This window comes from Arvicola amphibius, chromosome 12, assembly GCF_903992535.2.
Source record: "Arvicola amphibius chromosome 12, mArvAmp1.2, whole genome shotgun sequence".
NCBI classification, from domain to species: domain Eukaryota; kingdom Metazoa; phylum Chordata; class Mammalia; order Rodentia; family Cricetidae; genus Arvicola; species Arvicola amphibius.
Window position 1 is genome coordinate 108,296,348 of NC_052058.2, and position 72,089 is coordinate 108,368,436.

Sequence of the window (72,089 nt, forward strand, 5' to 3'; positions counted from 1 at the left end):
GAGAGTTCTTACATATTGATATGCAGATAAAACAGGAAGTGAATTGTTTACTACCCTGAGCAGAGCTCCAGGAAAGGGGACCTCAATGTCCACCCCCACAGTGACACACTTGCTCCAACAAGACCACACCCACTCCAACAGAGTCACACCTCCCAATAGTGCCACTCTCTTTGGGGGCCATTTTCTTTCAAACCATCACAATGAGAAAATGCCCATTAAAGCAAACAGTTAAGTTTTTAAAGAAAATATGTTCTTCCCGTAGCCTTAGAAACCTCTGCTTTTTGAAACTATCTGCCAAGCCCGCAATGAAGTCTTATTTTCTTCCCAGGCATAAACACTGCTATTCCTCTCCCCTCTCTCTCCCTCCCTCCATTCTTTCCTCCCTCCTCATCCTCTCCTTTTTGAAGAGCATTAGTGTATTTGGAAAAAACATGATTCTTGGGAGATTACGTTAAGACACATTAGATGTAAGAGGCTGCATATGGTCAAGATACATTGCATAGATGCCAGAAAAATTCAAAGAATGAAGAAAATATTAATTAAAATTAAAAACAAAAAAGAAACTCATAGTCTAAGTTAAACGCCTTAAAATTATTTTCAGAATCCCCTTCTGGATTTTTTCTCCTGGAAATTGACAATTACCAAAACATAAATCGTTGCCTAGAAACCTCTGAAGACACATCAGCTGATCTGCCCTTTCTCAGAAGAGTACCTCAAATCTGCCCAGAGAGTTTACATGCTTTCTGTGACCCTGCCCTCTTATAGCTCATTGGCTTCTCCCAGACCAGCAGTGGCTTCTGCTCAGGAGCTCTCCCACAGAGCTACATGCTGGCTTTATTCTTAGACTCCACAATCAATCCACACTGTAGCTGTTGCTGCAGCTCTTTTCAGCAAACCTAGAAGATTCCTCTACATGAAGCAGGCAGAGACTTCAGCCCCCAGACTCATAGGTGCAGGTGACCTGCTCTAGTTTCTCCATGAGTCTACTTTTTGCCCAAGATCCATTCTGCAGGGGTGATCAGCTGATAATCCCCAACAATCAGAAGCTCCACTTTACTGAGGTGGCAGCCTGACCACCTGGGGGAGAGGAACCATTGCTACTTGTTGACTGTTTCCTGAGGCAGACTTTATGGTACTATTATCTCTTCCTTAGTCTGTCCCCTCTTTGTTGCAAAAGACTAAGAGCCATTTGACTTTCCATCACCCTGCTTCTTACAAACTTTCAATTTCTCTGATGGGAGAGAGGGGATATTGACAACCTGAAAAATCTAAGACCAGATGCAGGCAGCAGATGACTGCTGAGCTCAGCGTCCTTGAGATTCTTGGGGAATGGGCATTCTCTCCTCAGCTTCTCTCCAAATCGTCTCTGTCTCTGATTATTTTACTTTTCTTCATGTTTCCCATCCCATATTGCACCAGGACTCCAAGGGACCATCTAGGAGTACTGTGTTCTCCAGCTCTGAAAGTCCCTTCCAGGCAGGTCACTGGCACCATCCTGTTCTGGCTGATCTTTCTCCCAAGTTAGGAAGCACAGTATTTCCCTGGCTGAACTCCCTGACCACTCAGGTTTTAACCATGCTCTGGATGCTAAGCTGGCCCTGCTCTTGGCTGGCGCTTGATCACCCTGATTGCCTTAACTTATATTACCTCTGCTATCAGCCAGCCGAGGAGCACAGTATCATTCATAACTCCCCTTACTTAGTCCTGCCCTGTTTTTACTCCTCTTTTTTGTTTGTTGTTTTTCTTGTTTTTACTTGCTTGCTGTCTGCATCTCATGTGAGTCCCCAATACCATGAGGAGAGAAACTTTCTTATGTTTGCCTGGATAGATTTTTTGGAAACAAACTACCTGGGCTCTAATCTCAGATCTACCATTTGCTTGCTATGTGACCATGGGCAAATGCCTCAACCTATTTGCAAAAAGAGGGAAAGTGACCTCCATAGGGTGGTTATGAGAAGAGTGTGAGTCAATGCCCGATATACAGTAAATGTGATAAGTGTATATTATCACATATATAATATCTACTACTTAACACAATGCTTAAACCTTATGGGCTACTCGGAATCTAATTATTTAATGGTAGGAGTGAATTAGTACTACCATTCTAAATGTATTAAATGAGTACTATAATTACATACTGTCTCTCATCTGTGAAATACTTGCCCTACTAGGTGAAGCACGGTGTGGCAAGATTAAGATTATTTACTACTTAGGTTCTGAAGAGGGCAGCATAACTGCTGGCTGCAAAGTTTCTAAATATGCCCCCTACATCTCTTCATCCTCCGTCACCCACACAGGGCTGTGAACAGGCTCAGATAAAGGGAGAGTTTGAATGAATGAGTGTCCAATCTTCGCCATTAATACACAAATCAGCATGTTACCTGTCTGATTCACTGCGTTTTATAATTTTGCCTGATCCATAAATGATGACTCTTGTTTTTAACCATCTCCTGAAAACTGTGTCGTTTGCTAACAATAACCTTTAAGATTAAAGGTTAAAAATGAATAATAGCAATTTATTTCTAGCTTCCTTTAAATTATTTATGTATATATTTAAGTGGTGTGTATATATATGTGCATATATATTTACAACTACACATTATTTGAAGAAATGTTTTAATTTCAGTACTTAAATGGATAATCTGGATAAAGAAGACTTCCTGTTGATCCGTGTAGTGGTACTTTTCTCAATGCTTGAAATCGAAACAAAAAAGGAACAGAAAATCTATTATTTGTAAAGATAATATACTCTTATAGATGAGCTATTATGAATTTAACACTAGCAACCAATCTATAGAGCACAAGCTTTATCGATATTTGCTTTGGGAGTTTTAAGATTCCATGGTGTATATTTATCTCTTTTCCTTGCTTTCTCTATGCCCTTTCTAGGTCACTATAAAACTCTCATCACCATAATTGACCTAGTGTGATCTAGTCAGACTATTCTGGTATAGGTAAACAAAAACTCAGATGAAATTCTAGCTCACCTAAGTACAGCTGTGATGGTTAGATTTGGTCTTCCCGGTTAAGTGGGGTGTCCACCTTTGGCCTCTAGATGAGGTTAAAAATCACTTGTTCACTAATAAATCTGTTATGAGGCTTTAAGGTGTACTACACTTGGGATGGTCATGGGCAAGACACAATGCCTTAATCTGCTTATATAATATACTTCAATTTTAGTCAAGAATGATAAATAAGGAAGTTAGACACATATTGTTATCTGACCCTACCACTTGCTACTTAGGGCTATTTCATGTAGTATCTAAAGAGGGGTTCACAGAGCAGTAAGAAATGGTATGTACTTGTAACCAGAGATTGCTCAGTCTTTCCTGGGCGCCCAGACCCAAATAATCACACAGAAACAATATTAATTACAAAACTGCTTTGCCGATAGCTTAGGCATATTCCTTGCTACATTTTACATCTTAAATTAACCCATTTTTATTAACCTGTGTATCACCACGAGGCTGTGGTATACTGGTAAGGGTTCTGGTGCCTGTCTCCTTCTGTAGCTACATGGCATCTCTTTGATTCCCCCTACTCTCTTTATATATCTCTGTTTGTATTTCCTGCCTGACTTTATTCTGTCATGCTGTTGGCTGAAACTGTTTCTTTATTAACTAATGGTAATAAAACATATTCACATATGTTACATTTTTAATGAGCTTTATAAACATAATATCTTAAACAAGAGCAGAAATTCATATACACAGTGTAGCAAATCGACTTTAAATTTGTATCAGTAGTTCAAAGTTCATAGCAATGTAAAGTATTCATTTCTATATTATATCCCCTTTAGACAAAAACAAATATTTGTAAACAATCATTTTGGGAATTTGAGCATAGTTTTCTCCAAACTGCTTCCTGCTGTTTGTTGGGCAGTGTATTTTTAGGATCCACATAGACCTTTCAGGGGATCTTGTTCCATCAAATCACATTATCCTGGGAGGAATCCACAGGTTTTCATCCTCTGTGGAAACAAAAGCAGAACCTTTTTTTCCAAACCAACTTATGCTTTGAGCCAAATTTTGAAGTCAAGATACCTTTATGTTGGTTTAGCTTCGTAGTCCCCAAAATCAAATATCTTTCTGCAGTCAAATTAAAAAAAAAACACAATAATATACAAAATCTAGACTTTGTGTATTTTCCATCTTTACATGGCTTATTTTTCTCTTCTTAATCTATGGCTATATTCTTTCTTTTCTTTCTCTCCAAAGCCTATGTACATTTTTTAAATGCACTGTGACCCATTTAGAGGTTTATTTTTGTTCAAATTTGTCTTTATTGTGTATCTTTGATTATTTTCTGTCCAGGAGAGCCTTTTTTTAATTGTTAAGTGTCTGTGGTTAGGACCAACTTGCAGTCCCGCTTGTTTGCTCCACCCAGTCAAACATGGTGGAGGCATGTTCACCATGTCTGCTAGCCATGCTCACTGCCCCAGCTTCAGGGATGCAGTGAGTCTATGCTGCCAGCAGTTAGTAGCATACTGCTCACAAAACATTTAAGTGCAGGACCTCCTGAAAGAGTCAGAGTTTGTTTTGTCAGCACAGACCAGTAAGCCATTTTTTAAAGGAGCCACACAGTTTTTGCTGCTTATGCCGAGTCAGGAAAACTTCTCTTAAGGGGGCTACACCTTTGTTCCCTGACAGCAAATAGTGTCTCTCTGAAAAATGCAGCCACCAAGAAGCTGCTCTGTTCTCTTGTGTCTAGAATTCCTTCCCAAGCTCTCTTAGTTTTTATGTGGATGTAGCCAACCCATGTTGGTGCATCATTATGGAAACAGGGATTGCTCATACATTTCCCCACTGCTCAGACCTGAATTAATTACAACACTGTTCAGCCAATGATACAAGCATATTTCTAGCTAGCTCTTACATCTTGAATTAATCCATTTCTATTAATCTATGTATTGGTACAAGGCTGAAGATTACTGGTAAGGATCTAGTGACTTCTTCAGCATCTACATAGAGTATCTTTGACTCCACCTACTCTCTTTCTCTCTGTCTCTCTCTTTCTCTCTCTCTCTTTCTCTGTTCAGATTTCTTGCTTGGATTTACTATACTCTGCCACAGACAAAACCTTATTAGCTAATCATCATAAAATGCATTCACAGCATACAGAGAGGAATCCCACATCATGCACTCTACTGAGTAGAGCACCCAAGAACTTCACTATTCCAATGTGTCCAACAGTACGATATCCAAATTCTACTGATAAACCCACAAAGTACTCAAGTATCCAATCCTTTGTCTGCTTTTCCTGGGTCTCATGCTCTAGCTCTAAATGACAAAAGAGCCAGTCATGGTGCATACCTGTGGTCCAGCTACTGAGTAGGCTGCAGCAAGAGGATCATGAATGTGAAGCTTACTTGTACCACACAGCAAGTTCAAGGCATAGTAAAGCTATGCAGCAAGATTTTTATATCAGTTTGACACAGGCTAAGTTCTTCTTTGAAGGGAAAATCCCAATTGAGAAATGCTTCCAGAAGATTGTCCTGTAGGCAAAGATGTAGGGAATTTTCTTAAATAATGTTTGATGTAGGATGGCAAGCCTACTGTGGGTGGTGATCCCTGCTTGGCAAGAGGTCCCAAGTTATATAAGACAGGCTGAGAAAGCCAGGGGAACAAGATAATAAGCCATATACTTCCGTGGCCTCTGCTTCAGCTCTTGCCTCCAAGTTCCTGCCTTGACTTCCTTTAATGATGGGCTATGACATGAAAGTTTAAGATGAAATAAATCCTTTCCTCTTTAATTTGCTTTTAATCATGTTGCTTTATCACAACAATAGAAACCCTAGCTAAGGCAGGTCTTACTGCCCCACAAATAAAACCCACAAATCTCAAATATCCATAGCTAAATATAAAAATGGTATCTCTCTGTTACATTTGATTTTATGCCAATTCCATTATTCATTTCCCATGGTATCTAGCATTTTCTCTCTTATCTAAAATACCATCATGTTTGTTCAGATTGCTATATCAAAACAACATTGACCTATCCTTCCTTCGTTGGAAATTGTTCCGCTGTCATTCTTCATGAAAGTCTTTCTGTACTCTGCACACTGCTCTTCCCTCACCCCATCTCTATACATATTCCTCTCTGCACCCATCCTAAGCTTGATCATAATTACAGTAGACTAATTTATTAGAATGGAAAAATTGGGTCTTATTCATGGGAATCAATTTAATACATTCTTAAGTAAGCCTCTTTTTAATTGATGAGTCTACTGCAAGTACATACTTAGGTTTACACAGTAAGGAATACAGTTAAACTAAGGCAATGCTGGTTATGACTCATGTATAATAAAATGAAAACAATATTATCATTAAACACCAAATAAAGCCATTGATTCCATGTATTATTCTGTCAGTTTTAATTGAATTGCATTTCTCCTGCTTCAGTTCTTAATTACACAGTTCATGAAGAATATTTATTTTTTATGCACAGAATAGAATAATATCCTCTTTTGCCTTACCTTAGTATCTAAAAATATAAGTCTATTGAGAACAGAAAAGTCTTTGTTGGTCTTAATTAAAGCAAAACACCTTCTTTTGTCCTGAGAGCTGAATGTGTAGCTGTATCGTGAGACAATTACCAAGAACAGGGACAATGGGGCTGTTTCTTGTTGCATGTACCTCCCCTGACTTGTGGTCAGCCCTTTCCAGATTCTATCAGAGGAGGAAAACCGTGACATCATACTATCTGGCACAGGAAGTCTAGCAGGACTCTGCAGACTGCTAATGAGCTTTAACTCTGTCTAGGCTGCCAGCTCTAGACAGAACAAAGTCAAATAGAAACTGCTAAACTTGGGGGTTAGATGTAATTAGTGAGACAATAGTAAATCTGAATAGTTGTTCCTTGGTTAACTTGTCAACGACTTAGAGGCAAAAATCAAGGCTCATTCTTCAGGTATGTGGCACATCACTGAGATTCCATAATGTGAAAATAAGCAAAGAGAGTAGTGTCTAATGAACCTAGGAAAGCTGGCAACAACAACTGGATTTCCATTGGTTAAGAAGAGGTACAAGGGACAGAAAAAAGAGCCCTGCTCTTTTCTCTACCCATACCCATGGTAGTGACTTACACAGTGCTTCTGCTAGGTTCATATCGTGCATTATTCTGTGCCAGCACAATTTTGTTTCCAGGATGCTATGCAGAAGGGACAGTTGTTCCTGTCTAGTGTTATCAAATGATAGACAAATAGGTACATTATTTATGGCAAACATATAATAAAGGCAAATGTTTGTATTTCCAGCTAAGACAGTATACCAGCAACTCCTTAGCTGGTGAAAAAAACTTGGAATTATGAACCAAGGGTGACCTTGAATTCATTTCCGGTGTCCCATTGGCACTCAAATGAACTGAATAAAGACTGAGACACTGTTTTCATAGGTAGAAAGCCACATGTGGCCAGAATCTGAGTCATAGTCAACAGTTATGCATAAGGGGATGTAGAAGTAGCTGTCATTTGGACACTAAATTGGAGTAGATGTGTAGGTCTCCTCCTTTTGAGAGCTTATGATCTTAAGAACTAACTCCCATCGCTTCTCTCTGCCTTCATTCTCAGGCCCTCCTCTGATAGGAACACTGTCCTGGAGTGAGAAGAGGGATGGGTCATTCTTGTACTCACATTAGCTGTGTCCAAGCTCATCTGCCAGTATTTCTCTGTGCAGTGCGCTACATCGCATTCTAATAAGCTTAACCCAATTCAGTCTCTTTCTAATTCCCAACCCACCTTTCAACGGAAGTGAGCATGCAAAGGCAAGTGTCCAAGAAATAAGAGGAAAATTGAGAGAAAGCAACACACAGTTTCTTATATATTAGAGGCACTATTAGGTTTTATATCAGTTACTACTTTGTTTTGACATCAGCTACACATAATACTGTATGTCTATATATTACAAAATGCATGCTGTAAGATGCTCAAATAATACATATATTCTGTGACATATAAATTTAACATACAGAAAACAAAATATGTGAACTAAACAAAATAATGTTAAACTTGAATGCTAAGAGCTTGTCCTACATACTTCATAATATTCCTGGCTAAGTTTCTACAGTAATGGGTAGCTGATAAGCCTACAAACAATGTTGATTTTCCATATTAATTGTTCCTAATATTGCAAACTATTGCTTTTGACACTGAAACATCTATTTCAAATCAATTTCCTCTAAATGCCTTTCACAGCTACATTGTTTTTTATTAAAAGATTAAAACACTGTATATTTGAGCTATGTGGTTTTGTTCCACATAAATTCACCAACATCTAAAAAGATTATGAGGGAGATAAAATTATGCTTACAAGAGGTGCTCCTTCAGAAAGGTTCAGGAAATTATTCTTTCACTATTTAAAATGGAAAACCATAAAACATGGAAATTATAACAAATCCTTGGCATGGATTCACATAAAGATAGCCTGCCAACATTGTAATTAAGGAGAACAGGTTGGCTTATCAACTATAATTGAGAGAATACTGATCGAAGGGAGGTTTGTCTGAGGAGAAGTCAGTGAAGTGAGGCCCCAACACAGCCTGCATCACATTTCATTTTGACATCCTTTGGAAAGAACACTCCTCTTTACCTTGCTCTTGAAGTAAGAAAAATAGTTAGTAAAACCTCTCAATGCATCTGATGGAAAGGTCTAGTGGTAATTAGACCTGGAAGCCTGGTGGTGCTGAGGGGAACTTTCCGAAGCTGGGCACCAAAAGGAATCAAGTAAGGGGCCCTATACCAGACAGGAGTTTGTTTCTCACTCTACCTGTACTTGGACCTCCTTTTAGGTCCATAAGAGTCACCAAACCACTTTTTAACATAAGACTATACAGATTTATCCTGACAAGGTATGAAAGATAAAAATTGGCACATTTTCAAGAAAAGAAGAAATCAGGACATATCTTAGTGGTGAATATCTAGCTGCACAAGTGTGACGACCTGAGTTCAGGTCCCCAAATCTACACAAAGCCAAACATAGTAGTTAGCATCTGCACTCCCCACACTCCTACAGTGAGATTGGAGATAGAGACAAGAAAACTGGGCAGTCAGCTAGCATGACATATGCAGTTAATGGGGCCCTGGCTTAGATGAGGTGGAAGGTGAGGACCAATACCTAAGGCTGTCATCTGACTTCCAAAGATGCATCATGGTACACACACAACAGGAGAGAGAGAGAGACAGAGACAGAGACACAGAGACAGAAGAGAGAGACAGAGAGATAGAGAGACAGAGAGAGAGACAGAAAGAGAGGGAGGGAGAGAGGGAGGAAGGGAGGGAGGGAAGGAGGAGGGAGGGAGGGAGGGAGGGAGGGAGGGAGGGAGGGAGGGAGGGAGGGAGACTCATACACACAAAGATTACAAAACTATTGGATAGATACAAAATCAGCTAGCAGAATGCTCCCTATGAAATATATTCCTTATTTTCTTAATGTCACCTCCTTTGTGAGGCAGATTTTCTCATTGTCAGCACTACTCCCTGATTGCAAATTAAACATCATATGAATAACTTTCTTAATGAATCCTAGTGATCTAAGGTTAATGTTTAACTATTAACAGGAAGTAAGGTTCCAGGTACTGTAATCAAAGGAGAGTACCAATAGGGTACAATTCAGCAAATGCATTTGGAGCCTTATAATAAAGGGACTTCAGTGCTAGAGGACTTGGAAACAATGAAATTTATGTGAAAGGAATCTGTCCCCTGGGCTGGGGTAGTTTATGTCTCAATATTGGAAGTTTAACATTTTTTGCATCAGAAAAGTTATTCTTGGTGGTTGCTAGAGTAAATCCATGTTATTCTGCATGCTGAGGCAGTTCAGCTGAATCTAATTAGAACATCTGCAGATTTATGCAGCTTTCTGCATATTAAAGTCCTTACCCTTGTGAAATAAATATTTCTCTCCAATCCTTTATTTTGAACATCTCAGTGTTAATCAGATTAATATGGTATAAATTTTAACAACTGTTTTTATGATTCTGGGATTAATGGTACAATGCAAGTCTAAAATACCAAGACTGTATAAATAGTGCACTATGGACTGGGTACCCACGCCATCCTATTGGCCATTAGTTTTGACTTGGAAAAAGAGAGGCACTCATGAGTGTAGTCATGCCCCTCTCCTGGTTAGTTTCTCAGGGGTTTTCAAGGTGATCCACGCATTCCTGGGAATTTTAATGAGAACTCACTGGACTTAGAAAAAACAAAATATCATATAGGCAATTAAGCAAAAGAAAGGAAAATTCAGTTTGTTTCTGCTACTTAGAAAATTATTCAAGCACAAGAAGAGGTGGGTATTTAGGGGCTGAAAAGATGGCTCAGAGGTTAAGAACACTACCAGCTTTCCAAAGGTCTTGAGTTCAATTCCAGCAACCACATGGTACCTCAACCATCTGTAATGATATCTGGTTCCCTCTTGAGGAAGAGAACTGGTCAGCATCCTTATCATCTTTGACCATGAAATCCAATATGGACAAGTTCAACAGAATGGCCATGTATGGGCTGCCCATGCATGCTTCATATATGGGCTGCCCATGCATGTTTCATATATGGGCTGCCCATGCATGCTTCATATATGGGCTGCTCATGCATGCTCCATATACAGGGCTTCCCATGCATACTTTATATATGGACTGCCCATGCAAGCTTCATATACAGGGCTGCCCACGCACACTTCATATACAAGCTGCTTATGCATATTTCAGTATTGTCGGGGCATAGATTTCAACTGTAATATACTTCCAGCTGCCTCTATAAGCAAGGCTATTATCTTCCATGGTTAACAAAGGACCAAGACACAAGTCAGGACTTCTGAATTAACCAGCCTTTCATATCAGAATATGAATACATTAAGCAAATAAGTGACTTCCTTGTCAGTCTGATAACAAACAACACATTAGCCTCAAATTAAAGTTTGTATCTATTTCTCCTGAAAAGCAACCTAGTACAACGACTTTATGCTTGAGTCAGAAAGCCCTATAGAAATGCATCTGTCACTAACCACATAAGACCCACAAGACAGTAATAAAGCACACAGAGGCTTAAGTATTTCATAGATGACAGAGAAAGGAATAACATTTACCCAGGAATAAAACATTAAATGATATAATGTGTGTAACTGGTTCATGTGATACACACATATGCACACACACAAGGTAAAAAAATAGATATAGGAGCCTTAAAATGGAACATGTAAAATAACCCTTTCCTTGGGTTAATAATGTGTTTCAGTTGGTAGAGTGCGTGCCCAGTATCTGTTGTGAGAAAGAACTCATCCAGGCATGTGTGTGATATACATACACATGAGCAGGTAAAATGCTCATGCACATAAAATAAAAGCAAACACTTAAAAAAAAACATGGTCAACTCTAAAAAGACTGTTATGAGCAAATGTCACCTTTTCAGTACTCAAGCAATGCTTGTAGTTCTCAAAGTGCTGAGCCCAAATCAACAAGGTTGGCATCATTCATAAAATGCTAATTCTCAAGCCCCTCCCCAGGCCCACTGCAGGGGAAACTGCAAGGTTGAGTTTCAGCAATCTGTGCCTTAAAAGGCTCCCCCCTCCCCATGGGAAGCACTACTGTATGCATTGCCTCAACTGCCATCGTACATCTTACATTTCAGGTAAAATACAACTTAGTATTTTCCAATATATGAAAGAAAGCCATAATGAGTGGAGCAAGTAGAAAAGAAACTCTGTTGGGGGAACAGAGCTAAAAACATCATCTCCCAAAACAGAAAACCTTTTCACGAAGTAAAGAATTTTATTGTTGAATAATATTAACACAACACAGGTAGTCCCCTAACATAGTACAATGATCAAAAGGGCTGTGCCCTTCTACACAGCAGAGCAGATGCAATGAATGGGATTCAAGTTCCCCAAGACTCATGGTGACAACTTTTCCCCTAGGGGCTGCTGAAAACATACCCTGTCTCCTACACATCTTAGCACTACCTATGTTAGCTGTGTGCCTTTATCCACAGGACTCTTTATGACAACAGGAAGTTTTGCAACTTGGAATAATGGCCTGTGTTTCCACAGGAGCTGCAAGATAGTGCTGCCTTCTTTGGGAATTATATGTCCAACAGCTGGCTCAAGCCTTGAGAAAGAGAGTCTAGACAGGGCAAGAGGTTTATTTAGCTTTAAACACAATTCTCATTTTCATGCATTTCAAACAGGCTGAAAAAAAGAAAAACAAAGTTTCCAAAACAAATGTCCCAAGCAGAAGAGGATGGAGATTTTTCTCTTTGTTTTCAGCAGGGAAAATTACAAGCATTTGCCTTTTAATTTGCATTGACCCTTATAAAATACTTAAGTTAAAGTAATGAAAAAAAGTAATGTGTAGTATTGTAGAGAAGGACAGGGAAAACCAATAAATGTGGGTGACACAATCTAATTTATATCTTTAATAAGGGGGCTCCCTTGGCATTATGTCTGGAGAAAAGCCCACTGTTTTCATGGCTATTCTTCCCCGAACTGAATAATCACATGTAATCATGGGAAACAGACAAACCTAAATTTGCAAACTCTCTTCAGAACCAGTCAGTAAAGGCAAGTTCCAATAAGGCAGGAACAAGGACCCGTTACAAACTGCAGTACACTAAAGAGTTATGACATGGGAATGTAGTGTGGGAACGTAGATTGGATCCTGGAGCAGAAACATCAGAGGAACAGCTGGTGAAATGAACGTGGTCTGTAGTCAGGTCAGTTTTTTGATGTCCATAATTAGGGATATATGTAAGACATTAAAGTTAAAAGAAGATTGGTAGGTTGTATGTTAGAACTTTCTAAAAGACTTTTTAAATTTTGTAATCTGAGCTTTTTAAATTTAAATTAATTTTTTAATTGTTAAAAAATATTTATAGAACCGGAGAACACTGGGTTAAACACACATGAAAAAAAGATAAATGAATCTGTGTTTTCTCACAAGTGAAAAATATAGAATTGAAATTCATAAAGCAGAGTGTGGCTACTAGGCAGGGGAAGGAAGTAGAGAAGATTGGATAGATCCATTATCACAAGAAGTCAAGTAGGAAGAAAACATTCTAGAGTTCTACATGTAGTGCAGTAGGGTTAAAAAAAAAAGCTGTACACATTCCACCAAAACAAAACAAAACAACAACAAAGAATTACAACAAGAGACAAGAAAGGAATTTGAATGTTCCCAGCAGAAAGAAAGGGCAAGCATTAGGAGACAGAAATGCTAACTTCCATGATTAGACCATAACAAAGAATTCACATATTGAATTAGCATTGTTCATCCACAAAGATGTGGAGTTATCATCTGCCAATTAAAAGACATCATTTATTTTTTCTTTTTTATTAAGAATTTTTAATGCAGTCTTTTCTCATTTTACATAGCTACCCCTTTCCCACTCCCCTCCGCCTGGTCTTCGCACCCCTCCTTCCTGCCACTCCCACCCCCACCCACTCCTCAGAAACGGTAAGTCTTCCCATGAGGAGTCAAAAGAGTCTGATACTTTACTTCCAGGCAAGAACACAGCCCTTTCCCCTATATCTAGGCTGAGCAAGGTATCCCTCCAAAGAGAATGTGTTCCAAGATGCCAATTCAAGCATTAAGGACAAATCCTGGCCCCACTGCCAGTGACCCCACAGACTGCCCAAGCCTCACAACTGTCCCTCACATTCAGTGGGCCTAGTTTGGTCCTATTCAGGGTCCCCCATTATCAGTCCAGAGTCAGTGAGCTCTTACTAGCTCAAGTCAGCTGTTTCTGTGGGTATTACCGTCATGGTGTTGACCCCTTTGCTCATATTATGGTTTCTCCCTCTCTTGGACTGGTCTCTGGTAGTTCAGTCCAGTGTTTCACTGTAGATCTCTGTATCTGTTTCCTTCAGTTGCTGGATGAGTGTTATATGATGACAATTAAGGTAGTCATCAATCCGATTACAGGAGAAGGACAATTTAGGCTTTCTCTCCACTGTTACTTAGACTTTTTAAAAAACATTTATTTATTATGTATACAATATTCTGTCTGTGTGTGTCTGCAGACCAGAAGAAGGCAGCAGACCTCATTAAAGATGGTTGTAAGCCACCATGTGGTTGCTGGAAATTGAACTCGTGACCTTTGGAAGAGCAGGTAATGCTCTTAACCACTGAGCCATCTCTCCAGCCCTGTTACTTAGACTTTTATCTGGTGTCATCCTTGTGGATTCCTAGGAATTTCCCTAGTGCCCTGTTTCTCACTAGTCCTTTAGTGGCTCCTTCAATCAAGATACTTCTTTCCTTTTTCTCCCTCTCTGTCCTTCCCCCCTCCTTGAGCATCCCATTCCCTCATGTTCTTCTCCTTCCTCCTCTTATCCCCTCCCCATTCTTTTTTCCACCCTCCCTTCTCCACACCCCCATACTCCCATTTTTTTCAGGAGATCTTCTTTGTTTCCCTTTCCAAGAAGGATCCATGTATGTCTCTCTGAGAGTTCTCCTTGTTACCTAAGCTCTCTGGGATCATGGACTATAACTGGTTATCCTTTGCTTTATGTCTAATATCCATGTATAAGTAAGTACATTTTTTTTGTTTCCATGTTTGTCTACCTGGATCTGTGTTACCTCACTCAAGATGGTTCTTACTAGTTCCATCCATTTGCATGCAAATTTCAAATCGTCATTGTTTTTTTGCTGCTGAGTACTACTCCATTGTGTAAAGGTCTTACATTTTCTTTATCCATTCTTTGATTGAGGTGTACCTAGGTTGTTTCCAGAATGCAACCTCCTGAAACAGGGAAGCTTCTGTAAGGTAAAGGACGCAGTCACTAAGACAAAATGGGAGCCTACAGAATGGGAAAAGATCTTCACTAACCCCACATCGGACAAAGGACTTATCTCTAAAATATATAAAGAAATAAAAAACTAGACATCAAAATACCTAACAATCCAATCAAAAATGGGATACATATCTAGACAGAGAATTCTGAGAAACCATCTTACACCAGTCAGAATGGCTAAGATTAAAAACACCAATGATAGCTTATGCTGGAGAGGATGTAGAGTAAGGGGAACACTCCTCTATTGCTAGTGGGAGTGCAAACTTGTACAGACCCTTTGGAAAGCAGTGTAGCAGTTTCTCAGAAAATTGGAAATCAATCTACCTCAAGACTCAGCAGTACCACTCTTGGGCATATATCTAAAAGATGTACACTCATACCACATGGACATTTGTTCAGCTGTGTTCATGGCAGCATTATTTGTAAAAGAGACCATTTTCAAGAGGAAAAGATCATTTAGACTACTGAGTGAATGGACTGACAGAAGAAGAAGTTGGGGGCTCATTAAGAAGTGAAAGGTCATAGTTTCAAGATGGTACAGGCAAAAATGGAAAAAGTTGGGAAGTGCCAGGCACTTTGGAGACAAAACTTACAGGGCTTAGACTGTCTCATGTGAGACATAAAGGACAGGGATCATTTATAGAGTTAGCACAATTATATTGTGATGTGTCATTGCTCTGAGGACACTAAGGGTGACACCTTTTTAAATGTAATGATCAAAATAACCAAAGTAATGAATTCTCTACATATCATACAAATATCATATCATAAGCTAAACTTCTTGGAAGAGTTGATCAGTGTTTTAGTGGCAGCTACAGACACATCAATTGCTGGTTCAGACCTGTGTACAGCCTGTCTAAGGCTTGTTTCCAACCAGTGTTTAGTTGTACATTCCTTTTTATCCCCTCCACTTCCCCAAAAGATCCTAAACCACAACCAGGAAACTGATGAGCTACAGAAGGCCACCAGGACCATAGCTGAGCATTTTGGTTCTTTTAGCTGAGCCAATTGTAGAAGCCAGAATAAAACCACTCACTGTTTCTTTTTACTTATTTATTTAAAAAGTTACTGTGCTACATAGAATTAAAGATTATCTAATTTAATTAAACTAAACTTCACAAAATTGCCAAGTGTGGATCAAATGTACCACTAGAAAACTTGCTCCTCTATAATGCATGCTCTATATGCACATGAGTGCTCTAAGCTTATGTGAAAGTAAGGAAGACCCTGACCTTCACTCTGACTACCATATGAAGCTGTACACGCATGAACAGCCCCACAGAAACACAAATCTATATCATTTACATACATATGGGTAAACACACAAACACAGTTCATACAGATTTAATATTCAAGCAAATCATCCTAGAAGAAAACATGACAATACTTTTATGAAAATCACTTTTAGAATACCTGTAAGACCTACAAATCCTAAGGAACTTGATAAAAATGTGGATTATAATTAAAAATATTTCTAAGTAAAAAGTACCACAAGTAAAATTAAAAGATGAGATGAATTAAAAGAACAAACTTGCCAGACATAGAAAACAAAGGTTAAAATTTTCTGCTAATCTATAAGATCTAATAAAATAGAAACCATGCAAATGTTTCCAAGATAAAAATCAATTAAAATTGTATATATAAATGTTCAATAACCAGTGACAAAATTTCTGGCTTTTTAAAAATATTGCAATGGAAATTAAGCTATAGCGTTTGGGAATGTGGCTTGCTCCTGCAATTCCAGCACCAGGTAGTAGATGAAAAAGATCAGGACTTCAATCACATTTGGCTACATTTGGTTTATGGGTCTCCTTGACCTCATTTGATCTCAAAACAAATACAAAGATAGAACCAAAGAATTAACCTATGCCATTTTGCCCATAATGCCAACATCTTATTTTGTGAGCATCATATTTGAAAGTGTAAAAAATGGAAAAGTGTATTATTATTGGGGATGCAAGATGATAGAGCTGTTTCAGTAGCAACTTAACCATATCTATTAGAATATAGAAAATACAGAATCCAGCTGTGACTGAAAGGCAGAATGCTTGCTTATCAACCAATGAGGCCTAAATTCCATCTCAATCCTTTGATAATAAATGACCCACACCCCATTGCAGGGATCTGCCCCTCCTAGAAGTCTCTACTCCATAAGTGCTCAACATGCTCACAAAAAAGGGAGATTATGGCATTTCTTGTTCATAACAAACCAAGAGAGTTAAGCAGAGACATAGTGATTCAACCAAAAAAAATTTAAAATTGCAGAAAGTTATATAAAATAAAAATAACCAGGTATCCCAATCAAGCTATTGCTTTAAATCAGTAGTTACTCTGTAATGAAGTACCCTATGATCTTTAAAATTATGCTTTTCAGTGTTTACTTATGAAGGCAAAGGTTATGTATTCCAAAGAGGAAGGCCTAATACAAGCACACAGACATGGATGGGTGGGATAGGAAAGGTGGCTTCCAGGTAGTTAATGTCTTTCCGTTGGACCTTCGATTTCTCCAGTAATCAAAATGAACTTGTCATTAGGGGAGAGCAAGTGTCACAACTAATTGGAGAGTCAAAAAGTATGATAGCGTGCTTCATTTTCTCTCTTCAAAGTCTAATTGCTGAAGTGAAATGCTTTCTCACGTGAGGCACAGAAGTGTGAAATGCTCCCATTTTCTTTCCAAAGTATCCCCTGGGGTAGCCATGCCTGGAAGAGTTAATCTTTTCCTCGGGGGCTTCACAACTACACAGAGACCAGATTTATGAAACCTACATTGACTGTTGATCTTAACCATAGGGCCTTTAGAAAGCAGCCTGAGTGACATGCTACCCTGGCCTTGAGACGCAGTCATTCTAGAAAGCTCATTTATTTCTGTTAAGCAAAGAATAAACAGATGTTTCATCTTCTAACAATAAAAATATTCGCTCATCTCTGAAAACTCAGCCTCAACAAGGAGAGATGGTAAGGGCAATGTTTAAAGAAATGTCTAAAGTTATAAGCTTGTGTGAGCATGCATAAAACCTCCTAAAGAACTGTGACCATCCAAGAGGCTCTCTCTGAATGGCTCTTTTATTCCAGTGAGTTGGCAGCATGAAAGGCACACTTCATTGTTCTGACATCACACTAGGGTGCAGACACAATCCTGTTGACATCAATACAATACACAACAGTGTGGATTTTGTATCCTCTGTAGGTATTCTGAAAGGACCCCACTGCTGGAAATCCTTTTTAAAAATTGCAGGGAAATCCTTGTAATGAATAGAGCACAAAAGTTTTTCAGCTTCTCAGGAAAATGGGAGACTCATAAGAAATATGGTGGAAACATTAAGCACACATATAGAAATTTCCAAAGCTAACAAAGAAAAACACTATCCCTTGTCGCAGTTCATTATACATCTTCCATATATCTAAACCTAGCATAATAATATGTCTAAGACAGTCAGTGCCCTGGAACTTCAGCAATTCAAGATTGTATTTTTATGTAGACAAGGTTTGCTCTTTCACACAACTGTTCCATTGCCTTCTGCTGTTGATCAAAATCACATTTATTGAAATTCTCACAAATGTGTCTTCATGGTCCCATCCTCAGATTCTAAAAACTGCAGGCGTGGTTGGCATTGTGGATCATGTGTGATGGAAGGAAGCCAGTGGGAAAGGAGACATGAGTAGCCAGATGCAAACTGTGAGCCCCAAGGGGTCCAGGATGCTGATTACTCGAGTGTATAAGATCTCAGAGTCTTGTTGTGTGCACCTTGACTCAGGAGACAGACACAGTGGAAGCTACTCAGACAAATCAATTCCTCTTGGGGATGAATATTTTCTCCTACTGCAACCCCCACTGCACACAAGAGTAGTTCCTAACATCAAGCTATACTGTGTTCAAGTGTTCAACTCATATATTTTGATGTGTTCACGCTGAACTCTCTGATGTGAGTGTATCCATACACACAACATCCACCGGATACTGATTCTTTCCCAAAACTAACAGCTCACTCAAAATCAAGGCTTTAGTGAGAATATGCTATTCCTGAAGTATTCTGTAGTGGTGGATTTAAAATGTAATTATTTTATTGTCAGCGAATGTGAGAATTTTTAATTAGATGAAGTATAAATAGTATAAAAAGCATATTTTTGGATGTACAATTCAGTGGCATTAACTACAATAACACTGCTGGACAGACAATATCACCATCCATCACCAGAACTATTTCATCTTCCTAAACAAAACCCCACACCTATTAAAAAGCCATTTCCATTGTAATAAACTATAAGCACGGGGAAATATCAATAGTAAAAATAACACAAAAATTTATGTCAGAGATAGAATAAAGGGAAAGCTCTCATAAGATATTCCCCAAGCTCTTGTAAAACCTCTTATGTGACTTTTTGCTACATTCTCATGCTTCTATCAAGTGCTTGCAATAATTGATTATTTATAATTATCTATTTCCACTTAACTCTTTTATAGCAAGAAAGTAATCATCATATATCATGAGTCCTCTTTATTATTTTATATTTTAAATCATTTTACAAATAAGTTACAAGAAAATAAAGGGATAGATAATAAAAAAAATCTTTAAATAAATTTTCTTAGGAAATGAAATTTGGCATACATTATAAAAAATAAACCCTTTCACATAGCCTTCATAAGCCTTCTCATAGAAACTTTTTCATTGAAGTCCTCCCAAAAATGAAATCATGTAAACGCATTTCCATGCATGCAGTCACTCATCTGTCTTTCACTGTGAGACCATTCATGTATGATACAAACATACAAACTCACTGTATAATCCTGCTTCTGTGATCATTTCCCAGCCATTTTCAAAGCAAGAAGGCGATCATCTGCCTACTTACATTTATTTTTTAATTCATTTTAAATTTGAAAGCAGTTTCCTCTATTTCTTCACTATATCATTTAGAGCATTTAATATAATATTTAAATCATTTATTATTTTTTATTATTAGAATTGTTAGACTTAGTCCAGGGTGTTGGGTAGGGGGTGGCTTTGTGTTAAAGTTATCATTTCTCTGATATCTTGCTCAAAACATTTGTCATTGGTTTATAGAGAGACTATTGGTTGCTGTATGTTGATTTTGTTTTTCACTACTTTGATAAAGAACATATCAGAGCTCTCTGGCGAAATCTTTAGGATCTCTTTTATCAGGACATCTGCAAATGAAGATTCTTTGACTTCCTCTTTTCCTATTTGTATTCCTTTTAATTTCTTCTTTTGTATCATTGTTCCAGCCAAGACTTCAAACACTATATTGCATAAGAAGAGAGACATGGGACATCATCATCATCTCATTTCTGATTTTCATGGAAAAGCTTTGAATTTCTTCACATAGAGTATAATGTTAGTTATAGGTATTTTTCATAAATAGCAATATATCCATATGATATATTGGTCTTGTTTATTGATTTTTATTAATCTCTGCATTTTCTCTGCTCCCCTCCCTGACTTCCCCTCCCTTTCAACCCTCTCCCATAGTCCCCATGCTCCCAATTTACTCAGGAGATCTTGTTTTTTTCTACTTCCCATGTAGATTAGATCTATGTATGTCTCTCTTAGGGTCCTCATTGTTGTTTAGGTTCTCCAGGATTATGATTTGTGGGCTGGTTTTCTTTACTTTATGTTTAAAAACACTTATTTTTGTATTTAACCTTTATCATGAAGAGGAGTATTCTTTCTATTTCAAAGTTTTTCTGGATTTTTACCATAAAGTGACATTAGACATCTGTATCACCTGACATAAATAATAATTTAATTTCTGTTTTTACATTTCCTCATTTGAGAGGTTATACTTTTTGATGTGTATCCTTGCGATGAATCCAACTTGTTCATTGAAAATGTTGTTTTTGGAAGTATCATTTAACTCAGTTCACAGATTTTTTTTCTCATTTTTTTATTCAAGATTTCCATCTCCTCCCCTTCTCCTCCCCCTTCCCTCCCCTCCCTTCCACCCATAACCCCACTCCACCCCTCTCCAAAGACAAAGAGCCATCAGATATTTTTACTGAGAAGTTTTGTAATTGTGTTTATCAGAAATACTGACCTACAAGTTTCTTTTCTAAATATATCCTTATATAAGTTTGTTAGAAGAAAGTAATAATATAATATGTGTTAAGAGATTAGCTATTAAAGAAGTGAGTTGGAAGAATACAAACCATATAGGGTTAGGAAATAATATTAGAGCAACAGATTAAAAATAGGAAAGTTAGGTGAATGGAAAGGCAGAGTTGGGATACTATTAGGGTAACTGCAAGTTAAAAGATTATTCAATCCATAAAAAGTACAGTTAAATGAAAAGTAATAGGAGAAAAGATATGACACAAGAATAAAATAGATAAGAGAAATAGTAGAGGAAAAAATAAAATAGACACAAAAATAGAGCAATAAAAAAACTTAGGAAATGCACAAGCTCAAATAAAATTGCTAAGAGGTGAGTAGAGATTTAAAAAATGAGAATGAAAGCCAAAGTGATATAAAAGTAAAATAAAATTAATACAGCAGTAGTAAATACTTCTTCCTTTCCGGAATAGATGTTGGAAGCCCAACTCCCACCTCTGCAACCATCTTTCTTAGTTAGTTTTCTATTGCTGTGGGGAAACACCATGACCAAAACCAACTCTTCAGTCACACGCACCCTTAAGGAATGACAAGGCAGGAAGCTGGGAGGCAGGAACTGAATCAGAAGGTATGAAGGACCACTGCTTACAGGCTTGCTTCCCACAGCTTTCTCAGCCTGCTTTGTTATACACAAGGGTAGCCACCCACACTGGGCTGGACCCTCCCAGGTCAATCATCAGTCATGAAAACGTCCTACAAGCCTGTCAGCCAAAATGAGGAGGAGACATTTTCTCATTTGAGGTTCTTTTTTTCCCAAATAACTTTAACTTGTGTCAGATTGACAAAACACTAGCCAGGACCCCACCTGATGGAGCAACTGTCCTGATGGGAAGCCTGCTGCTTGTGTCTCCTGTGGAACTGTAATCGTCCAGACTGATCAGCACATGGTGTCTCAATGAGAAACAAACAGATATTCACTGAGTTTTAAGTTTCTGACCATGCACCAGCAGGAGGTAAGATTCCTTTCAGAGTCTTCAGTATGACATGAGGATCCACTGAGTTGATCCCCAGTCACACACACACACTGTTGCCCTCATGTACTAGGTGCTCACAACACTAGATAAGTCTTTATCTCTGCACATCGGGTCTACCACTATTTTGCTTTCAACTGCTGTGTGGTATTTTTAAATGTGATACGTTTTTTGAGAATATCCAATTTGGGACAATTAATAAAATTATTATGGTAATCACCTTATAAATGTCTTGGTGTCGTACATATACTTTGTCTACAAAATACTTTTAAAAGAGGAGCAAATAAGTGTGTATTTTGAACAGCAATCATTCAAATTGCTGTGTGGTATAATCATATCATGTACACTCATTAACAGTTTATGAGAATTTCCATTTCCTCACAGTCTCTATCATACTTACAACTATATCTTCTTTCAATCTGACTATTACTTTTTAAGTCACATGTGTTATTTCTGTAAAATCATACTTTCTTCCAGCATTGCCCTCTAGATTTTTCAATACACATTTACAGGTCATGGTCTCAGACTTTTCACTGCTCCAGACTGCCTTGTGGAGATGCTTCAATTAATCCGCCTGTCTCTTAAAATGCATTTCCAGAACTAATTCCAATGGTACAAGGGTGGTTTGACTTGACATGTATCCAGAATAGGACCTTTACCATCTCATCCTGAGCTTCTCGAGCTTCATCTTTCATGAGTCACTTTTCTCATTAAAAAGCTAATGAACGGCGGCAGGAGCTCTTTTTCCTAAGAAAAGCATTCATACGTGGTGCAGTATGCACAAAGATAGCTTCATGGGCCACAGGACCATTGTTAATCATTAATGTAGCATCAAATCACATTTATATTTTAGAACTGATGTCGTGTAATTGAGTTTGCAATCAAGTAAATCTCAGGCCTCATTTGTATTAAAAACTCCATCCTTACAAGTCTATAGTTCAATACTTTTTAGGCTAGTCGCCAAGCATTTCACTGTGCTCTTAACACTTCATCTTTTGAATTTGTGCCTATTCATCAGCCCATTTAGCAATTTACAAATTCCAAGTCTGCTGTCACCTGATTTATGAATGACTTCATCCATTTCAATAAAAATGTTTGAAATAAGAGTAAAACACACATTTGTAGATTATGTCTACGGGTATCCATTAGTTTTTTTTTTCTTTTCTTTCTTTCATTTTTAAAATTGTGGGATGTCTTTTCTGTTTATTGAAAACAGATTCTTTTGTTTTGGTGGGAGTCCTGCACACCTTTGATCCCAGCACTTGGGAGGCAAAGGCAGGTAGATCTGTGAGTTCAAGGCCAGCCTAGTCTATAAAAGGAGTTCAACAACAGGCTGAGCTATACAGAGAAACACTGTCTCAAAAAAAAAATAAGCAAACAAAACCAAAAAGAAAAGAATAGTTTTTTTCTCATACAATATATCTTGATTACAGTTTCCTTTCCCTCCACTCTTCCCAGTACTCTCCCCACTTCCTCTCCTCTCCAGATCCACCCCCCTTTCTGTTTCTCATTTGAACAGAACAAACTTATTGGAGATAACAATCAAATATGACAAAATAAAATATAAAAATATAAAACAAATACCATCACATCAAGGCTAGATAAAGTGAACCAAGAGAATGAAAGAGACCAAAGAGCAGGCCCAAGAATCAGAGACCCACTTATTCACACACTCAAGAATCCCATAAAAATGCTAAGCTAAGAACTACAATATGTATACATAGGATCTATTGCATCTAGTGTAGGCTTTGTTCTTGCTTCTTTAGTCTTTGTGAATTCATATAAGCCTTTCTCAGCTGACTCAGAGGACCTTGTTCTCCCAGTGTCTTCCATCTTTTCTTCTTACTCTCTTTCTGCCTCCACTTCCATTGGGTTTCCTAAACTCTGAAATGAAGGTTTCAATAGAGACAACCCGTTTAGAGTTGTGTGTTCTATTGTCTTTTTCTCTCTGCATAACGTCTAGCTGTGGTTCTCTGCATTTGCTTCAGTCCGTGGCAGGAGGAATCGTCTTTGGTGATGGCTAAGTAAGGTACTGATCTGTAAGTATAACAGAATATCAACATAAGTCCTTTTATTTTTTAATCTTTTTACTGAGTAATATTTGGCTTTACCCTACATTTCTGGGTTACCTATATCTCGTTTCTGGTTCTTGGTCATGCAAACAGTGTCAGGTATGGATTCCATTTTGTGGAGTGGACCTTAAGACAAAAGAGATGTTGCTTGGCTACTTCAAGTTCTGTGCCACCATGGCCCTAGCATATCTTGGAGGCAGGTCAAAGGTTTGTGACTTGGTATTTATGTTTCTCTTTGGGTGCCTACAGAGTACCTTCCTGCACCAAAGACACTAGAATATAAGGGTGAAGGCTCCATGTAGACTCTGACTTGACTTCTCCATGTTCAGTGAGTTGTATGGGTGTTGTCCTCTGCAATGGGGCAATTTGTAGAGAGCAATCCATTTTCTTGGCAACAACCTGTGTTCTTTGGGGATTTCCATGGGATGCCTTTGATCATCAACTCAAAAGCAAACCTGTCCCAGTACTGGAAGACTCATCTGATGACAAGAGGTGACCAGTCGGGACTCCATCAGCCTCTATTATTGGAGATCTCATTAAGAGCACCTTCATAGATTTTAGGAAGTTTCTAGTACTTTGAATTTCCATATCATTCCTCAAATACCCTTCAATTCTGGCAGTTTTTTCCCTCATTCTCTCCCTCAACCCTGTCTCCGTTACCTCTCCCTACCTGATGCTCCCATTTGTAGCCCAATCAGACCCGATCATAATATCTGTTCTATTTCTTCCTCCCAGGGAAATCCATGTATCACCCAAGTCCCTTCCTCTGTACCTAACCTCTTGTGGTCTATGTATTATAACTCAGTTATCATTTATGTAATATCTAGTATCCATATAGAAAAGATTTCATACCATATTTATCTTTCTGGGTTCTGGCTATCTCACTTTGAATGCTTTTTTTCCTGATCACTATCCATTTGCTTGCAAAAATCATGATGTCATTGTTTTTAACAGCTGACTAATACTCCATTGTGTAAATGTTTCTTTACTCATTCTTCTGTTTAGGAACATTTAGGCTGCTTCCAATTTCTGATTATTATGAATAGAGGTGCAATGAAAATAGTTGATCAAGTGGCTTTGTGATAGGATGGGGTGTTCTTTGATGATATACCTGTGTAGTATAGCTAGATCTTGAAGTAGATCAATTCCCAGTTTTATGAGGAATCACCATATTGATTCTCATAGTGGTTCTACAAGTTAGCACTCCCATCAGCAATGGAGGAGTGTTCCCCTTATTCCACAGCTTCTCCAGCATGGGTCACCACTTGCGTTATTGATCTTAGCCATTCTGACAGTTGTGAGATGAACTCTGAAAGTCGTTTTGATTTGCAAATGCTCTGATGGCATGGATGTTGAACATTTCTTTAAGTTTTTTCTCAGCAATTTGAGTTTTCTCTGTAGAGAATTCTCTGTTTAGATATGTACTCATTTTTTTAAATGGATTATTTGGGTTATAACCTAGTTCCTTGAGTTCTTTAAATATTTTCAATATTAGTCCTCTAACAAATGTAGAGTTTATAAAAAATTCTTTTCCCATTCTGTAGTCTGTAGCTTTGTGTGAATGACCTTATCATTTGCCTTATAAAAGCTTTTCAGTTCATGAGGTCACATTCATTAATTGTTGATCTTAGTGTCTGTGCTATTGGTGTTCTGTTCAGAAAACCTCCTGCACGAAGGATTTCAATGCTTTTCTGTATTTTTCTCTTCCGACAGATTCTGTGTATATGGTTTTATCCTGAGGTCTGCAATTCATTTGAAGTTGAGTTTTGTGCAGTGTGACAAATATGGAGTTTCTATACTCATACACCAAGTCTGAAAAGCATATTTGTCAAAAATGCTGCTATTTTTTCTCAGTGTGTCTTTCTGGCTTATCTCAAAAATCATATGTTTATAGGTGTGTAGATTTACTTTACTTCTTTGTCTTCAATTCAATTCCAATGATCAACCTGTTTGTTTTTATGACAATACCATATGTTCTTTTCCATATTATTACTATTGCTCTGTATCACAGTTTGAAAGCAGGGATGTGATACCCCTGATTTTATTCTTTTATTGGTCAGGATTGTTTTTAGCTATTCTGTGTTTTTGTTTAACCAAAGGAAATTGAAAGTTGTCCTTTCAATGTCTGTGAAGAATTGTATTGGAATTTTGATGGGGATTCCATTTAATCTGTAGATTGCTTTTGGTAGGATGGCCACTTTTACTATGTTAATCTTACAAATATATGATCATGGGAGATTTTTTCATCTTCTGATTTCTTCTACAATTTCTTTCTTCAATACTTGAAATTTTTATTAAGTCTTTCACTTGCTTGGTTAGAGTTACCCCAAGATATTCAATATTATTTGGAACTTTTGTGAAGTTTGTTGTTTCTATGAATCTTTCTCAGTCCTTTTGTCAGTTGTCTATAGAAAGGTCACTGACTTTTTGTGTTAATCTTGTATTCAGATACTTTGCTGAAGGGGCTTATCAGCTGTAGATGTTCCCTAGTACATTTTTTAGGATTACTTATGAATACTATCCTATTATCTGCAATAACAATAATTTGACTTTTTCCTTTCCAATTTGTAACCCTTTGATTTCCTTCAGTTACCTTATTGCTCTGGTTAAGACTTTAAGTACTAAATTAAATAAACATGAGAGAGTAGACAGCTTTGTCTTATTCCCAATTTTAATGAAATTGCTTTGAGTGTTTCTTCATTTAATTCGATGTCAGCTATGTAAACTGCTTTTATTATTTTTATATATGTCCCTTGTATCCCTGATCTCTCCAAGACTTTTATCTTTAAGGGGATTTGGATTTTTTCAAAGGACTTTTCTACATTCACTGAGAAGATCATGTGCTTTTTCTTTCAGTTTCTTTTTATGGTGGATTACATTTATTGTTTTTCATATATTGAACCATCCCTGCCTCTTTGGCATAAAGCCTGCTTAATCCTGATGGATATTCTTTTTTGATGACTTCTCGTATTCAGTTTTCAGATAACTTTATTGAGTATTTTTGCAAGTTTAATCAGCAAAAGTGTTCTCCAATTCTCTTTCTTTGTTGTGTTTTCATATGCTTTGGGTATCAGGATAACTGTAGCCTTATAAAACACATTGGGCATTTTCCCTTCTGTTTCTGATTAGTGGAATCATTTGAGGAGTAATGGCATTAACTCTTCTTTGGAGTCTGGTAGAAATGTGTGCCAAATTCATATGTCCCTGAGTTTTGGTGGGGAGACCTTTAATGACTGTTTCTATTTAACTATGAGCAATAAGTCTATTCAAATTGCTTAAATGATTCTGATTTATCTTTAGTAAGTGGTATATATCAAGAAAATTTTCCATTATTTTCAGTTTTCCAATTTGGTGGAGTACGTGTTTCAGGGAACTGGTGGGAGTGGACAACAAGGTTTGGTTTAACTTGAGTCCTGCACTGTGAGTGGAAACCCATGTCCTACACTGACTAAACACACAGGAACAAGAGACTTGATAGTCTAGAGACCTAGGGTAGAATTAAACACAACTAAACAAAATTAATGAAATGATTCCAAATGATATCCTGCTACACTCATAGTTCAGGGTCTTTCCAGTAGTCATCAGAGAGGCTTTCTTCAGCAGCTTTTTGTAGCAGGTGAACAGTCCCATATCTAGACTTTATGCAAAGAGAGTCTAAATTGGATGACTCCATTGGGTCTCACCCAGATATCTGGGAATCCCAGGAAAGTGAGGCAGGTTTTAAAGCATGTCCTTTTTTTTCTCTCAATTTTCTTAGTGTTTGTTGTTCCTTAGAGTCTGTCTTGTTAATAGCAAATTCTAATTTTGCTAATTTGGATATTCTCTCTTTGCCTTTTATTACTTTGCATAAGGGTTTATCTATTCTGTTGATATTTCTAAGAATCAACTCTTTGTTTCATTGATTCTTTGTGTTATTCTCTTTGTTTTTCTTTTATTGGTTTCAGCCCATCTACTACTCTTGAGCATGCTTACTTCTTTTTGTTCTAGAGTTTTCAGGTACGCTCTTAATTTGCTAGTATGAGATGTTGATGTGGGATTCCCCTCTGTAAGCTGTGAATACCATTAGTTAATAAAAGAACTGCTTTGGGCCTATAGCAGAGCTATAAGGGAATGGAGCTAGGTGAAGAAAACTAAACTTAATGCTGAGAGAAAGAAGGACAGAGTCAGGAAGTAGCCATGGAGATGCCACTGGAGACAGACGTGCTAAAACTTTGCTGGTAGGCCATGACCTCATGGTGATAGACAGATTAATGGAAATGGGCTAAATGAAGATGTAAGAGTTAGCCAATAAGAAGCTAGAGCTAATGGGCCAAGCAGTGTTTTAAATAATATAGTTTCTCTGTGATTATTTTGGGGCTGAGCAGCTGTGTACCAACAAGTGGCCTCCCTTCAACAAAATGTTTCCAGGTTTTTTTATGTAGGTGCTTAGTGCTCCAAAATTTCCTCTTAGCGCAGCTTTCATTGTGTTCCATATTTAAGTATGCTGTGCTGAATTCTAGAATTCATTGAAATTTAGAAAATATTTAATTTATTACATGACCCATTTTTCATTCAGTAGAGGGTTGTTTAGTATCCATGTTTTTTTTTTTTAAGATTTTGTTGTATCTGTTGTTGAAATCTAGCTTTCATACATGGTGGTCTGATAGGATCCAGAGGGTTATTCCACTTTTTTGTATCCATTGAGATGGGCTTTGATTCCAAGTATGTGGTCAATTTTTAAGAAAGTTTGTATGATACAGAGAAGATACATTTTTTTGTGTGTCTGAGTGGAATGTTCTGTATATATCTGTTAAATTCATCTGTTTGGAAGTCAGCCTCAGCATTTCCCTGGTTAGTTTTTGTCTGGATGATCTGTGCATTAGTGAGCATGAAGTATGTGATTTAAACTGTAGTAGTGTTTCTTTTGCAACTTTGGTTGCCCTTGTGTTTAGGACATAGATCTTATGAATTAAAATGTCATCTAGGTTGATTTTTCCCTTTGATGAGTATGAAATTTCTTTCCCTATCTCTTTTGATTAGGTTTTGTTTGAAGACTATTTTGTTAATTAAAATGACTACACCATCTTGTTTCATAGGTCCATTTTCTTGGAATATTTTTCCAAACCTTTAGCCTGCAGTCATATCTATCTTTGATGTTAAAGTATGTTTCTTGAGTGGAGTAAAAGGATGGATCCTGTTTTCACATGCATTCTGCTAGTCTGCATATTTCTATCTGGGGAATTGACACCATTAATATTGAGAAATATGAATGACCAAGGATTATTGATTTCTGTTATTTTATTGTTGGTTCCTGGTTGTGTGTGTGAGTGGGAAAATTGTGTGTGTGTGTATGTGTGTGTGTGTTTCCCTTCTTCTGGTTTTGCTGTTGTACAATTATTTATTTCCTGTGTTTTCATAGGTGTAGTTAACCTCCTTAGGTTGGGATTTTCCTTCTAACATCTTCTGTAGTGCTGGATTTGTAGATAGATACTGTTTCAATTTAGCATTATCATAGAATATTTTATTTTCTCTATCTACGGTGATTGAAAGTTTTGAGGTTAGTAATCTAACCCAGTGTCCAGCATCTATAGCCTCTTAGAATCTGCAGAACATCTCTGTAGGTCCTCTGGCATTTAGAGTCTCCATTGAGAAGTCAGGTGTAATTCTGCCTTATATGTTACTTCATCTTTTTTCCTTACAGCTTTTAATATTCTTTGCTCTGTATGTTTAGTGTTTTGATTATCATGTAACAAGGGAACTTTCTTTTCTGGTCCAATCTATGTGGTGTTCTTTCTGTAAGCTTTTTGTACCTTTATAGGTATGTTCTTCTTTAGATTAGGAAATTTTTCTTCTATGATTTTCTGAAAAGCATTTTCTGGGCCTTTGAGATAGATTTCTTCCGCTTTCACTATTTTTAATATTCTTAGCTTTAGTCTTTTTATATAATATATCCAAATTTCCTGGATGTTTTGTGTCATGTGTTTTTTTTAATTTAACATTTCCTTTGACTTATGCATCCATTTCTACCATATCTTCAAACTGAGATTCCAATATCCCTTGTATTCTGCTCATGAAACCTGTAGTTCCTATTCAAAATCCTAAATTTTTCGTTTCCAAAATTCCTTCAGTTTGGGTTTTCTCTATTGATTATATTTCCTTCTTCAGGTCTTAAACTGTTTTATTTATTTCCTTACTTGGTGTTTTCCTGGATTTCTATAGGGAATTTATTAATTTTCTCTTTAAAGACCTCTAGCATCTTCATACAGGTAGTTTTAAGATGTCTTTCTTGTACATTAGCTATACTGGAGCATTCAAGGTCTGCTGTGGTAGGATAGCTGAACTCTAGTGCAAACATACTGCCCTGTCTGTCATGGATGTTGTGATGGAGGAGTGTCTATGTGTTACTTTCATTATTAATAAAGAAACTGCCTTGGCCCTTTAAGAGACAGAAAATTAGGTAGGCGGAGTAAACAGAACAGAATGCTGGGTAGAAGGCAGTGGGGGAGACGCTTCAGGCAGTTGCCATAGGCAGCTGCCATGCCTCTCCTCTCTGAGATGGATGCAGGTTAAGTTCTCTCCTGGTAAGCGATCCACCTCGTGGTGCTATATAAATTACTAAATATGGGTTAAAGCAAGATATGAGAACCAACCAATAAGAAGCTACAGATAATGGGCCAGGCGGTATTTAAAAGAATACAGTTTCCATGTAATTATTTTGGGTAAAGCTAGCCGGGTGGCGGGACACAGCCCACCGTTCCTTCTACAGGGTTGTGTTTTTATGCTGGCATCTGGCCATGGGATTGGGATGATTCTAGCTTTAGGTGCTGATTTCTGGGTTTGTCTTTATTGGGTGGGTGTTTTCTTCCTAGGTTTCTATTTCTTCTCTGAATTTTCAGAGAGTGTGATGCCTGTATACTGTCTGATAGGAAATGTTCTATAGACCTGATAGTTGTGGCCACTGGTGGTTCAAGGTAAAAATGTGTTTCTGGGCGTTAGGAGATGACACTTACCAATGGTACAGGGTAGGGGGTCTGAGGAAGAACACAGGAGGACTCAACAAGAATATGCTGTTTTAGTCTCCTTGGAATGGGGAAAGACAATGAGGAGAGTTCACCCCAGAGGGTCTGGCTGGAGATAAGACTGGGTGGTTGGATCCAGAGGAAAACAAGGAGATGAGGAGATCTATAGACAATCTGCCTGCTCTCTCTGCATGGGTAGTCTATTGGTTAGTAGAGAGTGCCTGCTGGAGTTAGGGCCTGAGATAAAGCAACAGCTGGGGAGAAGGAGATTGGGATAGGAAGGGCTTTGAGATCCATAGGAGATGCATGGAGGGGGAAGAACTGTTGCTTCAGGTGTTCTGTTGCAGAGCTGGGGATGAGGCTGGAGTAGTGGTTCTGGGGACACAGGGACAAGAAAGAATTTGCAGGCAAACTACATGCTTCCATAGCAGGAGTAGCCCATGGTTAGCAAGGGATGCCTGCTAGAGTCGGGTGGCAAAGCAACGAGTAGGGCAAGGGAGGTTAGAAGGACAGTATCTGTGTGGTCCTCAGGAGATGGAAGCATGGAGACAGGAAAGGTTCCAAAGGTGTTCTTCTTCAGAGTGGAGGTGAGACTTGGAGCTGGATTTGAAGGGAGCTGGAAGTGATAAAGATCTTCAATTGGTTTATCTGCTCCCCTGGCCCAGCTCAGCTGGTGTGTTCCCAGTGGACTGCTGCTGGTGATGGAGGCTGGGGTGCTGGGATGAGCTAGAGGAGAGGAGGTTAGAGTAGACGTTCTTTGTGCCTTCGGGGGATGCAGTCAGAGAGGCAAGGGAAACTGCAGAGGATCCTCTTCCACAGAACTGAGGACGAGACTAGAAGTATTGGATGGTGAGGGAGGGGCGTATGGATCTGGTCTCTGTTGCCCTGACTAGAGAGGCCCTTAGGTTAACAGGGAGTGTCTGCTGAGCTTGGTGCCAGGGACAAAGCAATGAGTGGAGGGAGGAACGTTAGAAGAGTAAGACCTGTGGGTTCCACGGGAGATGAGACTGGAGGGAGGGGCATGTAAGGCTCCCACAGGCGTGCTATTGCAGAGCTGGAGAAGAGACTGGGGGATGAAATCTGGGAGAAGTGAGGCAGAAGAGAGGGTCTGTAGGCAGGCTACCAGGGTTTTCTCCTTATGGCTTATTTTCAGCCAATGTTTTTGAGTATCACTTAGAATCAGGCTCTGGAGTCCACTGTGATATAAGAAGCTTGTCTTCCAGACAAAATTATCATATGTGAATTTGATCAGTAGCCTGTTAAGAAGTTCAGGCACATTCTTGTGTATTTTATCCTTTAGTCTGCTAAATCAGAAATCTAAACATCAAAATAAAAACTAACTTTTTCATTGTTCTGGATAGTTTATGTATTATTTTTAAAGATTTATTGAATGATTTCAAGGTGCTGGGCATGTTGAAGGAGCCAGGAGCCCATGGGACAGCATGACACCTCCCTAGTGGCTTTCTGTCTGGAATTATAATGTCTAGCCTGGCTTCTTGCTGATTGTTGCAAAACTCCTATGTAGTAACCTATTCTGAAATATTGCCAACTATATATTTGAAGGGTGAGGGGCAAGACTTGGACTTTTCAGGTTTAAGTAGAGAATTAATTACTAAGGTTGGAATTGTATACTTAACTCTAAGGATAGTAAATTTAATAAAATGGCATAAAAAGTATGTTCAAAATGCTGGGTTAGCTCAGACTGTAGAGCCTGGGACTCTTAAAAATGCTTAAATGTTATTTTATAAATAAATGGAGCAAAGCAGGGAAACAAGAAAGTAGCAAGAATATTGCAGTAAATACAGAACATAAGAAAAAGTGTAATTTAATCTATGGACCATGAAGATTTTTTACATAATGAAATTCATAATATTCTCTCTTATTATGTTTGCAAATTCACCAGTCTCTCCAGGCACCATTCCTACTTTCATAGTCCACCAGGGAAATCCATGACTGAAGGGCCTAGTCTCTGGCAATCATACTTAAAAGTCTTACTGTTTAGTCATGCGACCTAACTATTAAACACAGCTATACCACTGAATGGTTAAATCTCTCTCAAATATAAACTACTAGAAGCCATTGCTTCTTCAGAAGAGCACATGGTCACAGAATTAAATCCAATTCTTCTGGAAAATCTAAGCTCTATTCATTCACTGCCAGTGAAAGATGAGGACCCAGTGGTCTCATGTAAATGATCACCAGTTTCATCTCCAGCAGCTTGAATGTTATCAGATTAGCTCATTTTCCCAGCTACTGTTCAACAACCTATACACAGTATCTCTTTCTTTCTCTCTCTGTCTCTCTTTCTCTATTTCTCTCTCTCTCTCTGTCCCTCTCTCTCTTTCTCACACACACACACATACACAGAGAGAGAGAGAGACAGAGACAGAGAGAGAGAGAGAAGACACACAGACACACGCTGTGCTTATTATCTATACTAACAAGAGGAGATATTGATTCAAGATTAATGTAGGGTTAAATCCATGTGTTCATGACCTTAATCAGGAAGTTTATAATATATTAAAAAAAATCATGGAACTTACTGGTAAATTAACATGCGTGGTTCCCTAGCTCAACGGGATGGAAAAGTGATTTTCAACATAAGCTTAATGACATAATTAGATATATATTTTACTTCTGTTTCAAGAATTTTCTTTTGTCCCAGTACAGCTATATGGAAAACCATTGCCAACTTCAGGCAAAAGGCAAACTACTGGTTCTTTTTAAGTTGCTTTCTAGCTTTTCAAAGTCTCTGTCTTTACACTTCGCCCTCTTCTGTCCTTATATTGTTGAAATGGAAGTTAATGTTTCACTGGAAATAGAAATATTACAACAAGTAAAAAATTATCAAGTAGTCAAATTAATGAGAATTTCTCTAATTGCTTTGCTATTAATTGCTTTGTTCTGTGCTGTGGGGAGAAGGTGTTTTCAGAAGCAAACTACACTGCTGTAGCTGCAATTCCATATGTTCAAAAGCTCAAGGTACCCCTGCTTCACAGGGAAGGATGATTGTCACTCGGCATGCAAGGCAAGATTTAGAAGCACACCATCACACTGAGATTTTGATAGTATGAGATTTAGTAGGAAACTGCCACACATATCGAACAAAAATAGATTTTAACATTATATGTATATGGATTAATAGTAAACTTATATTTATAAACAAACATTTTTATTTATAAACTTGTATTTATAAACATGTGCTTACATAAATGGTCATATTTAACACAGTAGCTGGTAAGCATGAAGGAGCCTTTTATTGATAAGCAGAGCTGGACATTACCCACTTGCAGAACTTACCTTATAAAACAGTGGAAAGTATGTTCAAGCGGTTACAATATTTTGCTGTGTTCTTGTGGGGATTTTCTTCGACACAGAGAAGAAGGTTTTCCTGTAACTTTGCTAATTCACTGTCCCTAAGTCTTTAAATACTAAGTTAGAAGGGGAAAGAACACTTTGTTGATATTAAGCTCTTGCAACCCTTCTCTCTCCTTTACTGAGCAAGACAACTCTCTGAAGTGGCAGGCAACATGGAGAAAGGAACCAGACTAGCAATTGTATAAGTTAAGTCTTGCTCACAGATAAGAGACTCATTGTTCCTTATCGCTTAACATCCATAGCTAGGTAGTGGCTGGCAGCACACAGGGAATTAGGAACAGGAATGAATGATCCCTACATGTAGACCTACAAGAGAAGGGCAGGCCAGGCACAGATCTGAAGCAAGAAATAGATGTCCAGAGAGTGGAAAAGTATCTTGGGGAGAGGCGCCGCTCCCCTAAGTGTGTCTTGTCAGCCCCAGGCCCTTCATAAAGCTCTGAGCCCAGTTCCTTCAGCTTGAGTGAATGTGACACTTTGTTTCTGGGTGTGGATGCTGTATTCTTCCTGGAATTCTACAATAACAATAGTCTCTAAATCAGAATCTAGGCTTATCATCCAGGGCCACACCCTCCTTCCCTATCCATGAATTTGATGGAGCTATTAGAGCTTGGGCCTTGAAGATCCACATCTGTTCTGAATTTCCAGGGAAACTTTTCCTTCAGTTTTGGTTTTTGTTTGTTTGTTTTTGTTTCTTTTTGTTATTTTTGTTTTTTGAGCAAGTTTCTCTGTGTAGTCTTGGCTGTCCTGGAGCTCACACTGTAGTCCAGGCTGGCCCCATACTCAGAGATCAGCCAGCCTCTGCCTCTTAAATTCTGGAATTAAAGGATTGCTCCACCACCTCCCTGCTTTTTTTTTTTTCAGACAGGTTTTTATTATTTAGTTCAAGCTGGCCTTCACCATGAGATCCCATAAAGATCACCAAGCCAGGACACTGCTGCTTCTCCTCCTCTGCCTTCCCTCCTCACCTGCCACCATGGCGTCATCACCATCCTTAGAGAAAGGAGAGTTACATTTTGATAAGAGCCACTATTTGATGATGATGTCATAGCTCGGACTCCTCTCTCCTGCTCCTTCCCAAAAACCTTTTCACACAAACCACTAAACTCAAAGCTTTCTCATCTGACTCTGTAAATCTGAGTTTAATACAAATTATCTGTATCTCACTTCCAAATGCTAGAAAATGAGCTGTCCATATTTCACCTACAATTAATAAGTTTAAATTTCTTCAGTGAGACAGGACTTCATAGTTTACTTAAGTATCAAAATTAATCAAAGGATATAGCTTATACACAGAGAAAATGTTCTCATTTTCAATAATTTCAGTCTTTCTAGAGATCTGGATTTTTCCCATTTTATCTTCTTTCCATGCTTTGGCAAGTGTGCCCTCATTTTAGCCTTGTTGTTGCATATTCATCAAAATACCACAGCCAAAGCAAACGAGCAACACATTCGATAAAAACTGGACTGTATGCAAAGACATCTTTCGTTTTGCTGACAGGATGCTAGAAAACTGAATTTACCTTCAGTAAATGGAAGGGCAACCAAAACCAAAGGGTCCTATCTCCTCAGACAATAGAAAGTATGGTCATATAAGCAGTGCATATTATCTGTGTCTCAACTCAACTTAATTTGCACTAGGTTAGTCAGTCAATCAATACAACATCCATCATATGATGAAAACTTCTAAAATATACAGTGACTATTCTTCTGAGAGCTTATCCATCTCGACTGTGGTATATACTAATTTTATTTAATGTCACAAGAAATTGATTTAGGATTAGTTGATGTAGTCTCTGAAAAAACATTTCCCAGAATGCATATTCTTTTTGACATTTGCTTTCAGGTAGCCTTCTTAGTGTCACTGGGCTAATATTGGAGTCTAACCTGACATAAAACCTACCCTCTACACATACAATTTTATATCACATAGAGTTTCTTCCTCCTTTATAATCTTTCTTTCCAACATTAAATAAAACGACACAAAATTCTGGCCCGGAGCCATGCCACATACCATTTCAGGAATTCCTTAACATTTTCAGCCCAATTTTGATCACAAGATTGAAAAATTGATAATGTCATCAACAACTAAAGCTCCAGAGTTTCCAAAGTATGTTTGCTAACTCAGCAGTCACAACAATTGGCTGCATGTGTGAATGCAAACATGCATGCATGCATATGATCTTGCCCAACCCATGCAGGACAGGCTTCAGGATTCCTAAGAATAATAAGTTCCACAAATGTTCCTGATATATACGGTTTAATGTTGGCATATGACCTAAGTCATCCTCTGCCATGTTTAAATCATCCTTAGATTACTTATAAAACTAGTATGTTATAAAAGATACGGAAAGTTGACCTTTTTATTGTTTAAGGGAACAGCAATTGAAAAAAAATTAACAAGAAAACAAAATGAAACAAAAAAACTGGTCTGTTCCTTACAGACACAATTCTTTCCCAATTATTTTTGCACCCCAGTTGGTTACATTCATGGATGGGGTGCCCACAGACAGAGAAGGCTGATGGTTTGCAATCTCTAACTCTATCATCTCCTCTCCCTGCTTCATCAAATGCAGTACCAAGCTGAAAACTGTGTTTGCTGGGGAGAGCTAGCATCCTGAAATCTCCGTCTGACCATATGGTCTGTATTTACAGTTCACCTGGCTTTACTGCTCAGGCATGGTCTCAAGGCAAAGATGAGCAGGATAGTAGAGAGAACTTGACAACCCTCTCATTGCCCTCACAGAATAGAAAGCTCGTACCAGACAGAAAAGCAGTAGGAACTGGAAAGCAACAGACTAACAGGGGAAAGCATGTGACTGACAGGTGAAGTTCTACCTGCTTCTGAGGGTCACCTTTGCCAGCTCCCCTCAGGTAGTGAGTGGTGCCATGGAGACCCCAGAAAAAGCTTACCGAGAGCCTGTTAGCCTGGCACTCCCTTTCTCATTCTGAGTACTATCTAAACAGGAATAAGAAAGCCTTCCCAGGGTGCTGTGAAGATTAACTGAGTTAACATACATAAACCTCTCAGAACAGGGCCCAGCTCACAATATGCTCTCATTAAATCATTTTGTAAAGAATACAGTATGGCATATGAGAGGGCAAAGGACATTAAATTTAGAAAAGAGTTTGAAAATGGGTTTTCAAAGCCCGAGGCAAGGAGAGGAATTATTTGTGGAAAATAATATTCTTTATTTTCTCAAAATACAAAATTTTTTAATATGCCTAGCACACTGGTGAGAGAGCTATTATTTGAGTTATTTGGTCTCTTGCTTTTTAACCAAACATGAGGAAGACTTTCCAACTCTAGTGTGACATGTGGATCTTCTCCTTCATGTGGACAGGTCTTGCCAAGAACATAAACATATGTCGTGTCTGCCATATTCCTGGAAGGCCAGTGTTCCTTGTCTCACAAGGACTGAGTTAATGACCTGCATAAGAAACATATGTATGATTCATTTTCTTTTCAAGGAAATTAGTCATCATCTTAATAAACACTTGCAGTCCCTGCTCATCTTCCCCATGGTGTTTCTGTGATATGTCCTGGTTTTGATAAACAAGTCAGTTTGTGGTCAGCACATCCTCTAACCCTGGGGTTCTATGTGGGGACTCTGGCAAGGGTATGCCAGTTAAGAAAGACCCCAGCTGAGGCCACCGCAACTCAAATATGTCTTAAGAAGCAACAACATAGGTGGGACACTGAGCAGAGTAGGCAACAATCAGGCGAGAATTAATAGAATATCATTGTTGGGAGAAGGAAGGACTTGAGGTGTGAAGAGGGAGGAGTAGACATGGAGAGTCCACGGAAAACCCTGTCAACTCTGACAGCTGTCTCTACTGCCTAAACCATTTTTCATCTATAAAAAAAGCCAATAACTGCCATGTATAGCAGACCCCATTCTCTTCCACAAATGCCAACATCAGGAGAGCACAGAAATTGTTACCATCATTACAATCCATTTGCAGGTGATAAAACAGGAATGGAGGTTGATTTTCAAGATCACCCACCTAAAAAATAGAGAAAGGAAGATTCCCAGTAGGAGAGCCGGCTCCAGAATCAGCGGTTCGCCTGAAAAGGTGAGAAGCAAACCACAAAGGTGGGGCTCAAACTTTTGTGTGAGATGAAATGCTAGAAGAATGATCATGCAAATGGATGTTGTAGCAATGCCCAAATAGCCCAAATATTATAAAAATCCCCAAAGGCTCTCCAGCCTGGACTTTCTTACTGCAAACCAATGCAAAGTTCATGTACCTTGCAGGCCCATCGATCAAACTATAGACAGTGTATATCTGAGTGATCACTCGACTCACTCCAGCCCTGTGGTTTCCAAGGGCAAACACTGAAAACCTGTCCAGACTCCTTCTCATTATAAATTAAACTTGAAAGAAGTCAAAAATTGAGCTCAAATGAACCAACATACTAGCTTTAGGTAAGCTTATCCAAATGCACTAGTGGGACACCTGCTCAGTTCCCAGTGTCCTGATGGGCAGTGGGGGAGGGGACGGGTATCACAGATAGGGTTGTGAAGACTCAGCTTGCAAACCATCCAATAGAGAGAGCAAACAGTATCAGATACTGTGAGATCAACAGACTGCAGATCACAGCTAGAGCTGGGAAAGCTGAGGGAAGGGAGAAGCCTTCCTAAAGTCTCTTCCATTAGGCAAGACGCTTCTTTCTGGAGTTGTCCTTCACCAAGTAGACAGCACAGGTATCTGGCGGCATGCAATGGACTCTTCAGTGAATTGACCGCGTCTTTTAGGCTCTTTCTTCTCCCAGGCTCCTGTGACTCTGGCCCTTCTCCCCTTAACACCTCCCACAAAGGTCTCTTTGGCCCCAGAGACCTTCTTGGTATGTTCCTCAAGATGCCCATGGGGTATCATGGGTCATTCACTGCCTACTTTGACTTGATTTATTGGGGTGATGTTCTCTGTACTGTTCATGATAGCTCAGCTAGAATCTCCAGGGCCTAGTAATGAGGGTCCTGCTACAGATCAAGGGTCCCTTTGTCCCTTTCTATAGAACAGTCCAGTTCATGCTGGCGCCTTGCATCCCAGTGTCTCAGCTCATAGATCTGACTTATTTCTTCACTGTACATAGCTCACTCCTGTTGCACAGGCCTCAAGTGTGAGTTCTCAGAAACCAGAACACAGATGGATTTTGAAAAAAATCAATGCACTTTCAAACACTGGCCCGTGACTCCAGAAACAAACGCTTCCTCTTAAGAATTACACCCAAGTCCAGCAAATGAAATCATTCTAGTTACCTTAGTTCTTTCTAGAACACTGACTCAAATGGGCCTACCACCCAGCACTCCAGACACTGCAGAATCTACACTACCTGCTCAACATTCTTCCTGCGCTCAATAGTTCTAGGGCCTAGTACCTGCCAACACCACAACAATGTCCACTATGAATCAGCCGCACACACCACATCCTGTGATGCATTATAATGAATGCACAATGGATAGCACTGGGTGGAAATCTCCATGGAGAGGTGAGGGGCATTTTGTCTAAATTTCTGGGTAGTGTGGGGTTACACAGAGAATGCAAAGCATCATAAGTGCAACAAACAAGCAGTTGTTTCTCTCCCACCCAAGATTCCCTCAAAAGGTAAATTATAATGTATGAGATCGTTACGATGCTAATGCAGAGGTGGGGAGCAGGTAGAGCTATTACGATGCTAATGCAGAGGTGGGGAGCAGGTAGAGCTAGGGAGCATGCCCAAGGTCACCAGCGTCTGTGGGCCTGGGCCCTTCTAAGGTGTCTAGTTAGCTGTTAGTGGGGCTAGAGAAGCAGCCCAGTGGGAGAGCAGCTGTGTCACGTGTATAAGGCCCATGTCACGTGTACAAGTCCAGTCCTTAACACTGACACACACATGAGTGTTAATGATCACAATGACTCTCGCTAGCTAATCAGTTCACCCACCTTTCTCACTACTCTGTTGCTCGGTTGTCCTGAACAAGAGCTGGTGGGCTGGGTTCTCACCCTGAGACTATGATGGGAGGGCTGGGCAGCATTTATCTGTGACATCTTAGGACTACGATGTCCCTATCCATTCTTCCAGCTTATCAAAAAGCTGAGTTTTCAATGAGGTATGGCTTTTGTGTGTCCTCACTTCTGATTATTTATAACCTCTGGATAATCACAGCTGTTTGTAGATGCTATTCAAGCTAACAGCAAACCAATGCAAAGCCTCCAGTGATTTCTGCTCTCTGAAGAAATGCTACTTTTCAAGTGTAGATACACTACATTAAAACATTTTTAGCTTTTGTGGAATTTGACTTATCCACTAAATCACCTGGAATAAGTACAAAGTGTTCTTATCTAGGGCAAACCCAGACAGTCTCCTGTCCCATGTCCAGACTGCCCAGTACAAGGAGTTTAACCAGCTTGGCAACCTTGCAGTTATCATCAACAAACCTATCAATTCTAGAGCAGAGAGCAGCTTCATGGGGTTGTTGTGAGTCCTCCCTGATCCCATCTCAGGGAAACACTGATGCTTTACCTGTTACTCCTCTTTGCAATGGTCTTCATTTTAGTTTTCTAATTTAACAGACTTGTGCTCTTTAGTAGCTGAGACAGAAGAGAAGTTAGCATCCTTACATTTGACTTCTGGGCTCTGTGTCATGGTCATTCATGGCCACACTAGAAGCACAACTGCACAATGGACTCTCACTCGCCTTGATGGGCTCTCTGGAAGGGCTCAGTGAGCAGGTGGTGAGGAGCAGTTCCGCTGGTGCACTGTCATGTGCTGCATCACATACTTATCAGGGAACTCTCAATTGCTTCACAAATTGGCCATGTTGCAGACATAAATCTCACAATTTTATGTTCTTCCTCCCTCCTCTGCCCTTCCTTCTTCTACTTTCTTTTCCTCTTCTTGCTCCTTCTCCTCTTTCCTTTTTCCCATCCTTCTTCCTTGGTCTTCCATTTCCATTATTTCCCTGCTATTTCTCCCTTTTATCTCTGTCTCATTATTCTGTGTATATGGATACTTTCAAATCGTGATGGGTGTATAATAGAGTTTCTCTGACTCAAGCAATCAATTTACTTCTATTGCAAACCCTGATGAAGACCCCAGGAGTCAGATGTCACCTCCATCACACCACATCTGAAGAGGTGTGGGCATATCAGTAGCATTCTCACCGCAAATGTTAACCAGTAACACCAGGCCAGTAGACTTCTGTTCTGCCTACTCACCATACAGTCAGCTTCTTACAGTAAACTCTATAAGGAACTAATCGGGGTGCCCTCATAAAGAAACAGGGGTCCTGCTCCACTTCCTTGTAGGTAAAGTATTTCCATAAAATATTGGGAATTCTTCTGCAAGCAATTAGTTTCCTTTCCCTTATTTGATTGGCTATTTTATCAGCATTGACTAATAGATATTTATTTATTTTAGTCTTTGGTTTACGATCCATTAACATATTATTAATTTTGCACAATTTCTCTAACTCCAGCCACTGGGAGTGCTTTCATACTGACTCCTGTCAGTCTGGTATGTTCCATCATTTTTAAAAAGTCTCTTTTGTTTTCTCATACTATAAGATCCTCTAAGACTTTTGTGTTTCCTGTCCTAATTCAAAACTAAGCTATTTCTTCAAGGAGTCCTTGGTCCTTTTACTAAAGAATGGTACTAAAGACAGACTGGGCGATTAGAAGTGCTGGTTGCTACAGGAGGACTTCTGCTTCTCCATAGTGGGATGGTTTCCTCTTTCACCTTTTGGGGGAGAGGCACTACCCAGTTCCCAAATAAATCACAGGTAGAGGCTTATTCTTAGTTAGGAATGCCTGTCCTTAGCTTGCCTTGTTTCTCGCCAACTTTTCTTATCTTCAATTATGTTATTTAACTTTTCCCTCTTGGTTTTTAGCTTTCTCTATCCTGTATACCTTTCTTTACTTCTTTCTCCATGACTTGCTGTGTAGCTGGTTGGTTGGTTCCTTATTTCCTCCTCTCCTCCTCTTCTTGTTCTCTCTTGCTTCTTCTCAAATTTCACCTTCTATTTATACTTTCTGCCTGCCAGACCTGCTTATCCTTTCTCATGCCTCACTCTTGGCCATTCAGCTCTTTATCCAAACAATCAGGTGATTTAGACAGGAAAAGAATCACAGTTTTATGGAGTGAAACAAATGCAGCTTAAACAAAAGTAAAACACCTTAAAATAATACTTTCCCGAATTTCCCTTTTTTCTTTCTAAACAAAAATGAAGAGTTTTAACTTTAATAAAGTAAGACTGTATGCAATAAGAACAGTTATCAAATAAAGATTACATTTATAATGTACTGAATTTTGATTAATTTGTGCCTGGTAAATTTAAAGAAAACACTCCATAATCTGTACCATCTTAGTAAATCCAAAATTTTATACCTAACTTACTTTCTATCATATCTAAGAAAAACTGCAACTATTTAGTCTTTAACTCCATCAAAGGCACCAGAAGGATATAATGTTATTTGAATAAACAAAAAGTGTCTTGAAAAAACTTCCAAAAACTCTAGAAATGACAGAGACTTCTGACTGCCTGGACAGTCACACAAAGTTCCTTTGCAATGTTGCGGCATCCATCTTCAGCCTACAGACCCATAGTACTTTTCCATTCTCTCAGGAGGCAGGGCTGATACATATGCAGCCACGAGGTGACACATGTGTATCTGTGTATCTACAGTACATTCTCTGTCTACCCCATCTGCATCTATGTAATGGCAGTTCTTAGGGTAGATTCTCTGTCTACCCCATCTGCATCTATTGTTAATGGCAGTTCTTACTTAGGGTAGATTATCTGTCTACTGTTCCACATCTCTATTGCTCATGACAGGTCTTACTTAGTTCCTTAATTCTCACTCAATATTGTGTGACTCCTCCTAGCTTCCTGTCCTTTGTATCTGTTACCTCTCACTGTGATAGCCTGGAGCCTCTCCACAGCTTTGCTTAACTACCACCTAACTACACAACACTTTTCAAAGTACCAGACCAGTGCTCATCATTTTTAAGATCCTACAAACAATGAAAGACTGAAGAGACACAAGACTAAACCTATCTGGATCCTGAAATGCAAGAGCATGAAGCAAAGCTAAGGCAAGTGCAGAGGTGCAGACTTAATTAACAATGAAGTGTCAGCATTGGATCCTGAGCTATGACAAATCCACTAAATGATGAAAGAGGAAACCAAGGGAGGGTACATGGGGACTCTGAAAACGCCTAAAACTTCTCTGCAAATCCAATCTCATCCAATCTATCATAAGATAGCATTTACTAAATCTTGAGAGACAATGAAGGTCTAGAAGCATCTATCATAGATGAGGCCAAAAAACCAGTAGCTCTGTCATCTCTTTTTATAATAATCTTTGTCATTTGAAAATGAAAAATGAAAAGAAATATTTTTGTTGTTCAAATTGAGTTTCTCAAGCAACTAATGAAGCAGGGCTTTTCAGAAGTTATTATTGCCATTCATATCCATGCTCTTTATTTGTTTTTGTTGTGACTGGATTCTCTTGACTTGTTAATTGAGCTTCCAAACTTGTCAGAGACAGTACTGAATTTCATTTCTGTCTCCTTTAGTGATTAACAAGAACCCCTGCATTTAGAAAGATGAATTCTCAGTCACCCACAGATAGCAATTTGGAACATGTGTAGGTCTATTTCTCACATCTATTTTGGGCAATGTAGCATGAAGAGACACTGTTGGTGTCAAGCGCTTTCTGGCTGCAACATATACTTGGCGTGACCTTGAAGAAGTTACTTACTGCTTGGGCCTCAGTTTTCATATCTGTGAAACACAGACAAGTGATAAACCATTATTGTAAAATATATGATGACACATGCATGTAAATTATTTAGCATAGAATCAGAACCAGAATATAGAACCCATAAATGAGAGGATGGAATAATACATGTTTTTTTCAAGCATGGAGTCACATGAACATTCTAACATTAGCATCTGGTGTTTTAAAAAACAAAATACCAGCATCTTCAGGATTTGATCTGTATTATTGCTTTGAATATTTTTAATGTTATAATTTTTCATTTTAAAATAATGAGAACAAGCTCATGTTTAAAAACAATAAAAGAACATAATATATTACCGCTAAGAAGATACTCTCTGGGTATCATCATGCCTTGCGAACTAGTTGCTTTTAAAATTTCAATGTCACATTAAGAAAAAAGGTCACTTCAAAGTACAAATACAGGTCCTAGTATCTTTGGCAGACCTTTTGCTGTCATGAGACCAACTCAGTTAACCAGATGCTTCATCTGGGTTTTTGATTGACTTTAAACCTTAATGAGCTTCAAAGAAACACAGGATAAATTTAATATTTACTATAAAATGGGAAGCTGCTTTGCTATTCTATTGGGGTTGTGATCTTTGTGGTTCTCACTGTGACTTGTTCAAGGACATAGGTAGGCTTGTGGTGACCTTCCTGCTTGTAAACTATGACCCCAGGAAATAGGAAGAAAACATTATTTAAGATGTGCTTAGAAAATGAAACTTTAATAGAAGAGTCAACACAGCATTGAGCACTTTGAATTCCTGAATGTCCGGCCAGATTTTCCTAGGAGCAAAGTCTGTGGGGACTCACTATTTTAGTACACACATAGGCATATACGTTCTTTCAGTGCTTCGAAAATATTAGAGGCAGCACCCTATGTACTGTAATAGATCATAAGCTCTCTCCCTAACTCTCTCCCTCCCTCCCCTTCTCCCTCACCCCTCATTTCTCTCTCCATAATGTGGGGGGGGAGGGTGTATGTGTGAATGAATATAATCACATCACAATCTGTATAAAATAAGTCTGTGTTGTATGTGGACCAGTTAGAGGATCCTTGGTGATATAAATCTTATAAGTTAACTGGTCCCTTCCTCCGTCAGAGGCCATCTCCAAGGGTTAAGGCAAGCTTTGGGGTGGGGGAAAGTCATCAAGAGGCTTACTCAACTGGGAACTCAGTGAGCCACTAGTAGCAACCAATGTGGCAAGATTCCCATGGGGGAAATAGGCAAGGATGTTATGGCGATAGCTATCACTTCCTGGTTACTTTAAAGCCCATTCTAGGCCGCAGGCCAGGCGGTGGTGGCGCACGCCTTTAATCCCAGCACTCGGGAGGCAGAGGCAGGCGGATCTCTGTGAGTTCGAGACCAGTCTAGTCTACAAGAGCTAGTTCCAGGACAGGCTCCAAAGCTACAGAGAAACCCTGTCTCGAAAAACCAAAAAAAAAAAAAAAAAAAAAAAGAATAAAGCCCATTCCATAGGAAATGGTGGTTGGGAGAGGGGCTAAACTCACCACTGCATCAAAGTACTCTCTACACCGGTATCTAAAACACCAAGATTAGTACAGTTCTAATAATCCTGTCTACAGTGGACAGCGATTAACACACTAACTCACACCTGGCCAAAGTGCTAAGAGTAAGTACCCATGGAGTGCCCTGTCACACATGGTGCATCTAGATTATACGCCCAGCCAAGCCTAAGCCCCATGTCCGAAGAAGACTGAAATGATTGCAGAGCCCGAGCTTCGATAAGACTCTAGCAAAGAGGGCTCTTCTGGACGTGACAGGGTCAGTGCACTCCTGAACTCAGCAGCTGTGGCTGCCTGCACAGGATCAAACAAGTGAAGGTGCCAGCATGGATGGGAAAGGGATCCAGAAGTTCTTGTTTCTAGATGAGCATCTACTGGCAGCTGAAGACTGTGAGGGAGAGACAGTCAGTTGCCTTCAGTTGTGTGGAGCCTGGAAGACTCCCCATGCTCTCTCCAGGAGATGATTCTCAGCTCCATATGAGCAGCCCTCCACCTACAGATTTAAAGGGAATCAAGGAAATGAGAAGAGGACCTGAAGTTACAGGGGAGGGAAGGATAGAACAAAAAGTCAAAATGTAATAAAACAATAATACTAAACAGTCTCACTGTATTCCAGACAACTTTCAATCCTCATTAGGTTAAATCTTTATAAATGACGTCTTTCAACCTCCATGGGCCCCAGGCCTGTATGCAATGCAAACATACTTGCAAAAAGAAATATTCATAGACTTTTTTTTTGTTTTCCAAAACAGGGTTTCTCTGTAGCTTTGGGGCCTGTTCTGGAACTAGCTCTTATAGGCCAAGCTGGCCTCAAACTCATAGACATCTACCTGCCTCTGCCCGAGTGCTGAGATTAAAGTTATAATCCACCACTGTCTGACTAAGTTTTTTCCATATACATATTTTTAATATTCATATATGTATCAGTATCCTTCTTGGACATTAGGAAAGAGACACTTTGAGAAAAGAATTCCCGAACCTGCACAGCTGGCCCATCAGCTGCTATCTCTTTCACCCTAAACAAAGCTGCCAGTCTGCCCCTGGTGTACAATAACTACCTGTTATTGTACCGTTATACACTACACTGAGAGTCAGTCCCCCTGACTAAATGTGATCTTTCCATTCCTCCTAATAGTCATATTCTGCCCTCTTCTTCCTCTCAATGTGCCCTCCTTTTTAGTCTCCCACAGTCTCCTGTTATGCAGGTCCTTCTTGCTATGGGAAAAAATAATTCATCAGAAAAGGAGAATACAACACAGGCCAGGCATGGAGAAAGATGCACCCTTGGCCCTCGCAGGAAAAACAACACACAATACAGCAAGAGGCACACAGAAAGGCATTGCTTTAGAAATAGGTAATACGAGAAGTAGGTTCCTGAAAGGAATGTGCAAAGTCAAAATTGTGGAAAAGAGGATGCAGCACCGTGGGTGAAGAATCATCTACAATTGTTAATTCGCCCATTGAGATAGTGCCTTAACACAGTCATATAACATCACCATAATCATTTTTAGGACATTTCTGACATTGCCAAGAGAATCCTCGACACATTGGATGTTTCTCTCCACTTCCGCAAGCACACTCAGGCACCTCCTAGGTCTCAGCTATGGTAAGCAACTCTACCTAGTCATAGATTTCTATGTTCTAGACTTCTCACATAATATAGGATATGGTTATTTGTAAATTATTTTTTGTTTTGCGTGTTTTCAAGGTTCATTCAATTTTTAATCACAAATTAATACTTCATTTTTAATTTCTAAATAATGTTCACCCCTATGAACATACCACATTTTAGGTATCAATAAATTAGTGGCTGAAGATTTAGATTTTCTTTGTCATTTGAGTTTTTGGAATAATATTCCTATGAACATTCATGTACATGCTTTTGTGTGGACATGACTTTTTAGTTCTCTTGAATAAACTAAGAATGAAACTGATGAGTGACTCTTAAGAAACTTCCAGAAGGTAGTTTCTAAAGTAGCTGCATCACTTCATATTCCAGCAGGCTATTTCTAGCTCTGACTAAGCAAATTATTTCCAGACTTTTTCTATCCTGTATTATGTCTAGAGATTTTCTGATGTCAGGAAAGGCCACACTGGTAGTGACTTTTGCTCAGTCTTTCAGTCTGAACCCTGACTTGTGTGCTAAACAGTGTGTGACTTGAGATTTTGTTCATACCCTCTCTATGTCTCAGTCCTTTGAGAAGAATAACAAGGTAATATAACAGAGTTTCGCATGGTGGACAATAAATGATGAACGAATGAATACATGCACAGTGGTCCCATTCTACCTGTGGTATTATGTCTTGGATTTGAAATGACCCCAAAAGGACACTCAGCTAAAGTCTTGGTGCCCAGCCAGTGGAACCATGGAAAGTTAGAGCATTATCCTCATCAATGAACCAGGTTATGTATATCCAATTCATGGTCTATAGGCTGTGCTAAGATAGCTATGGCTGCATTTCTATAGTACAACCAGCACACCTTTAGATGACATCATAATACAATGTCAAAGTTTGGGCACCTCTGTAATATAGAGTTGATGAATCCATGGTTGAATGAGCTATTTGTAGGTAATATCTCACTGGAGAAAGTAGTCTACACTGTGCCCTTGAAAACTTCCTGTCACTTGTCCCTTGCTTACTTGCTTTCTGCTTTCTGGCTGTCATTAGACAAGCATCTCAGCCCTTGCATGCTCCCTGTATTCAGCCTCACAAAGGCCAGGAAGAACAGAGCCAACAGGCTATGTGCTAAAACCAGGAGCCAAAGTAAACCTTTCCTCCTGGATCTTGTTTTCCTTAAGCATTTTCCCACTGTGACAGGAAAACCAAAACTCGTGCAGTCTGAATTTGTGGATTCAATCATAGAATTAAAACATCTGGGGGGAGAATACTTCCATACTGCTCAGGAAAAGGTGATTTTAAAAACTGTTATTGTCTGAACAATATATATATATATATATATATATATATAATATTTACATGTAATTAGATATTATAAGTAATGTCTATATGAATTAAATGTATACAGGAGGGTATGCATAGGTGACATGCATATAATCTTATAAAGGACTTTTGGCATCTGTGGGTTCTGTGTCTTCAGGGGTCTTAGAAGCAGGTACTGAGGAACACCCATACTTCACCCAGTATCTTACACTTACTAAGTGTTTGCCAGCCATATTAATACGCAATATATGCAAACAATAAATCAGGAAAGACAAACATTTCAGATCCACCATAAGCCTTTAACAAGAACAAACATAAACGGCAAGTTCTTTATATGCTTTGCCCTCTCCAGGTGTCTCCTTGAGAGCTTGACACAGAGGAAGAATTCCCGTCCACAACCCTCTGCTCTTCCAGCTGAGCAAATGGGATTTATGAGCCAAGTGCTCATCATCCCCTTCCATCAGGCTATTTATGGCCCTTACAATTTCACTCTTGATGAGAATGCATAAAATATTATTGGTCCTGTGTGCTTGCTTCATAATACACAGAATGTACATAGACGTTATTAAATATTGTTAAATGAAGGGTTGAGAGTGTTCACTAAAGTTTCTGAATGTTGAGAGGATGTGTTAACCCCACCGATGCCACAGGAAGTGAAGGCAGCCCATCCCTCCTTGCACAGACACCTTTGTTAAAACGGTTCAACGGGGCCATACAGAAGTAAGGTTCTGAATTAAGAGCACACACAGCCCGTGGCTCAAGAGCCTGATTCACGTGTTGTCTCTGGCATCCAGATTATCTTAAGGAATTTACGTTTTCCTCTGGATTCTAGGCCATTTGTAACAATGATTTGTACACAGTGTCTAGAAAGCATTGTACTCTAATACAGAAGTGTTCAGGATGCATTGCTCTCCCCGGGGAATCCTCTACTTGTTTCTTACAGTGGTTTCAGGTGGGGTGAGATGAAGCTCAAGTTGGAGGACATGAAAACGCTGGCATTTGGCACAGATTACCCAGCTAAAGGCAGAGACTTTGGGTAGTAGTGTAAGGTACATAGGTTGTAATTAACAGATAGACAGACAGACAGACAGACAGATAAAATGAAGAAGCATTCAAGAGTTAGAAACTGGGACCAGTGATATCCTAACAAGGGATTTTTCAGTTCAACTGACTTCCGGCACGTGTGCATTCAAGCTTACTGTGTCCCCATCTCCATCTGCTTCTTCCCGCATACTCCTCCTTTGCGCTAACTCTCTACCATTACAATTTGGCCTGCCTCCTTGCCTTTATATCTCCTTGACTCCTCCCACACTGATGGTGCCTAAGGAGTGCGATGGCTTTCTTCCCTGGCATCATGGGCGCTGTGTATATGGGGATAATCAGAAAGAAAGCAGCTGACAGGGTAGAGGTGCGTGGAGAGAGTGCCGCTCTCTCTCAACACACGTGCTCTGCACAGAGGTGCCCACACCCTCAGCACAGGAAAACAGACAGGCCGAGGCCATCTTTAACAATGAAGCTGACCAAAAAAACACCTACAGTGCTCTGGTTTTTAAACTCATTTCAAGCCAGATCATCCGATAAGTGACTGCAGATGCTGAAATAACAGTATTGGTTTGTTTTTAACAAAGCAAAATGATTTTGTCACTGTCACACTTTCCAAATAATAAAGTGAGTTTTCAAAGGAAGGCCTGTCTGAAAAAAACCATTGGGCAAAGCCAAGCCTGCATTATAAAGCCTCAGCTGGAGAGGACCTCAAAGCACGGCTTACAATAGGGTGCTGGCAGCTCTTTTCTATGTAGTGTATTATGTACAAGGTAAGGATCTCCATTTCTGTAATAACATGAATTCAGCATCTGATTTACAGTTCAGACTAAAAATCCCTTTTGTAATTAAGAGTGCATATTAGCCTGCAGCAGCATAGATGGTTTCCTCAACATTCAGAAGGTATTTTCCTATCCCTGAAATACAACTAAAAGAGGGTCCAGAGAATTATAAAACCAAGAGAGTGAGGAACACCATATAGCCTCCAAACATAGTGCCAAGACAGGAATTAGGGATGGCCAAGATCCTGGACCCATGTGGTAGGAGGAAGGAACAGCACCTGTACATTTCCTCTGAACACAGCACACACACCTTGACACACAGGCAAACTCACACAGATTCCTCTGACCACTGCACACACACTGTGACACACAGGCAAACTCACGCAGATTCCTCTGACCACTGCACACACACCGTGACACACAGGCAAACTCACACAGATGAAGAGTGTACATACATACGTGAACAAATAGTTGTACAAATATATTTTAGAAGGAGAAACTGGACCCAGATACATGAGCTGAACAAAAAATCAAAACACTAACATATCCTCTGCCATAGAACTTATTTTATAGAAAATAGTGTTTCATAATTATAACATGTTGGTAGAAGGTGGCGGCTATGAGGGGGTTATTTGAAGGTTTTCAGGTCAAGCTGTTACTCCCTTGGTGAGTTTTAAGTATTTCAGATAAATTTCTCTATTCTACCTTCTCCCTGTGGCCAATAATTGCTTCTAATTCTTTACCTTTCTCCAAAAATTTATTGTATATTCTTATTGCCCCTGGCTTTGCTAAACACCAGTAACATAGGTAAAATCTATAAGCCACTTCGACATTGGCTGACCATGTAACTTCTCTCTACAAGAGGATGTTAATGGCATGAGACAAAGGAAGTCTTCGTATGTTCAATTGAATTTGACTCTTGTGTTTCTTCCATGTGTCAGGTGATTTTTTTCTAGACGAGATAAAGCTGTGGTCACACTGAAATGTGTCTGATTAAGAGAAAAGGGAAGAGGACCGTAGCTGTCTATGCAATCACTTACTTGAGTAAGGCTTAAAGCAGTGTTTTAGACAGAAAATTAAGAATCCAGGGAAAGTCAGGCCTGGTTGCACACACTTGAAATCTAAAATATTCATGAGACTAAGACAGGCTAATCAAAAGTTTAAGTTCTAACTGGGTTACAGAGTGAGTTCAAGGCCAGGCTGGAAAATTAGTGAAACCTTATTTCAAAATAAAAATTGAAATGATGTTGAAGTATAATATCCCAATGGTAGAATACTTACTCTACCATTCAGGCCACAGTACAGGAAAATCCAGTCTACACAGAGAGTGAACATCATGGCCTGCACCTATAATCCTAGAATGGGGCATGGCGAGACATGAGGCTTGCCAGTGTGAGATCACCATGGGCTATACAGTGAGTCTGAGTACAGCTTAGGCAGTGTAATGAGATACCATTTCAAAAACGTCAATTAAAAAACAAATAGAATATATAAAATCTTTATAGTAAGTGAGCATTCTTAATAATTCTTCATCTGAAATCTCCCTGCTTTCAAATTGGTTGATCATGAGATTCAATCTTGTAAATTTCTTATCATGTGCAGCACTGTAAGATCCCATCCTCTTTCTTGTGCATTAATCAAAGTCTTCGTCAACACATCCAACAACCTGAGTTTGATCCTGGAGTTTGGTGTGGAAAGAGATACCTGACCCCCAAAAGTTGTGTTCCAACCTCCATATGCTCACCATGACACTCCCCTACCTACCTCCCTGCCTACTTACACACACACACACACACACACACACACACACTTGTGCACACAAAAAGAATAAGATTTTTTTAATTTTAAAAAATATATATTAATTATTTGATAACTTTTTACAATTAATTTTGGTCATATTCATCTCCCCCTTACCTCTTTTCAGATCCACCTCTCCCCATCCCCTACCCATCCAACTTTGTATCCTCTTTTAAAAATACTAAAATTGAAAATCATTAAGTCTAGCTTCCACAACCCAAATACTCTTAGGTGGCTATCCGCTGAAATAGTTAACCTACCATACCAGAAGGCACGGCTTTAAGGGAACTGCCTCTCAGTCTCAAAGAGTCGCTCCCCAGCTAAGGGGAGGACTTCGCTCACCTTCCCCTCCGTGCTGGGGTTCTATGTGGCTTGAGCTTGAGTCCATCTTGTGCCTCCTAGCACAGGCATTGTGAGTTGAGACTTGCACCTTTCCTGTAGCTCCAGAAAACCATTCCCTTGTAGGCGTGGTTCTCACAGCATTTCTGTGCCCTCTTATGCAATGGTCTCTGAGCATTGAGGGGAGGGTGTTCAATACAAATACCCCATTTAGAAGAGCATACCAGTATACCAGTGTCTTACTCTCTGCACTACAGCCAACTGTGAGTCCCTGTATTAATCACCATCTACTACAAAACAAAGCTTCTCTGACAATGGTTGAGAGAAGCACTAATCTACGTATAAAGACCATTCGTTATACATAGGAACTCTTTAGGAACCAATTTAATAGTAAGTCCTTTCAGCAGAGTAAGAGTGATTGGTTCTCCTCTAGGGCCTATCACCTATCTAACCAGAAATTCTTGGCTTCAATAACAATACCAAATATGGGTTTGATCTTGTGACCTTAAGTACAATCAGAAAGTGGTTACTTCCATGGCATTTGTGCCACTACTATACACTGGACATATCTTGTTCACAGAGTTCACAGCTGAGTAAATTGGCGATTATTTTTCTCTTCTAGTAGAATACATAACATCTCCTATCATTGTGGCTAGGTGGTAGTCATTTTGTTTCAATTTTGTTTTAGTTTACCTTGATTTCTTATGTGGAGAAATCAATGATAATTTGGTACATAGTTATGTCTAGGTTTGCAACCCAAATATACTAAGTTGAAGGATTGATTCCAATTATTTTCTGAATCCTTTTAATAATATTAATTTTAAAAGGCTTCTCCACATTCATCTTACAAAGTATTTATTTCATGAAGCATATTTCTACTCAGCAAGTGCTAAACATACTGATGAATAAATTTTACTGAACTTTAAGAAGAACAAAATTTAGGACTTCTACTCATTCCAGTGTTCACTGTTCTTTTTATTAAGTAAACCAAATAAGCAATAAAATGGATTTTGCACATAGAAGGCATTTAATAAATTGTATTGAAGATTGTGAGACCAAGATAAGAAACACTTAAAAGGACTGGCACCCATAAAATACAGCCACGTTGACAGCCAGGACACCTGGTACCATTTGCAATGCCAGCTTCCCTCAAGTGGTTACTAGTACTCAAATTTCATCACTCCATATTTTATAGGTCTTCAAAGTCTTATAACGTTTACATGATTTTTTTTTATTTAGTAAAAACACTTTATTCATTAAAGTATGAGCCAGACCTTACTCTGCTTAGTTTTCAGATAGGATCAGGCACATTCAGAGTGCCATGGCCGTAAACTAAACTTCATTCCTAAAAGCGTGATCTTTGCATTAGGTAGAATATGTCTCTGAAGATTTCATATATAATTATGTATCGTTGCAAAACACTTCTGATGAGGTTTCTTGTGTGCAAAGCTTACATGCTGTATCGTTTCTGTATTCTCCCATCCATGCCTTGCTTAGAATTGTGAATTCAGATGACTTTAGATTGAAGAAGAGATAACATGACACGTCTCAAGTTCCTCTAATCTCTGGATATAACAACTCTTATTTTATAGCGAGTAAATATATAAAAGCAAAGAAATCACAAAACAAAATCAAGAAGCCCCCAGCTAAGCATTGGTCATGGGGTTGTACCAAGGTATCTATCTTCCAACATCAGAGCATTCTTCCAGATGTTTACCCAAGGATGTTTCAGTAAAAACTACCCGCCGTCCAGCCCCATATGTTACCATGCTCACTTAGAACTTTCAGCTTTAATTAGCATCCTTAGTTCAACAGGGGAAAATCTATGCAAGTCTTTCAACTGCCAGGAAAATAGCTTCAAGAAATGTGGCCTAGACCAGAGACTGTGCTATGCTTTCAGGGAAGGCAAATCAAACACCATTTATTGAAATTTGAAATGATTAAAGGGAACAGTGAAATTAGAAACTTCATGCCAAGGAGATCAGTGAACCATTAGAAACTGAAAGGCACTTCTAGAGTGGTCCTTGGGCATACTCCACTCCCTTGAAGATGTGAACAGCGAAACAGTTCTGAGAAGTTATCTCAGGTGACTTCACACTTAGGGCTAGCCCTCTGGAATGACCTTTGACACCCTCCCTCATCTACAAATTAAGTTCCAGGTGCCTGGATGAAAACACTGTTTGTGAGACCGGTGCTATTTACTAGGATTCTTCTTAGAATAAAAAGATGAGGTTCTCCTTTTTTTCCATCTCACGGCCGAACAGGTTCTTAGTGGGCGATTTGAATGTCTTTACAATGGTAAAGGGGTGAGGGAAATCTTATACACTGGGATGGACAGAAAGAGGAAGCGGGGAGTGAGGGAGGGTTAGTGTCAGTTGTGGGCAAGCTGGTGTTCCTTCCTGGGGATGAGCTAAGCTCCTCAGTGTTTAATAATCGCCTTGATCCTTACGGGTTCTAAAATCAAATGGCTCTGGAGCCAGCAGCAAACACAAACGTGCTTAGTGCCTAGTTTGTCCCTTGGGCTCCCTGAAAGTTCATGTCTTGACTCGCAGAAATTGTGATTATCATTTCCATTGATTGCTACCTTATAAGAATCTGGAACCAACCCGGTCAGCTGATGTTTAAGGTACCAAAGTAAAAATGTAATGAAGAGAGGTTGGAAATGTGGGATTTTAAGCAAACCTCCATTGCTGAAATGCTGACAAGGGTTCCTGTGCTTTCTAAAGCAAACTTGCCCACAGACAGGCGCAGCCCAGCATCACAGACCCTGCGTTTGCAATCTGCACTGCAGAGCAGGCCTATTCACAGTGGAGCTTGATAAACACCTGTCCATAAATCGTTCCCAGCCTGTGACAAGACAGGGAGCCAACACCAGAATGCAAATCATCTGCATCAGTGAGCGTGTTGTCTGGCCTGCCAGCACTGCTTCTCTGGCGGGGGGGGGGGGGGGGGAAGGGGGGGAAGGAGATTTTCTTTCATAGAGTAAGCAGGACATTTACATTCTGGAATGAGCTCCTTATCTCCTGGGTTGCATTCTGGGCAGCACAGCTTTCTGGAGAAAATCTTCAGGGTCCCTTCATGGTGTTTTAGCACAGATTCCAACGGATCAGCAGTGCCCTACAATGGAAGGAAAAGGAAAGGAGACAGTAGACACCAGTAAAGTCTGGCAAATTACAGGTGCCAAAACAGCCTTGGCAGCCCAAGGCCACTCACCCACCTGTGGAATGAGTGCAGTGTGAACGGCGAAACCCTGGCCATCCAGGGCCATTTTACTTTCTCTTCCATATCCATCATTCAGTCTGTATGGTTCAGTAATGTACAAGTCTGTAGCTTGCTTCTGGTTAAGGGAGCCTGCATGTTATAGATGTTCTTTCTGTAGAATTTGCAGATGTGTGGATTGTCAGCAACTCCTCACAGCCCATACTCCGCCAGAGAGCACAAATATCAGAAGGTGGCATCCAGCCAGTATCCACTAAAGGGGAGTAAACGGCAGATGGAGGAGGATGTCACATCAAAGACATGGATACAAAAGATGAATGGACACATCAGACTATCTAGGTCCTAGATGTTCTAGTGTGTTTAAAGATTGGCTTGTATCTTTCCAGGAACCATTACATATACTTTGTTTTATGTCCAAGGCCAAGAAGGATGTGGAATAAGCCTGTCCACCTGAGTCAAATCCCTAGAACCACATTAAAAAGGTATTTGTGTTGGACAGTGGTGACTCAAGCCTTTAATCTCAGCACTCGGAAGGCAGGGGCAAGTAGATCTCCCAGTCTGGGACCAGCCTGGTCTGCTCCAGGAAAGCCAGAGCCTCTTCTTTATAGAGAAATTCTGACTATAATAAAACAAGCAAAATGGAAGGGGAGGGGAGGGGAAGGGAGGGGAGGAAAAGGAAGGGGAGGAAAGAGGAGGGGAAGGGAGGGGAGGAAAGGGTGAGATGTTAAAGCCAGATGTGGTGGTAGACTTCTGTAATCATAGCACTTTGAAGGGAAGGTGGGACAGAAGAATCACTAGGAAGCTTGCTGACTTAGCCTAGAGCATGGTAGAAACAAGCCAGGCAAGAACTGTCTCATGGAAGTTGTCCTCTGACTTTGACACACGCACCATGGCACTTATGCACTCACAATGAAACACATGCATCCTACACACAAACAAACAATAAATAAGCAATTTTTAAAGAACTGATGGTAGTAAGTAGGAGAAACGTTGGGATTAAATTTTTTAAACATTGACTTTGTAAATGATTAGTCAGTAGTCTTTTAAACTAAGAGTAGATGAATATTCAACAGAGTCAAAAGTGAAAGAAGAACTGGGGTATCCATAAGGAACATGGTACAAAGCATGAAGAACTGAACTCAGATCCAGAATCCCCATGTAAAAGCCAGACTTAGTATCCCGACACACGTAGGTAGAGACATAGGTTCAGTGAGAGACCCGCATGCATGCACACACACACACGTGGGCACATGTGTGCACACTCACAGAGAATGAAGATTCCAAATCCTGTGCAAAGCCATAAGTATGGCTACTGGGAAATTGCATGGCAGAGCTTCAGCCAGAGGTTGTCACTGAAGGAAGCAGGACTTTCTACATATGCTCTCTATGCTAAAACGTCTTGAAACAGTACTGCTATCAACTGTACCTTTAGGTTTTTGACCCTCTTTGTTCCTTCATGGTTTCAGATCCATACGTTGGCATTTTGTAGCTTTTCTCACATTTAGAAAGTCATTGCTTTTCTAGTTTCTTTATAGTACTTCCTCCTGTGCCTGGCTCTAGCAGAAGAAAGGGGATATCTAAATGTTTTCTCAGGTCTTTATTTCATGTTCAACACTCAACAGTTTCTTCAATAAAATTCTTATCATTGATTTATATCATACCTTCCTCTACTAATGCACAAAACCTTCTTCTAACTCTTTCAAAAGCTTCAGTCTGGGTTGGGTTTTTACACTTTGTTTACTTTTGCTTTGGTGTTTTAAGACAGGGCCTCACTGTGTAACTTTAGTTGACATGGATCTTACTGTGTAGACTAGGCTAACCTCAAACTCATAGAGATCTACCTATCCCTACCTTTGCAATGCTGGAATTAAAGGCATGAGCTACCATACCTGGTACTGGCTGGGGAATTTTTGTTTACCATATCATTTCAGCAGTCATAGTATGCTGGGGGTTTTCAAACTAATTAATATGTAATTGCTAAGTATGTACTTAATTTGTATGTGTGTATATGTGATATATATATATATATATATATATGAATGTACATGTATATGTGCAGTTATGGGAGAGTAGTTATGAATGGGTGGGTGCTCAGAGAGGCCTCATGTCAGCACATAAATTCTTCTATTGTACTCTACTTTTTAAAACAGGGTCTCTAACTGAACCTAGGGATCATGTGTTGGCTAGACTGACTGACCAATGAGCCTTCTGAATCATCTTTCCACTGTCTCCCAGCACCGGGATTACAGGTATAAACCACCATGCCTGGTTTGTTGTTTTCATGGATGTTGGAGATCTGAACTCAGATCTTCACACTGATGTAACATGCACTTTACCTACTGAGTCATCTCCCCTGTCTCTTAAAACTACCACTTAGTTGGTGGCAATCGTGTGCCAGCTGTTGCCCTGTCTTATCATCTCTGTTACTCAAATGAAACATTTTACAGGGTGGCATTAACCCTCTACTTACAAAGTAACATGATTCAGAGGGATTTTACAGCATACCTTAATCTGAAAGTTATCAATGGTACCAAAGGAAAACACAAGTCTAACTGAGGCTTTAAAAAGATGGCTACTTGACTCACTACCATATTGGAACCCTTAGCTTTAAATTATTTCCAAACTGCATAATAACCTCACAAATCCTACACTCACACTTTAATTACAGGAAGAAATTAAGTTAGAAATGTTAAGTAATGTATTCCAAGTCACATGGATGCTCAAAAAAATAGACAGATTTTTCTTGCTTTTTGTACAAGCCACACTGACAGAGACAGAAACATCTCCGCTTGTTACTTTGCTCATCCTGACTGTAGATTCTTTTTACTGTATTACAATCCATTTGGGTTTAGCACCTTAAAACCAAAAGTCACTAATCTCCCCCACAAACCTGCAATATGTTCAGGGCTCAGCAAAGAAAGCTCCTCTCCACTTTGTGAGGCATTATCTGGGGAAAGCTGGGGATCTGCCTTCCATGTAGATGATGTATAGGGTGCCAAGTTACTGGTGAATACACCCAGAAGCTCAGCCTGGGTATCCAATCATGGATCCGTCACTGTGGCTTGCATTCTTCAATATATAATAGCTGAGTTCCAGTGGCCAGGATCTCAACTGGGAGAAAGAGAAAACTTGTTACAAAATAACTCTGAAGCTCACTAGAACTAAAGAGAATTGCACCACAGCTCTTAAGGGGAGAACATGAAAGAATTTGCAGGCATATTGTAAGCTGCACACATTGCTTCAGACCTCCAACCTGCTCATACCTCAAGATCACCTCAAAAACTCCAAGCCCAAGCTCGCCTTCCCTGACTCCTCCCTGCCGCACGTTCTCCCACTTTATTTCTGCACTGGATCTTCTCCAGCAAGAGCACCTCTCCTTCTCCTATATCCTTCAAGTCTTCTCTTTGGAGTTCCATAGTGCTGAATTCCACTGCTACCCTTTCTAGCACCTTAAAATCTCATATACTTTCTCCAGTGTTGCCTTCGTTAGGGGCCCTGTTGCTGTGAAGAGACACCATGACCACGGCAACTCTTATAAAGGAAAGCATTTCATTGTGGTGGCTTGCTTGCAGTTCAGAAGTTTAGTCCATTACTGTCATGGCGGGAAGCATGCAGGCAGACATGGTGCTGGAGAAGGAGCTGAGGGTTCTTACAACTTGGTCTTATAGGCAATAGGAAGTGGTATGAGACACTGGGTGTGTATATGAGACCTCAAAGCCCACTCCGTAGTGGCATGCTTTCTCCAACAAGGCCACACCTACTCCAACAAAGCCATACCTCCTAATACCTCCACTTCCTCTGGGGGCCATTGTCTTTCAAACCACCACAAGTAAGGCCCTGTAGTTTGTCTTCCTCTCCTTCAATTTCTCTGAAATTATGTACTCAAGGGTTACAAATTAGGAACCAGCAAGATTACTCCGAACAAAACCTGTCAACTTAAATCCAGTCCTCAAAAGCCAAAATAGGGTGAAAAGAGAGAATCTACTCTGTAAAGCTGTCCTCTGTCCTGCGCATGTGTGACATCGCATGTGCACCTACACTCACATGCACACACACATTCACACTCAATAGTCATTAATTAAAATGTATAATCACTTTTTTCCATCACCATCCTTTCCTCAGGTCTCATCCTTCTTCTCTATGTATCATTTGATACATTTGCCTACTTGAGTCTGCTTTAAGTTTTTCATCTGTTTATATACAGAAGTGTGTTTGTCCTGTCTAAGTTCAGTTTAACAAAGACATAATAACAGGAAGATTAATCCTAAAACCAAAACCAAGCGTAAGCATATGAGCAGCTTTAACACAGCAAAGCAAGCTGCGTAGGTGGGTACCCAGTAACTGTGTTCTCTCCACAACGGGGCTAATATTTCAATGAAAGCCTGCACGGGAGTATCTTCTCAGCCATGAGGATCATTGTTGACGTCATAGTTTTATCTAGGAAGACTACACAATAGTGCTAAGCATTTCTTAGGCCATGGAACTGCAACACTTTCTTCTGAAAGTGTTCTGGCCTGCCTTTGTAAAGATTAGATACAGACAGATGATCATAATGCTTGGATACAGAGACCTACTGTGTTCAGTTGGGTCAGAAACATTTTAAATTCAAGGTTCTTGTGGGACTACAAGATGGAGTTTACAAGGATTTTCCATTTAGATACTGAGTTCCAGAGTTGGGGAGATTTGTCCATACAAGTCTTATGCTCTGCTAAGAAATTTAAAGAGAACTGAAGATTATAGATCTATAGCTATGAGTTAACTAAATATACTGGATAAGTCTAAGGGTGGCAGATTTACATATATGTTAATGGTGGACTCTTAAGAAACAGCAGAGGTCAGAGGAAAAACAGAAGACCCTAAAAGGAGAGGAGCCAGCATGTTGGGAAGACAGCCTGGAATAGGGGATTTCACAAATGTTAGAGGATATCAGAAGGAATGGGGACTTCCAATCATATTATGTGTTTGTATTTACACTGAAAGTTGAAGATGTCGCTGCCCAAACCCGTGAAATAAATCCACTGTTTATGAGACAGATATCTAAATAATCAGCATTAGTTTGGTGAACTAAAGCAACTGTTTGCTTTGGAAAGACAACATAAAAGAGTGACTAAGTTTACATCCTGACCCTGTTCCCCTGCCCAGACTGGCTACAGCTACATTGCCAACTTCCCCATGTAGGTAATTCTACTCCTTCACACTCCCCTGATCTGCCCTATAAATACCATCCTTTAACACATGCTTCCCTCCTCCCACAGAGTATGTGTTCTCAGAAACCAATGTCTGCTTCTCACAACAGTTGCCTGATACTGTACACCTGATGAGGACTCCATCCCGCGGTATTAACCGCAGACTGCACCACTATACAATTTGACTACTGCCAACTTCTGCTTTCTCATCTGTAAAGTAAAGGGATCTCTCTGTCTCCTGTCACAGCAGGACACTGAACTGGATCATATGTCTAAAGCAGAGAAAATGATGTTTCCCTTATAATCATCTAACCTCAAAATGAAGAAAAGAAAATCAAGAACAAAATTATGCTAAGCAATGTTGGGTCTTGCTCAACCTTGAGGAGAAGCTACAGAAAGTTCAATCTCACACATTCATGCCTCTTTTAAATATCATGGTATCATAAACACTTTAGAGCTCTTAGAATAACTTTCTTCTTTTCTCAGTACTCAGAGAAATAGATGGACCAAATAATACAAGCCTCAAAAGCATCCATGACTGAGCAAAAATGCACTGGGCGAGTTGAATACATTTCAATTAAACCAGGGAGGTCAAAGCCTAGTAGTACTAAAGGATACAGAAGTGAACGAAGGGAAGGAAAATGGTGAAAGTTATAGGACTTCCCTGTCAGAAAGTGTGTTAAGGCAGAAAGGTGGAGTATACATTGCTTAATACTTAGCTCACACATATCAACAATCACCTGAACTTATTCTTAATAGAGCTGCATGGGTCTGTTGACTCTTACTGAACCAAAGCATTTTGTTTTCACAAAGACATGTCATTTACTGACCAAATGCTTGAGTGAGGAAAAAAATGTATTATGGCTTACAAGTCCAGAGGTTGATACTCATGGTCCATAGGTTTGTCGACTATAGACCCGTAGTGAGAGACAAAACACAATGCCATGGACAGATATGGGAGTCCATACAGATGCTGTAGAGTAGATAGCAGGGACTCACGCTGAGGGAGGAGGTGAGAAAGAAAGAAATCACTGAGAGTGGCTTTCTTCCTCTATCTTGACCCCATCTCCTACAGATTCCAGAGCCTTCCAAAATCGTGTCATCACCTGGGGACCCAACCTTCAACAATGATCTTGTGGGAGACATTTCTTATTCAAACTATAACAATGTGGAGTATGAAAAGGCTCTTTTACCTAGCTGAAGTACAATTAATAAAAACCCAGAGACAGATACTGGACTCCAACCTGGAGGTTAGAAAAGCAAAACAGCCAGCCATAGGCTCTTACCTCTACCTCAGTCTGAAATGTGATCCTGCCTCCAGGAAACTCAGAATGAGACTGTCTGAGAGCTGTCTTCTTCCATCTTGTACTCCTCTCTAGGCTGGGATTAAGGGTGTGCACTACTACCACCAGGTTTCTATGGAAAACTAGCATGGCTACTGGGATTAAAGGTGTGTGTCACCAGGACCTGGTCTGTAAGACTGACCAGTGGGGTTGTTTGACTCTCTGATCTTCAGGCAAACTTTATTTATTAAAATACAAATAAAACATAGCTACATTTATTCATCCTGTTGTGTCACCGTATTTTCTCCTATCCTGCCAAACTGAAGACTTCATTCATAAACTTTCACAAAGTGTTTAAGAAAATGCTAGGCATTGTTAATGAAAGAATTAGCTTTGGCTTTTAGCCCGGTAACCTCTGAAGTTCCTTTCTCAATGTCAAGTCATCCCTCCCCACTGACTGGAATCAACCCTAACTGGCCATACCTATTCTTTGAGTAGTAAAGAACTGATAACTTCACATACCACCTCCTCTACCTGATGATACCAGATGTACACCTTGACTTCAGGTACTTAGAGAAGCAACTAATGACTTACAATTTCACGGTCTCATTTATATGTTGTTTTCTGTGGCAAAAGGATAACATATCCACAGAATACTTTTCCTGCTAAAGGCAAACATGAACCCAGATCCTCCACCTTTACCCCTGAAACTAATAACAACTTCATTTAATTCCAGCACCCAACAATGTCTTTCACTTAAAATTAATGTTTTATTCACATAAAATTGAAACACAAAATGCAGCCTTTATGGTGATAAGTAAAAGGTGTAAAGGTGACTCTTAAGGAGATGAATTTACTCCATCAGGGGAGAAATAAAACCCTTTTGCTATTCACCTGTGACTTGAACACTCCAAAGAAATGAGTTCTTCCCTTATTTGTGACTAGCTGCAATCTGTCACTCATCCTTCTCTGCCATGTGTTAAATTAAAATACATCACTAACACATACATTTTGTCCTAATCCTTACATTGCTAATGGCATTTGCATTAAAAGACCAGGTAGCATGTTGGCATCCGATAGTCATGTAGACAGAATAATACATTGTCCAGATGGATATGTGGTAGGAAACTTGGCACTGCAAATTATTTAAAACAGCATAATTGCATCGCTTCCATTTACAGAGAATATCAAGTAAGACAGTATATAAATTGTTTTCAGTTAATAGAATCATAAAAATTAAGCTGATCCCATGGAGAATTCTGGAAGTAACATTTTATAAAATGATTTGTGCTATTTAGGAAGACAGTCTAAATCTTGAAATAGAAAAATATGCTGGATAAATGAATAAGAGTTTGGGTTCTTCAATGAATTAAAATCAAGAGTCTTGCATGCAATCTTCTGTTATCTAGATTCTAGATTTGATAGGATATAAAATACATAAGCTAACCTCTAAAATAAAAAAAAAACTTAGCTGTGATTGCATCATATTAGTTTCCAGTGTGGTTGAAATTAATAAGCTGTAAGTATTTTCTAGCTGTCAACTCTTTTATTTCATTTACTATGCACAACAAAACTTGGAGGCATGTTCTAACATCATTAGCCTCCTTCTTTACAGCTAATAACAATTGAACTTCTTAATTACCAGTCATATATTTCAATTTAGCTCTGTAAACTCTGTTCATAGTTTAAATATTTTATGAAGTTTCAGATCTTTTACTTTGGATTCTGCCTTGTGGTAGTGACATGTTAGCAGAGGAAAGTAAGTTGCAAATTTTCTAGAAATTTTTGGAGTCGGTTGTAGAATGTACCTTTTATTTTATTTTTAACACATGGTGAATTCTATTAATATATAAATTTTCTATATTTAAAATTAATTGAGAATGTCTTGCAATGTACTTTGATCACATTCACCCCTCCTCCAATGCCTTCCAGATCAACCATAGTTCCCTATCTGCCCAACACTGAGTCCTCATTTTCTTAAGGCATTGAGTCTAATTAGTGCTGCCCATGTACTCTCAGGGGTGGGGCCTTTGAGTAGAGCATGGCTGACCTTTTCTCAGAATCTGTCAGCTAGAAGAGAGACTTCACTTTGCCCTCCCCTCTCCATGTTAGGATTGTTGTGTGACTTGAGATTGTGCAGGTCCTGTGCATACTGTCACGACTACTGTGAGCTCATGTGTGCAGCCTGCCCTGCTGTGTCCAGAAAACACTGTTTCCTCACAGTCATTCACTGCCTCTGGTTCTTAAAATCTTTCCACCCCCTCTGCAATGATTCCTGAGCCTTGGAAAGAGGAGTGGAATATAGTTGTCCAACTTAGAGCTGAGCGTTCCACAGACTCCTATTCTCTGTGCCGGGTTTGTTTCTCTATATTAAACCCCATCTAAAGTAATATCAAAGGGAGTTTGCTGTTGACAGTAGAGATACGCACTGATCTTTGGCGATAACAATACTATGTCCATTTAGCAGAATAGTAGTAATAGGCTCTCCTCTACAGCCTATCACCTACTTGGCCACAAATTTTTGATTTAAATAATAGTATCACATATAGGTTTCATTTTGTGACCTTAAAACCAATCAGAAAGTGGTATGTTACTCCCATGACATTAGTGCCAGTACTGTACCAGTGGACGTGTCTTTCTAGGCTAGTCATTACTGGTGCTCACAGGGTGTATAGCTGGAAAGACTGGTTATTACTTTTCTCTCCCAGTAGTGCACCTTGTACTTGCCAGCACTATGAAAGTTCACAGCAGGGAGGAGACTCATGCTATTACCAGACTGATTTCTCCATGTTTTGTGATCCTAGTATGTGTTTTCAGCAACAGAGCAAATTCTAGAGAGCACCCAACAGCAATGGCAATACCCAATAATGCTTTGAAGTGTGTTGATCCTCACTAACAATTCCAAGAGTTCCTGGTGCTGGGTATTTTACTTGTTACTCTGTGTATATCTGACATTCAAATTTGCAAGTAATAGAATTAGACAAAAAGACAAAAACCTCAAAGTGTGCTACTTCATATGTTACACTGAAACATCATCTATGTGCCTCAAGTCATTTACAACTAACACATAGGGGTAATGCGAAAACTATTAGTAGGAAATTATCTTGAATATTATTCTGACTCCACATTCAGTGACCTTGCTAACAATTTGAAATTGTTTTTTGGTAGAAAGATTTACACTGTGGACACCATCAACTGCTCAGGTCTTAATTTAGTCTTGATAATGAATTTTTCAATTTCTATACTTTAACCACAACAGACTGCAGGTAAGATTTAATGATAAAAACTTAATAATGAAAGGGGATGATTATTAATTACTAATTCTATAATAGAAAAAAATAAAAGATTTGAGAATTAGTTGACCACATGGAGTTACTTCTATTTACACTAAGAAGTACTGAATTTTTCAGATCCCTTGTCACGCACCATTGCATGGGCATATTATTTTGAGGAACTTTCCTTTCATAAAATCTATATTGCCTCGTGTGTATATTCTAAGGTTTTCACATGTAATTAGCCGTTTCTGAAATGGACGTATTTTCCATGTAACTTTCTGTATATTTTCATCTTTTTTTTACTTTTATTTTACTTTGGGAGGCTGTATAAATAGCTCAGCAACTAAGAGCACTTGCTGATTTTGCAGAAGACACAAGTTCATTTCCCAGTACCGACATGGTATGTCACAACCATCCATGACTACAGTTCCAGGGGATCGGATGCCATCATCTGACCTGAATGGATGCCAAGCATGCATGTGGGTGACATACATACATGTGTGTATGTCAAAACACTTAGACACTAAAAATAAAATATATGTTTCTTAAAGATGCATTTTATTTTTAATTTTGTGTATGAATTTATGTCAGTGTAGGTATATGTAAATGTGAGTGCAGCTTCCTATGGAGTCCAAATGGGGGCATCAGATCAAGGCAGAGTTACAGGCAGTTGTGAATTGCCCCACATGGCTGCTGGGAACCTAAATCAGTTCCTGTGCAGGAAGGTTCTCTGCTCTTCACTGCTGAGCCACCATTGAAGTTCCTTTGTCTTAATAATGCAATTATTGAAATATCGTGACTTTAAAATGCCCTTAATACTAGAAGAGCATATAACGCTCATGCCTTTCCAACCCAGATGAACTGGAAGAAAAACTCTTGCTTCCCTTGTGATAGCATATCCTTCCCTTCAACCCTTATTTCAGATTTCTTTCCCCAGTCTTATTATTGCACTTATATATGCCTTGCTTTTTTATTCCTCAGAACTAGGTACTTGTGTCTTTATGGGTATTACATGTAAAACTATAGCATATATTAAAGTTATTATGTATCACAGATGTTTTACTACTGCTAAGAATTATTAAAGTCTTGCTGCAAAAACTACCTTTTAAAAAAGCTGCAAATCAACTCTAACAAGAATAGTAGATGAATCATTGTTTATTTGTTATCACCCTCATATAAGTCTGTTTTTTTCTACCTAGAATTCAGTTATATTTATTTTGTTTAAATTCCTACTTCTAAGAAAAAAAAAGTAAGAATGATGTTATGAGTTCTCAAATGCCAACCAAAGTTGCATAATATTGCCAATAAAAGCAGAAGTCTATTTATCTATGCCAGGAGTCACCAAACAAGATATAAATATGGGTTCTCTAATACTTTAAGCTTCTTATACTATAGGTTATGAAAATAATATTGGTCTCAGATATGCACCAGTCCTGTGGTTCTTGTATTTTCTTTTCTATTTGGCAGCTCTGCTAACTCTTTCATATTAATGCCTTCTTGGTCCTGACAAAAAGTAGACAAAGAACCAAGTTTTCTGTCTTCACAATTTCTTTAGAGAATTCATATGCTACCTTAATTATCCTTCTGTATTTGGGGAATTTTTTTGTAATACTTGCCTATAAAAAACTGATGTAAGAATTTTTAGTAAAATAAAATAGACCCTTTTATTCTTTAAGGTCTGACTTACGTCTATAAAAAAATAAACTTTTTTTTGTTTTTTTCGAGACAGGGTTTCCCTGTAGTTTCTAGAGCCTGTCCTGGAACTAGCTCTTGTAGACCAGGCTGGCCTCGAACTCAGAGATCCGCCTGCCTCTGCCTCCCGAGTGCTGGGATTAAGGGTGTGCGCCACCACCGCCCTGCTTAAACTCTTTATTTTGGCATAAATAAGTTTATAAGAAAGAATGTAGTGAAGTCAGTAGTACCCTTTCCCCATCTCCCTCCATTACTAACTATTCTACAATAACACAACCAGGATGTTGGCAGTGATATAGTTAATATGTTGAGATTTTTTTCCCATCACCCTATGAATCCCTCCTACTGCCTTTTTGAAGATATAGACTCTCTTGTTTCATTCCTCCCCCTCCCCAATCCCTAGTAATGGCTAATTTTACCTTTTTGACTAATATTTATGTTTCATGGATGTCATAGTAAAGGAATTATAAAGCATATAACTTTGGGGAACAGCCTCTTTTCACTTGGTATAGCTTTCTGGAACTTCATGGGTTACTACACACATAATATCCTCCGTTGTAGAGTAACGTTTTATGGTCTAGGTGTAACACAGGTATTTTAATCACTCACCCACTGAGGATTGTTTCCAGTTTGGCCTGGATGTTCCACGTTCTCCACAGGACCTGGGCAGTAGATGTTTAGGACCTCCCAGCCCTGCAGTCTTCTGAGCTCCTTCTAGTTCGAGAGTAATAATTGTCTAGGATTCACTTCTTATATTTGGTGGTTAAAGCCTGGAAACATGAATGTCACTGATGGGTAGGCTAATTACAATTTCTTCTGGCCTATCATAAGCCCTTTAAAGAGCCATTCCTCGTCCACTTCTGCATCAGATCTAGCACCCAGAATAAAAGAATAAAAATCTTTAAAAAAAAAAAATAAGACTTGAAAACCAGAGCTCTTCCACTGCTTCAAGGAATTCTAAGGGTAACAATGTTTTTATGTCTGAAAAACAAAACAAAACAAAAAACTATTCACAGTTCAACAGACTATATAATTGCATAACTATTGAAAACTCAAAAAGACAAGTTTGGGAGGAGATATCTTGAGAGTAAGACATTTTTAGCTTAAAAAAAACCCACAAACCTAGATTTGGATGAGAGCTATTCTATACTGGAAACACTTTAGCAACAGAAAGATTCCCTAGCTAAGCATCCTGTTTGGGAATGCCAAGATGCTTCAGTAGTCAACCATAGAATGGTTGAAACAACAAACATTTGTTTCAAAGTTTCTCAGTTCTGAAGGCCCAGAAGCCCAAGACCAAAGAGCCCACAGGTCAGTTCTCTGAAGAGGGCCAGATAATCTACAGTCTTCTGATTGCATTCTCTTGTCTGAAAGAAAAATCCTCTCATAAGGTGCTTATTATTTTTGTTTTCAAAGCAGAGTTTCATTATGTATCCGAAGTTATCAGAATCCATAGCAATCCTCTTGCCTCAGCTTATCAACTACTGGGAAAAAACAGGCGTGAGCCATCACCTCTTGTTAAGTTTATTCTCAGAAAGTCACTGGTCTTGTTCTCTAACTGTTATGACCAATTCCCACCCTGACTTTCCACGTTATAACACTGTATCAGTAGGGATTAAACTGTCAGTGTACGGATTCTGACAAACAAAAGCATGTAGTTCACAAAAAGAACCCACTTCTGGGAGAGCATCTTCCAGCCAGGGCTATGTGCCTACACAGACATTGCTGTGTTTCAAACCTCTGTTCTTTCCTCACTACAGAGCATGGATTTGATTTGGAGGCAGTGTCAGTCTAGAGAGAGGGGTAACCCATGCTCATTCCAGGCTGCTTCAGTAGTTGTCCAATCGTAGTGGACTAAGATGACTGGTGGATGTGAAACTAGAATAGTTGCTCTACCTTAGTCCTTCCCAAACATGCAAGTGATAGTAAACATGTTCATTTAGCATGTTAAAGTTTCCCCAACACTATTCTACCTGATCACCATACTATCTCATTTAGAGAAGAAACAACCTTTAAGCCAGTGCCCGTATTACCACTCTCACCTTATACATAAGGAAGTTGAGGCACAGAAAAGTAGGCAAGGCCACTTCCTATTGAACCACATATTCCTTCCTGGAGGGTTCAGTTTTCTCAAGTTGTCAATATCAGATCTTGATGTCATCTGTCATTAAGCCAGAAGGTAAGAGTATTAACATGAGTCATATCTAATTCATGGATTTGCTTAACGGATCAAATAAAATAGGGAAAGAATTTTTGGGTTTTCTCTACTCTTGGAAGCTGTCCTGAAATATATAGTGTACATACAAAATGTGCTGTAAGACTCTGGCAGAAACAGGGTGTATTCTAGAGCCAGGCTCCCACTCTAAATTCTTGAAGCTATGCCTCTCCAGGCTCTGCTCTACCCTCTCTCTATAAGTAAGCCTGGAGACTTCATTGCCATGGCAACCATGGTGACCTCACACCATGGCTGCCTCTCATCTCTCTTACATCTAATTTTAAAATGTAAATTCTACAGTAAGCAGTCTGGATTCTTAGCTGACTCCTTTTACAAGGAAAGTAAAGGAGTTAATCTCTCAAACACATCTAAAGATTGCACACACAGAGCATGTGTGTGTTTAAACCATTGTGTCCCTGTGCTCTGAAGATCTCCCCTGCCTCTCCCATGTCTTCTTTCAAATCTGTTTCTCCATCTCCTTTTGCCCTCTGCCCTCTTCTATTTCGCTGTAGGAAGCTTTACATTGAACCACATAGCCCCTATTGTTTGCTATATCTCAAAATAAGATTTCCTATAAAGAGTAGAGCATTAAAAAATATTCTTTCCAAAACGAAGCCTAACACTGAAAGTTGTTCATGAGTCAGTAGGCCTCCATCAAAATCTGCTAAACTCACTGCTTAAAATACCTGGTGAGAAAGTGGTTCACAATGGTGCAAATCAAGACCATCTTAGAAGATGTTTGTCCTACATCAGGCCACCGTAATTCCCACTCTTTCAAAGAGATTCAGCCTGGTCTCAGCTCTGCTGAATATCTATAAACAAGCAGCTGTCTCCATAGCCCTTTTTGATTCTGCATACAGCATTAGAGCCTCCCTCGGGATGGAGAAATCAGGCTACAAAGCTCAGTGCTGATAGAACCTAGGTTCCTTCAAGATTGGACAGACGCTGAAGGGCCCATATACAGGGTACTTGAAGATAGACCATGCATAAGCACCTAACATTAAAAGTCAGGCTTGAAACAGCATTTGAAGCAATGAAGGCAAATCAGCCTGGAAGTTGTATTTGTTGTGTGGGCAGGTGATGGCAGAGTAACTCTTCCAAATTTAAGTATATTTTATGTTAATTGCAGAAAGTACATAGATGTGTAAGTTTAAATCTCACCCATAGGGAGCTGGTGTTGGGCTCGTTGATTTCTTTTATTATCCTCACAAATGGCTCCATCCTTTGTATTTACTTGAGAAGCACGGATCTATTTCTGAATAGGTTTACAACTTCAAGTGTTTTCTGAATCTTCTTTTTAATACCAGCTAGTTAATTGTAGCATAATGGCTCCTAAGTGGAACATTATATCTATCAGTCTTAAGTGCTGCTCTGGCTAGAACAGCTTCAGCAGTATTGCTATAAACGTTTTTATTTAAAGCATTTGGAAAGCTGTAAATTAAATGTGCCTTATTCTACCACCCTCACCATTGCTCACCTCCGTGCTGAGTAAAGACTAATGAAATTTTATCACTAATGACAAAATTGTTTCCTGAATTCTTTCATTATTAAATGCAGGTCAGTGTAGAGATGTCTCTTTCTGTCTCTTGAGTCAGTTAAAAATTTTGTTCAGTGCAATGGGGAGGTCCTGTGTGCACTGCCTTTAAATCCCGTGCCTTAGCGAGGAGGGATTTGAAGCAGAAGGAACAGGACAAAGGTGCTGTGACAGCCCTGTGTGAGGGACTAGTATTCAAAGGGAATCCCAGCAAGCTTGTGTGAGAAAGAGCCAGAATTACTTTCCTTGTTGATGTGACCTAGTTTCTGACAACAGGCAACGTGAGGGAAGAAGGTTTATTTTGGTTCCAGATTTGAGAGTGCGGCTTACTGCCCCATGGACAGATGGCAGAAGTAGCAGCTGTATACGTATATGGCTGCTTGCTGGCATCTCACTGGATCAGAGGGCAGAGAGCAGACAGAAAGTGGAGCCAGGCTATGAGCCTAAAGGATCAACTCCAGTCACCCACTTCCCCAGCTGGGCCTTGGCTTTTAAAGTTTACATAACCTCCCAAAATAGCACCAACAGCTGAGGACCAAGTGTTATAACACACGAGTCTGGGGAGCAAGCCCCAATGTCCAGAGATGGACAAGTATTGAGAGAAGGACTAACTAAACAAATAGACCTAAACCACAGTTATATGAACTTGCTACAGCCCTGAGAGAATCTGACAGCATCTTGTGAGCCCCAAGAGCTTCTTAGCAATGAGAACACTCAGGGTCCATCCCAGGCTGACACTGACCTAATAAAAATCTACATGCTAACAAGACTCCAAGCTCCCTTCGCACATGAAGTCCAAGGAAGGTGGCAACATCGCCTCAGAAAACTCTCAGGAAGAAAAGAAAGCTCCTATTTAATCCCAGGGGTCACCCAGGAATGTGCTAGTCCTCTACCCCAGGAGAGATACTGCAGTGGAAGACTGTGGGTTCTAAACATTTGGGAAGACCCAAATCAACCTTTACAATCTGGGTCCTGAAGCAGGGGAAAGTGAGAGGAGGGCCAAGTGCTGCACGCTCCATTCCAGCTCACTGTTATAAAGAAAAACCCTCCTTGGACTCTTTTACTTTCTTCCCTATGTGATGTTATTGGATTTGATTTCTTTTCTTCTAGAGGACACATTGGTTTCAAAAGCAATGACCTAAATTCCCTTTTCTACCCAGACGTTTTCCATTTGGCAGC